Source organism: Patagioenas fasciata, chromosome 1 (genome assembly GCF_037038585.1).
Source record: "Patagioenas fasciata isolate bPatFas1 chromosome 1, bPatFas1.hap1, whole genome shotgun sequence".
Classification (NCBI taxonomy): Eukaryota; Metazoa; Chordata; class Aves; order Columbiformes; family Columbidae; genus Patagioenas; species Patagioenas fasciata.
In genome coordinates, this window is record NC_092520.1 from 59,037,804 (window position 1) to 59,109,892 (window position 72,089).

Consider the following 72,089-nt stretch of genomic DNA (forward strand, 5'->3'; position numbering starts at 1 on the left):
TATCTCCTCTCATCCTCTTCTGTTTTCTTCCTTGAAATTTAATAAAGTGTTTGTTGGCTGACAAGTAATAAGAGTATAGGACTGGAAGAGACCATCATCTGATTAACACCCCCCTTGTGTTCTAAAAAGAGGTCTTTTGTGAAGCTCTTACAAAGCATCAACCCAAAATGTCACAATGCTTTATTACACTTATAATACATCACAGGTAGTGAGCAGAAGACTAGTGACATAAGTTTCTGTAATAGAGGAAATTTATTTAATCAAACTACCAGAGGTACATAGCGGATTGGACTGTAAGGTAGCACCTCCTATCAATCTTACGCAGAGAAGGGGAAGAATTATTCCTCCTGTCACCAAATCTTTAGTCCTGATGACGTGAATATGAGGTACCAAACAGGTAAATGAGATCAATAGCCCCAGAAATTAAAAAGATACAGTTCTACATCATGCTTCTAGCTATTACAAACTTCCAGTGATAAGCAGGTGTGTGAAAAAAGAATTGCAGAGGAAATAATTTCTACAACTGTTACTGAATCAGTTGAAGATGAATTACCAAGAAGTTCAGAAAACATTGCATGTCTTGATCTAAGTGAAATCTACAAACCTAGTAAATGGTCAAATGAGGATGTCTACCCTGTAAACTTTTACATCTGAGCCTAGACTCCTGTCTCTGAGTCAGTGGGGAGAAATAACGATCTCATTATTGTCAGCTTAAAGATGCCTATAACAGATCTGATAAACTACTTTTCAAAATTTGTCATTTCTTTCCCTTAATTAAAAAGGGGAATCTAAGGAAAGTAGGCCAATTATAGACCATAGACCAGTTAGGAAAGGTAAATCTCAGTCTAGTTAAGCAGATGTACCTTTTTCAGAAGTATTACAATGAAGATTTATTTTTGTCTACTCCCTGTGCCAAAGTGCTAGAACATATTAATGAAATCGAAAACACAATTGCAGGGAAAATGTAATCAGCAATATTCTTGAAATCAACTGCTTCTACTTTTTAGTTTTCTCTGAGATGTAGTTACATTATAATAACTTCAGTTAACAACTTCTCTCTTCTGTATGAGTCCCACCCCAATGCAAATAAACAACAGTGTTTTCAGAGAACAACTATGTACAAATTAGTCTTAGAAAAAGTAATGTCTGAAACTGTAATAATCAGTTTAGTAGAACTACCTGTATTATAATACAAATAAGCTCTGGTTGGGTCTGGTTTTTTTTTTCTGTGAAAATGCAGATAATGATATAGGCTGGAGACACCTTTTATTAGAATGATTTACTGAAACTACAGCAGTGAGAAGCACAACACTGGAGTCCTTTTTGCCCTAAGAGACTGACAGCCCATATACTGGGCTGTGTGAAACAGGTTTTATTGTGAGATAGAATAAAAGAACATTTACAGCAGTGGCAAAATGGCACGAAATCCAACTGGCTGACGTAGTAGAGGGAGTAAGATAAATGCACTGTTTGGGGAAAATGTACTGCATTTTGTGCAAACACACTCTTTCTTTGCAAGATTGCACAAGAACAAATTTACTCTATAATACCAAATGTCGTGTTTTGCCTTTGAAGTGCTGTGGCTTGTGGAGGTGGCTTACACAGCTCTCTGAGAAGTGAGAAGAGAACGATGAGCAGGGTGGATGGCCACATGCTGCGAGGATGTTGAGTGAGTGCAGGGGATGGGGAAGGTATCCCTTGTCTGAACAGGACATCATTTTGACTCCGTGGTTGCAGCATATCATGGAGGGTGGCTCCCAATTGTGAACAGAGGAGGAGAGGACCCAGCAGCTGTGACAGTGTGGTGGGATGGAAGGCATGGGTCCCACTGGGCAATGCAGGCAGAGGGTCTTCCTTCCACCCTCCTATACATGTGCCAGGCACTGAGCTGCCATTTTAATGAGTGGGTGTAAGCAAGAAACCTGGGCTTCAAATCTGAAACAGAAGTGTTTAGGTGCACAGAGAGGCGATTTGGAGCTGCCCACTGTGTTTCAGAGGGGAAAAGTTTAGCAATGTGTGAGTTGTGATATGTTGTGTATAAGGGTCTGAAAACTGTCCCCAGACCAACTTCTTATAGCTGAGACTATGGTCCTGCTTCCAGTGAAGCCCAAAGAAGTCGTGCCCAATAGTGTTTCCCACAAGAAGAGTGAGCTTTCCTAGTGCCTGGGACATAGCTGTTCTGCAGGACTCTCGGCTGTGCAGGGTGATCACGCCTCTGCAAACAAACAGGGTGACGTCTCGCAGTGTGTGAAAGGCTGTCCTTGAGGGTGTTTTTGTCCAAATAAATCAATGGTCTAAGGCAAGCTGGCCAAGGGCATGTCCAAGAGGCTAGTGACACGCTGAATATTTGTTTCTTCTTGGTCTCTGGGTTGGTATTTTTATTGAGGCAGATAAATAAAGACCCTCTACTAGGAGAACATGCAGCTTTACATGTTGTTCAGAGCTAAAAATTAAACCAATTAAGAGCTGTTTTTATACTCCACCTTGGTATCTCATATTTCTGATGTCAGTTTTCAAGAACAAGATATGCAAAGAAGCAATAACTTTTTCACACATTTTGCGGTAGATAATATTTATGGTCTTCTGTTCTTTTTATGTGAACATGGTGGGTTGATGTGCTGCTGTGCAGTGAAACTGTCTGATCTCAGGGACTGATTATGCAAAACAAAACTCGAGCTCAGCTCTCCTGCACCCATCATATGCCATGTTAAATGCTGATATTTTCACATTTCTCTGTAAATATTTCACGTGCTTTCAGAAGTTTAGCTTCAGGACATAGAGTGAAAAATGAGAGACAAGAAAAAAATAACAGGCTAGTTGAGAGGAAGAACAAATGCAGTAAGATGGTAATTTTTTTCAGTTGAAATACTAAGTGACAGATCTGAGATGACCTGTGACTTTAAGTCCACAGTTTCCTGTTTTTTTTTAAGACTACTGAGTTAATTAAATTTGGTGGTATAGAACCTAAGAATACATAGATTGTATATGCAACAATTACAGTACACTACTACTTAATGATGTTATGATGGTGAAGGACCATACTATTCAGCTATTTTGACATGTTGACTCCTGTAGTACTTCAGTCTGTGGCATAAATTCAATGAAACAATGCATTACATAAAACTGTTTAATGTATATCTCATTTTTTTGACTCAAAGTAACTGATGACTAACACAGGCTGAAAAGATAGGGCCTGTACTGCAGCCACTAAAACTAAAGTCTGCTTGAAATTTACAGAGCAAACCTGACTGAAATGTTTGTTTAAAAAAACCAAAATTAGGTAAATCTTTGTATGCTTACCAGGGTACAGGTTGAAGTGGAAAATAAATTATTTTCTTTTGATCCTTTTCAGTTTAGCAGTTTTCCATTGCTCACTTGATAATCCAAAGTGCGTATCTTTCAGCTGAACTCCTGTCTCATATCTCCTGTAACTTATCTGATAAGAAAAAACATTTTTATCCTTGACGTTGCAAAGATGAGATTCCCTGGTAAAAGTGTATGGCACACCCTATTTGATTCAGCATCTAGTTAAAGACAGAAGGAACATCAAACTTCGTGTTCTGATGGGAAATCTTAGTGCTGTTACATAGCCAATTATTTTGATCTCTAAATTTTGGAGACACATTTTCAGAAAGAAAAGGAGAAATATTGGACAGTGTTGTTTTGCTAGTTCTTGTGTCAAGAAGAAAGGCACTACAAACACTTTTTCTCCAAAAACTGTTCCTACTACTTCTGATCCCTTTTCTCAGTTTGATGCCAGAGCTCTTCTTGGTTGGATTGCAACTCTGCAATTAACATTCCTGTTTTTCCTTGTGATAGACCCACTTCTGTTTCTATCTGCTTGGGTTTGTGCTACAGTCAATAGTTAATGTAGTTGCTCAGCTTTTACCCAGTCTTCTTTCGTTATCTGTCTTCCTTATTTTTTTTTCCTTATGGTGTCCTCTGTGCATATACCTAGCTGTGCATTCACATGCTAATTCCTGGAACAGATAAAATATTTTTTACTGGCTTTGTGGTAGTGACCTAGACAATCTGCATGCAATAGGACAGAAGAGCTCTCCCGTGAGAAGCCTGCACCTTTCTGGCTGTGCCTGGACTTATCATTTGCTGTTAAGTGTCATGCAGTACGTGGTGTTATCAACCAAATGCTAATAGATGCTGGTGTGTTTGACGATTCCTTCCCAGATGCAGGGTTCACCTCCTGCAGAGACCAGAGTCTGTGATGGCACCAACAGATGCTGAGGAACATCTCAGCCTGAGGAGAGGTGCCTTTACACAGCCAGAAGGAAGAGTGCCCTGCTATATATATATATATATATATATTACTAAAGGACCAGGGAGACTGATAGAGGACCAGGGTGCGATTGATATGCATACCACCAGGAGGATGACCTCTACCATTACTGGTGGGTACCACAGGAACAAATTGCAGCATGGATGAACTGCAATCTTGTGCTCAGACTTGTTTCCTGGCCACCTTGTCATTTAGCAGCATATCCTTGTGTGCAGGATAACTTCCACTGGCAAACTGGAGCATATAAGAGGTTGAAGCAGTAACCTACACACATCACTCTGGGATGCAACTGTGTTGATCACTCATCGCCTGTGTGACCTTTTCTGTCTATCTGTTAGTTGAGCTGTGCTCATGTTTACCTTCCCTCTGGTTGAACATCTCCTCTGGGCAGCCCCAGGAACCGGGGATGGTATCTGTTCTGTCTCTTAGGCAGCTTACAGTCCTGTGATATTGCACTGTTAATGTCAAAGTGCCCTTCTGAGGAGACGAAACACACACCTCTGTATTAAATTTTGTGTTTAAAGTCAAAATCTACGTATTCTGCCAGCTCAATTTGATTGTTTCAGTGGAGAGACTGGAACTCTACTGTACAGTGCTCTGTATACTCCCCTGGTGTCTACACACCATTCTCTCTGTACTCTTGGATCAATTTTATTTCAGCTTTCAACTGGATAACAAGAATGTAAGCAGTTGTGTTACCTACAGGGAAAGTCACCATGCTGTTTGGAGGACAGGACTTTTGCTTCTGAGAATGGACGTTCCCTCAAATATGTGGCATGGTGGAAGCCAGTTAAGAGCAGAACTACAAGGACAGCTTGATGCACAAGCTGTGTGCTAAGGATGTTGAGATATGCAGAGCCTAAGTGGCATAAAAAGAATTAAGTGGTTGGGCTTTCTTTAGGATATTGGGAAATGTGATTTAAATCTCCTTAGATAGAAGAGGAAATTGAACTCTGACCCCCACCCCCGCAGCAAAGGTGATATGGCTAATGTACAATGAGAGGGAGAGGACAAGGAAATATAAAACAGGTCATCAACAACTGAATATAAAACAAAACAGCAGAAACAACCTGTTGCTCTAGGACTCAAGTAGATTTGCTCAGAAAAAGACCATTAGACTGAATCCCTGAACCAAAGCTGAAAGGGGAACTCCTTGTTTCTAGGGCCTGGCTGGGCTGTGGGGTAAACTAGTTTCTGATCTGAATGGTGTTACAAGGCACTTTCAGAGTTTGTGTGTGTGTGTTACTTAAACTGTCTGAAGAACTCAAGATAAAACTGTAAGCTGTCTCTGGAATTCAGCTACCTTTGCTGAATAGTTTAGCATTAAGTACAAAAACCAGTTTTCTGCATTTGCAAAGGTGTTTATGGATCTGACTGAGAAGCCTCGCAGCACTAATCCTCCTGCTTCTACCCTGTCAAGATGTCCTTTCTTATCATGTAGAAAATGCAGAAGTGACTTGGTATCACCATATACATTTGAGTCACAGAGTTTTGAAAGCATGCCTGAAGGCAGCACATGACCTCTGAACCTGGCCGTGTGGTTCTCTGCAGCTGAACACAAATAACTCATGTAATACAATTAGCCCTCGTAACACAGTAAAAAGTAAAAATTCTGATCTGAAAACTTAATTCCAGGGATCACTTCAATTCCTTCTTGTAGCCATTAGCTTATTTAACCATAAAAATGATCATGTTCAAAGTGCAGTATAAATGGTACCAAGATGAAATTGTAAAAAAAAAGAACACTACATCAAATATATAATATTATTTTGTGATGAACATGCCTATTTTTTTTTGTATAAATGGAGGTTCTGTTCCATAGAAGTAGAAATTGCTCTAACTGAAGTATCTGAAGCTTAGTTTATCCTTAACAGTATGAGTCAGAGCTGCCATAGGTCTACGAGGAAACAACAGGCAAAAATACATGGTCTTTACCCTGAATTCTCTGGTGCCACTAAAACCAGACGGTTTTTGAGTGTTTAAAGAAAAAAAAAGGGTTTGGGCACATACTGTTACATCTATACCAGTAAATAAGCCAACAGGAGGGCAGGAGCTTGAGGACTGTCTCATGACTGCTTGCACCCTTTCTGGCACAGCTTCAGCCCTTGTGACCCGGTGCTCTCGAGTGGTGTCAGGCTAGGGCTGATGAGGGGACTGTTTCCAGAAGGAAGCCTGAAATGTGTCCCTCCTTCTCGTGGGGAAAGAGTTCTGAGCTTTGTGCAGGCGAGATGGACGATACCACTTGGCTTTGGAGTCAGAGACTGCTTTCCAGCTTATTTTATTTATTAGCAAAGGTGTAGCCTAAACTTGCATCTCTGCTGTCATGTTAGCTTGGATTTGTGTCTGAGCCGAGCCTATTCTCTGGTTCACACAAGTCTAAGTGATGGCTTGTGGTCTGACTCTGGTCTGGAGGGAACCAAGCAGGTAAAACTAAAGCACAAGAGAGTGGAACTGGCCCAGCCTCCTGCTCTGGTCTCATGGATGCTATGGACACAGCTGGTGCGGTCCAGATGGCTGAGGAATGAGGGGTGAAATGGTGCTGTCTGCTCACCACTGCTTGATCCCAGCTTCCTTGCCCAGCCATCCGTGACTCCTCACCACCCAACTTGTACAATTGAACATCCTACACATTTTGTAGCACTGCAGTGTTTCTTGGCTCGGTGCCTCCAAAGACCTTGAGGAAGATCTGCTGTCTTCTAGTGAATGAGTTGCAACAACCAGTCTGACTATATTCCAAACACCGTAAATAGCTTCAGTGCTGTAAACAGCTTAGCTGTATGTTTCCTGACTATGGAAGGTTTTTATTTTGTGTACCAAATAGTTGCTGTGGAACAGTTTTGAAAAACACAAGAGAATGGGTGAAGTGGTAGAGAATAGAAAGTAAGTCATCAATGTGGTGACTAGTCCCTCTATGGACAGAGAAATATGTCTTCACAAAAAATTTTTTTTGAATTTTCTCCTGTCCCTCCTATCACTAAATTGTCCATTTCAGTATATAATGTTCTATCCTTCCAGTCAGATGTTATTTCCCTTTCAATAGGCAAAATATTTGAAAGCAGGTTGTATTTTTACTTAATGATTACTGGAACTGACTGCACAAACAGACACAAGAACCTCAGAGCTCCAGTTAGCTTGGCAATGACAGAAGCAGGTCCTTAAGGAAAGAATGTAAAAGACATGGGCACATACTTCTGCAGCTTCCAGAAAACAAATATTAAAGGACTTTTGGAGCAAAGCCTTGTACCTTGAGCATCATATTAAATTTCCAGCAATGAATTTATTGTCCATGAATCAGCTTGTTTGGTTTTTTTTCCTCTTTCTTAAGCCCATTTTTCAGATATTGTGCACTATTTTTTTTCCCCAAACCATCTTAATCTTGAAATACTTGTTCATTTATGTAATCTGTATGTTTTGTTCTGTTTCCTCAGTAGGTGTACTTTTATGGAAAATTGGTCCACATCAGCTGTGGATTGGTTTATGAGTTCCATGTATATTTTTAAAGAAAGTTACTTACATGGAAAGAATTTGTGTTCTACCTACAACAGATTTACTACTGACATTAGAAACACATTACCAGCACAACCTGTAACCCTGACATTTTCATTAATCCCTTGCAGCTAATTCCACTTGTGTGGAATTAATTGTACCATCAAATTATTTAAACAGGGCCTTGCCATGTCAATATGACCTCCTTACATCTATTTTGAATTCAGATGGGGGAAAGTGGCTTTTAAAAATTGTGATGAAGTTTCCCAAATGAGTAATACATAAATTCATTACAGAAGAAAGAGACAGAAGGTCTGCAGTCATATTTAAAAGAATGCATCAGATTACCTTAATGATATCTGATCAGCACATCTAATCAGCATATCTGAAGCAATTAAGTTACATCTATAAAATACGAAGCAATGTTAAATTTGTGTGTGATGAAAACACTGGGTGTGTAGTTTCTAATATTTCTCATGGTCAGGTACAATTACAGTGAATGAACTTTGTGTTCTCTAAGGAAAAAGAACTAGATTCTGTTTACCTGAAACAGAAATGATTCCTTTTCATAACAATATCCAAGATATGTAGTAACCAGGGGATACATCACTTACAGCAACTGATCAACTCCCCTTTGCAGTTAATAAGAGTTTTATTCAGTGTTGAGTTTTCTTTTCCCTTTCTTTGGAGTTTCAAAGTATTTGCTGTGATTGTAAAAGATTTTGAGACTGATTGGTTATTAGAAAGACAAAAGTCCAATCCTTGTGGCTGAATCCACAAATAATTGAAGTTCAAAAGATGCAAATCTTTATTTCAACTTATTATTTCTGAAATATCATGTTTTCTTATATTGATATCAGAGAAAGGAGGCTGATTTATGATCTTTAAAGTGTTACTGGCAACATAGTTTTGTATTGATTAATTTTACATTAATCCACTATGCGCAAGTAGGGATATCACTAATACTTGTTTATACTTCCTTTGTTTACAAGGACATAGTTTGGACTGTCAGCACTGAGTTTTATCATAGCTTTTTCAAAGTCTCATGTAATTCTGTGGAAAGACACAGGGCTTGAAGATATTTATTGAGGACTGAGGATATTTACTGAGGTCAGTTCCAAGAGGTAGCGGAAGTGACATTTTTTTGGTTTGTTTTTCTAAATTCTGGAATATTTGGATTAGCAATTAAATGAACTTCCTTGCTTTGTGAGAGGTGCCTCATGGGAATAAAATTACAAGGGTCTTATGGGTTTGCAGTTGTCTCATGCAAAGTTTTGACCCATCATCTGAGTGTGGAGGGGTTCGTATAGATGAGGAGAAACCCTGCAAATAAGGACATTTGCACAGAAGTCACCAGGATTTAGCTGCCTAAACAAGTGTCTGTTTCCATGTTAAATGCTGTGGGGCCATGGTAGATGCAGGCAGGGCATAAGTCTTACAGAAGATCTGTGACCTTCTGGACCGGCAGATGAAAGCCAGGCAGGACACCCCATGGTATCTCACATCACATTAGGTGCCTGTGTTCAGGCAACTGAATTTCACACTGAATTCTGCATAATCTCTTTGTCTCCTTCCAGAATTCCTCCTGTCCTAAAACCAGGTGTCTGAGGAGTGTTGTGGTAGATATCTGTCTGTCCATGTGGTATATGTGGAGATATCTGTGTTTTCCTGCTAATAGTATGGAGAGCTTGTTTTCAGGGAAAGATGAAGGTTGACGCTGGAAACTTGTAGATGGCTGAATTTAATGGAAATTAAATGGAGATAGTAATATCATTCCACAGCACATATCTATTTATGAAAACGTATTAGGACTCCTTCAGGGCTTTCAATTACCCATCTTCTGCAATTCCAGTTTGAATGTTGACAAATATCCTTGCAAGTAACAGCTATTTTAACAGTTGATATTTTAAGTTAATTTAGCACTCAGCGTAACTGAGATATTAGTGTTTCTAGTACAGAATTATTATTCCTTAGGAAACAGAAGAAGAGATTTACTTTTACTACTCTTCAGTTCTGTCTCGCAAAGTCCAGTCAGAATTGCTTTGTTGCTGTTTGGTTGTGGTACTATTACATTGCATTCTAGACATGAGCAAATGATACAGTTAATCTGGAGAGAGCAGAAGCATTCTTATCGAATACCGAGCAGCGAAGGTCTGTGCCTCAGGAGGTATGGAATACTGTTCATTGTTTCAGATTTGCATCAAGTGTACAGTGTGTTAATTGGTTGGACCACAAAAAAATAAGTTCATTTCTTCTTTCTGAGGCTGACAAAAATAATACTGATTGGCAGAGATTATAATTATGTTTTTTGAGCACCATGACCTGATTAGTCTGAGAAAAGAAACTCATTTAACATAAACTGCAAATCAATTTGCTTGTTAATTTTATTCAAATTGCACCCACTAATGGCCAACATAGTGCACTGGATGACAGAATCAGTTCTTCTATGTGTCTTTTGGTCAACTGAGAAATTAGTTATATGTTTATAGGAGATGAAAATCACTATACATTTTTGTGGTGTGGTGTTTTTGTTTGTTTGTTTGTTTGTTTTTCAATTAGAAATACCTATCTTCCTTGTTACAGGAAACATACTGGGTGCTCAGAGACAATGTACAGAAAAAGAAATAAAGACAAAACCAGTATTTCATTATTTCATTTCAATTCCCTCTGCCCTTTCCCTCCCCTACCCCTGTCATCTTGGGGTCAAAAAATTAGGTATTTGGTCTAAGTCAGTCCATCTAAATCTACCTTATAGAGACAAATTATTCCAGAGGACAATTCATCCTGTAAGAGGAGCCTGAGGCAGTGAGCATGATTAACTCTGCAGTGGTGCTTCTCTCTTCACTGACTAGGGAACACATCTTGATACTCAGATTTATGGCTGCAGACTTTGGTTTGGCAAGTGTGATTGTCACATCCTTGCAACCCTTATATTACAGACCTTAGGATGAGCTAGATATTAATTCAGCTGTCATTTCAACTTTTAGGGTATGTTTATCCTTAGACATACTTCAGCTCAGTTTGCCTGCAACAGCTTGAGAACCAGCAGTGTGGCAGAGTTAAAACTCGGGGACTACTCACACTCCCTGGACGTGAATTACTATCTAAAAGTAGACTAGCTGTTTTAACCTAGCACCTGCTAAGGTATCTGTATGACTTCTTAGCCTGAACTGGTAAATCAATGATTACCAGTATACGTAAGAGTTAATTAGATCAAGTATCTGTTAGCCTGAACATCACTGCATTGTGTTTTTAAATTGCACATCCTGCAATGTCCCATCCACAGGTTGTTTCAATGGATAGAATACTGCTTAAAAAGCAGCTGTGACTAAGTGATACTGCTTCTCTTTGAGAAAGTCTTCATGCTGAAGAATGTGACAGGAGAAGATGCTGAGTAGGTTAAACAAGCTGACCTAGGCAAGCTGGGGTTTTTCTTTTGACAATACTAAGACAACTACAACTGCAAGGCTGGAGGCCACCAGCCTCCTTTGGCTGAGAAGCCCATATCTCAGCATTTATATGGCTAACAGGCAAAGACATGTAACATCTTCCTGGAGACCTTTGGGGAGAGGACACAGCTCCCCCGAAAGTCCCTTACGCTGCAGTAAAATGACCCACTCCATCTTCACGAGTGACGGACAGACATTGAAGTTGTTGAGACTCCTACAGCTAGAGATTTAGCAGTTGTCACATCAACATAACCCTGCTTCTGGCAACATTAACAAGCCCTGGGGTTTTGTTTTAGGTCTGATGTGCTCTAGAGATGTATGTTGGTTAAGACTTTGAGCTGGCTTTGCTTCACATAAAGCTTGGGACATAGGACCCTTACTAGGTGTAATTGTAATGGCTGCAGAAACTACCGCCTCCAACCTTCAGCTGGGGACCTAAGTGCACATATACATTAAAAAATGTATATAAAATATGTCATCAGACATCTCATGTTCATTTAATCTTCATCATTATTAAACATATTAATTTCACATATGATCTGAGGTGTTTTTGTTACATCTCAAAGCCATAAACTTCGTCTGCATGTTAAGTTTCAGTCTCAATTCTTTCCACCTTAAATTACTCCAGTGGGCAAAATTATAAATAGTTTCTGACTTTATTCAGTTCAGTGTTTATACAGTTGTTTTAAATACACACACACACATAGTATAAGCAAGACAAACTATTATTCTTCCATACGTTTTCAAAAACTTCTTAAAATATACATGGGAGCACTGAAATTTAGCATGGGGAAAGAGTAGCAGATTGGTGTGTAAGAAAGGCATGATCGTAACTAAATTCTGCTGCCCATTTTTTGATGGAAACAGGGTAAGACAACAGTCTTTTTACCATAGATATTACAAATAGCAGCTTATCCTTTTCTTTATGAGTGTGTTTTTTTACCTTTATGATTCCTCCACAACAGACTTCACTACCTTTTTCTTTTTAACCTTCCTTCTAAAAAACATAGCATGCCTTATTACGTGCTAACTCCTGCTAAGTGTTCCACTCCTTGGAAGTTATGGCCACTCTGAATTCCCCCTGAAAGTGAAACAGCTTCAAGTCTCCCAGAGCTCAGGCACATTTTGAGACCCTTTCCCCCACATATGGTAGATAGAAATAGTTTATTCTTTGCTTAATACACTTTCCTGTAGCAGTGGGAAGCTACGCGTCTGGAACTCAAATTCCACAATTTCAGTTGTGTTGGTAAAAACTCTGCCACATTAACTCGTAACGCCTCAGAAGGTCCACTTGAATATGACAAAGAGGTGTATAGTTTCCATTTGTTGATAGTTGGCTCATTCTTAATTTTTTTGGCCAGACAACCTCTCACTCTTTTCATCGAAACTTCTCTGGATGTTTTCTTTACATACGAGTTACGGGACTAATGATACTGAATGTATCCACAAAAAATTACAGCTGCAAAAAAATTACCACACTGTTTCTCTTAGAATTATACTAATTTTCTCCACACACTTAAGATAGCTCTCTGTATGCTCTCTTGAATTTTCAGAGACAAATAATGTTTACATCCAATTCTTTCTTTTGGTGGTTCATATAACCAAAATACTAAAGTTATCAGCTACATCAGTGTCTACATCTAATGTCAGGTCAAATTTATTGAGTTCATAAAATAACAAAAACATCTAAATCTCTACAAGCACTGCTGTCTCATGCTAACAGTCATGAAAGTAGTCTTGGATGAATTTGGGTCAATTTTGTTCTACTTTCAAATTCCTGCCTTTCATTACAGCAGTTGATAATTTCTTAGGTGTCCAAAATCTCTGCCTGCTCCTTCATATGCATCTGTCACACTAAAATTGCTCTAGGCTTATGCCTTTGGCTTTGTCTCTCTGTTGATATTTCCTGCACATAAAAGACCCAGAGTGAAGATGGTGTTACTTTCTATTATTTTTGGGAAAAAAAGAATTACAGTCATAAGGTACATTGCACTTGTTAAAATTATAGCTTTAGAATAAATTAATGCCTCAAGCAATTAACACAGCACAATGACTTTAGTCTGCCCAGACTGACTTAAATGAAACCTTATTTCATTATTAGCTTGTTCCAATTTCATGGTTGATTCATGCTCAGTGAAAGTCCTGTAGTCTTATCAGATCTTCCACATCAACTCCTGTTGCTGCTCAGGCACTTTTACAAGACTTCTCCTTGTTTGATGTTGGTGCTGAGACTAACAGATGCATTTGAAGGATCATGAGCTGGAATTGGCAGTGCATATATCTGCATTTTTTTTTTAGCAATAGTCCACCTTTATTATGTTTTTCTTTAAATAAGCCATAATAAAACATTAAATATTTTTAGAGAATTATCTTCAAAACCAGATTCTACAATTGTGGCAAAAACTGGGTTCAAAAATCAAAGTAGAAACCTTTCATAAGTTAGTAATTTCAAAGTCTTACTGTACAATATAAGCAGACCTCCTTTTGTTAAATATTTTCATGAAGCAATGGCACGCGAAAAAACAAGTTTTAAGTAAACCATATATCTTATATCTTTTCAGCTAGTGGGAACAGAGGTAATTGTCTATTTAGTCTCATTTGATACAAATCCTCCATTTATTTGAGCTTGTGATGATGCTGATTTTGAATCCTCTTTCTCCTCTGTTTTTTCAACATCCGTCTTCGTTTTCACACAGCGTCTTCTGTAAACACGGTAGCCTGAAAATTTGTGTATATTTAGTATTAAATAAAGATATTATAACAATTGTTTGAAAAAGACACTGTAGTAACATATAGCCATGCAACATTTTCCTTCCTTATATTGCCAAAACATTCCAACACCTTCAGACATTTTCTTTAAAGCTATATTTAACTATTTTATGTCAACAGCACTCATTACCGGAAAAGTTTGTTTAGAAAATAACAACAAAAATATTTTAAATTATGCATTTGGTGTTTGATTGCTTTGTGTTCCTGTTGTGTGTAGTGAATTTTAAAAGTACTGTCTGTCTCCCTTGGGAAGCCTTTTGGCTCTTGGCCGAGTCTGGAATATTGTGTCCAGTTCTGGGCTCCTCAGTTCAAGAAGGACAGGGAACTGCTGGAGAGAGTCCAGCATAGGGCAACCAAGATGACTAAGGGAGTGGAGCACCTCCCTTATGGGGAAAGGCTGAGGGAGCTGGGTCTCTTTAGTTTGGAGGAGACGAGGGGTGACCTCATTAATGTTTACAAATATCTAAAGGGTGAGTGTCACGAGGATGGAGCCAGGCTCTTCTCGGTGACAAACAATGGTAGGACAAGGGGTAATGGGTTTAAGCAGGAACATAAGAGGTTCCACTTAAACTTGAGAAGAAACTTCTCAGTGGGGGTACCAGAGTACTGGAACAGGCTGCCCAGGGGGGTTGTGGAGTCTCCTTCTCTGGAGACATTCAAAACCCCCCTGGACACGTTCCTGTGTAGCCTCATCTAGGTGTTCCTGCTCCGGCAGAGGGATTGGACTAGATGATCTTTCGAGGTCCCTTCCAATCCCTATGATTCTATGATTCTGTGGGACTGACTCTTCTACGTGAGTCCTGTTTGTCAGGAGCTGGGACAAGGTGTTTTGCCTGTCCCCAAGCTGTCCCCAAGCTGTTGCCTGCCAGAGAGGTTGGAGCTGGGGCTGGACCTCGCAGGCTGCATCCCTGGGGCAGTGCTCTGGTGTTGGGTAAGGCCTCTGGTTTGGGAGTGGGAGCTCAATAGTCACAGCTGGTTTTAGAGGTGAGTAACAGAGGCAAGGTCCCAGCCCACAACGGGTTAGTTGTAGTAGCAGCAGTGCTATGTGGGAAGAAAAAAGAGACCTTTACCTCTAATGAAAGGTATTTTCTCACATTATCTGTGAAGCTAATACCTGTTCTCTCAACAGCTGATAAGAGGTGGAGTTTGTGCATGCATGTGGGGATGGCCCTGCTGTGCAGCTGTACGGCCAGGCACCCTGGGGTGGTGGAAGAAAACACATTTGCCCTTCCTTGGCCAAGGGATATAAAGACAACTGTGTGCTCAAGGTATTCTCATGTGCCTGGTTGTAGGTGGTGGAGATCCCCTCCATTGTGCTGAAATAAAGACGATCTTCCAAATCTTGAACTGAGCCTTGTATATTCCTTAGTAAGTGCAGGTCACAGCACAGTGGTCGTGCTCAGTAATCATTTGGGTTCTTATTTACTTAACTGTTTTCTATTTGACTATTTTTATCCCTTATATTTTTCTCCATATCCATGAAAAATAAGACTGACAGTAATAATGATAATTATAATGCTATAACAGAAAATATCTATACTTTACCTACTAAAATTAGTCCTGCAAACAACAGCTGGAAAATGCTGTAGATGAGTGGGAAAGTAAACATCAGTTCAAGTTGTTCAGAGCTGAAGGAGAGCTGTACTATAGTTGAACATAGCTGAGAGTTTTGCATGCCTGTTTCCAGAGACACTGTACGACATCTGAAGGGAATCATACAAAGACAATTGTGAAATAGCAATCTGAGTGTCCTTATGCTTTTTAGTAATCTGGATAAGCAAGAAACATAGAGTAACTGAGAAAACAGTATCCTTAAGCTCAAGTAGTCAACAAAACACTCTACAAATCATGTGGGTGTTATCACCAGAACAATTTATGGCAGTTCAGCAGTTGTAAAGGATGGTACTCCAACTTCAAGCCATGTATGTTATATTCAGTAACAACCAATGTCTCCCTTTCTTGTAATTATATTCTAAATTGTTGTCTGTCTCATACTCATGAGAAATTTTACCACAGTCCCAACCAACTCATAAGTCAGATCTGTCTTGTCTATTTCCTTTGAAGTGCAGGACTTGGGTACACAAGGGGAAGACTGGAGGAAATAGTATAGTAAAAATCTGTAAATAAAAGTGGGCACAGAAAAGTTTTATCTACACATAGTATCCCAGAAACAGGGTTGGGGAATGAGTGACTCTGTGGCGTAGCTAATGTTTAGAGAGCATTCTCAGCATTGATTAATCGTTACAGAAAAACTTTAACAGCTGAAATAAGATCTTTATAACAGAAATCTATACCTGTGCCAAGTCAGACCAGCTATGCGGGCCAGAATGAATCCCAGACTATAGCCAGCTGCAGGAAATATCGTGCCAATGATCCATAGCTTCGGTGATATAGTCCAGGAGCCTCTGTACAGTATTCCCCCAACCACAGCAATGAGCACGATGAGGACTGCTCCCACAATGGAACCGACCTGTGAGGGGAAAGAGGAAGGACTGAGTAAATGAAAGACCCTAAAGAAATTTAGTGGCATCAAACATAGTGTCAAACAGACCCTTGAGTGTCTCTGAGTCAATGAAACATCTTATTAAACATAAAATCTAAAGTTTATGACAATGTAATTCACAGCAGGCAAACAGATTAGATAGCTTCCATTTTTCCCAAACAGAAAATGTACGATGTACTTCAATATGTGACTACAGATATAGATCAAGGCACAGCAATAATAGATATCTATAGCATATGCCTATAAAACTAGTTTCTTGAAGCCTTAGCTATAATAGTACTTAGAGTTGGAGATTAAAAATAATCCCACAGGTGTGATGTGAGTAAGGAATAGTGCACAAATTAGAAAAAATTTCCCATGTTGTTGGGAAACTGACAGCCTTATAGCCAGCAAAATGCTCCTACTTCTTGGGTAGTCACACTTTAGGGCTTAGTACAGTGTATGCTAACTAGATGCTAGATCGTTAGTGATAGAAAATTGTTTACCAAGTGTAGTAAATCTTTAATGTAATTGAAAATTTGTATTTGAAAACTGGCTGCGAGCTCGTATGACATTTCTTAGTCACTGAGCTGATCTTATTTCCTGCACCCGAATATAAAGAGATCCTCACCTCTGCTTGACAAAGGAAATGATATCTCACTTTTGTCAATATCCAAGTGAAACATCTGCCCTTATGACATATATTGCCAGGGATCTCACCGGCAGACTTCTGGGGCTAAGCTTAGGAGAATCCATTTCTCAACTAAAACATAAATTCCCATTGAACTGACTTCATCAGTCTTTGGCTGAAGCCTTCTTAAGAGCACTGAGTGAACAAGCACTTCTGTTTGACTGACCTATTAACCACATGCACCTAGGAAGAAGAAACATGGTCTGGCCATGACAAGCTCTTCTGTTTCACCTGGAACACTGTCTTTGTGTTCTTATTTCCATTTCTCACTGTATGGACATTAATCTGACACCTATAGCTCAATATTCACTTGATGCTTCATTGTCCTACATAAAGCAAACTGTCAATGGACCCTACTGTGGGTTGCTCATCCACTCAGAAAGAGAATTAAATGGTGTTTTGCTGAGAGAACAAGCAGAGTATCTTTTTATATGAGTTCAAGACCATGCTTTTCCCTTAACTGGTTAAACAGGAATAGCACAGTTTTGAAACAAGCACTCAATAGTACCCAAGTTCATAAGTAAGCTGTGAACACGTTTTAAAATAAAACACAGTAAGTTAATAATTGAAGAAAATGAACTGGACTTAAAAGGACTTTGTTTTCTGTAATACCTGAGCAGAGAAATGGTAATGAAGTATAGGTAGAATAACCAGTTCCCAGATTAGTTTTGTTTAAGAAAATTTAGAAAATATATGTTAACATATATATATAAACATAATATATGGCTAACAAAGGCCAAAAGTACTCAGTATATCTGACAATCACTTTAAACCTAAACCTCATGTTCAGAACTATTAGTTTGCTGTTAACATTAAATGCAGCTAAGTTATTATGATTATGATTATTTTGGAGATAATATTTTTTGCCAAAAACCCCCCGTATTTTTGATGCATCTGAAACTGTCTTGTAAAGACAGTTGAATTTTGTGAATAGATTTTTTAACAGTTGGAACATTTTCAAAATCTATTTACATAAAAATGGACTTTACACTCAAAATTGCCCCCAAAATCAAGAAACTGGTTTAAAAGTAGGTTTTTTCTTTGATTCAGAACGTTTTAATTTTTCATTATTTTGCAGAGAAAAACTGCTTCCAGTTGACCCAAATGACTTTGCTTCCCACTTCAGTTCACATTATAAACTAAATCCAGTTACTAACTTAGTTGTAGCCAAAGACAAAAGTAGACTCTTTGGATAATAACAGTTTCTAATAATATATGCAACTCATGCATGTTTATGCAGGGGGAAAGCAATACATTTCCACAGCGTCTCATTTGTTTTCTGCTGAAAACTGTCCAGCTCTTATGAAGTCAGATACTAATACTATGAATGTACTGCTTCAGTGGTGCCGCTAATTCCATAATTTGTCTGTAATTACTAATGCTTCAGCTTTAGATATCCTACCTTAAGTATGAGTTTTGCTTTACTAGGCCATTTGTAGTTAACGTACATTCCAAATGAAACAGGAACAACAAGAGCTACCAGTGAAATTCCTGTAAAAAAGAAGAAAGAAGACAAGTTAAGCCCATGTATCATGCAGAAGTTCATGACAGGAGGACAGACATAGTGTAGAGAGAAGCTGGGGGGTATGAAACAAGCATTCAGAGGATGTTTCTGGTATGTGCACCCCAGAGCATGCATGCACGGTCTACCCACACCTGTCTGTTTGCTTTTCTATAGAGTCTGTTATCTTTGGCAGCCTGTTGAAGCAATTGACATTCTGCTGAGCTACATGTTCATTCACCTGTGTCAGAAAGGCAAACAGAAATTTGAGCATGCTAATCATCACTATCCTGTGATGTGAGTAGCTATATTAAATGTTCATTTTGTCTGCAGGTGTTTTGCTACCATACCATATCAACACCCAGATTAGAGCTTCTTTTGTTTTGGGCTCCCCTCTCCAGTATTTATTTTGAAAGCACAAGCAATGTATGTGTTTGTTTTTTTTTTTTTTTTTTCCCCAGGACAATGGGAAATGAAGGATATGAAAGTGACTCTGCTGCCTTTAAGGATTAGCACAACATGGAATAACTCTTGATAAACACTAGGGCCACAGCTTCGCAAAGCACTGGAGCATGTATTTCTAGATACTTTGACTATTCTCTTTTTGTAGCTGGATAAGATTTTTGACAGGAAGTCAAATGAAGCTGCTACTGGTGGAGTAGATTGCAGCTTTTCAAAGAGACTCAGGAGTTTCAATCACTTGCTTAATTATCCACATGTGCTTAAGTACTTTGCCAGATTACAGCCTCAGCACTTAGCACTTCGCAGGATTGTGCTTTAAAGCTGTTAACAAACACTTTCATCCAGGGGACGCAGCTATTCCTGTACAAATTATTTTATATTCTTATTCAAGTATCATGCAGGTCTCCAAATCATTTGGAAAGAAAAACATGCACAATCTCATGGTAAGTATCTGTACCATACTCATGACTTCAAATCTTTGTTCTGTAGAGCTGTTGATGACTTAAAGTGATCTAGGCTCATAATTCCCACAGAAGATATTGGAAAATAGAAGGATGAAAATTTTTTAAAAATCTATGGTCATTTCTTCATGACTCTGCAGGACAATGGTATAAAGGCGGTTGTGACTAGAGGGAGGATAAAGAAGAGAGTCAGAAGGGAAAGTCTTGGTTCACTGGACTCACCAATGCTGTCATAAGGGAGTACAACTGCGTCAGAATCAGTCCACATCTTGGTGTAAATAAAGAGGCAAAGTGGCATCATTCCCATTGCAAGCACTGTGGAGCAAGTTGTCATGCTGATGCTGCAAAGAAATTGGTTAGAGTGACAGTTCATTTTGTGCTAGCCTATAGTCTTTCTAATTTTCTTCTTATGACTTAACATCTTATAAAAGGGTGGGCAAGAAATGCTGCTGGCTAAAGTCAATTTATTCTGTATATCAGGCTAGAAAAATGCTAAATGGAAGGAACGGCTTCTGTTGAAGAGAAAGGAACATAAAATATCAACGTGTTCTGTCACCACAGAACAATAACTTTCAGAGCAAAGGAGGCAGTCAAACAGAAGGCCATCAGGAAGGTCTGTTGGCAAGTCTGTCTGCATGTTGTCTGTCTGGCTTCTGAGAGGGTGGCAAGCTAGACAGGGTCAGATGGACATCAAATAGAGCTTTCCATTTTACCAGCAGTTCTAGAATTTCACTCCAAAGTCAACAGCATAAAACAAAATTATTTCAGCGTCTAGGATGTGTGATGTAATAAAATACCCATTTCGGGCTTGTCTTGCTCTAGGCCAAAGAGTAGGTGCTGAGAATTACTCAATGAAGCTGAGCATAAGTATAATTACTTCCTTGGTTTGTGCAAAGACATTTCTGGTTTAAAATATAAAGCCTTGAAACCATCAGGCCTGATATACCTTGCACTAAAAGATACATTCTGCTGTAGGTATGAATAAGCAGGAAAAGGCAAGACAGCTAAATAAGGAGGAAATTCTCAGAATTCGAGTAGAAAAGATAAAATTGTGCCTACAAATCACACTCCTCTGACATAAAAATAGTGAGTGTTCTAGGTAAGGGACCTGGCAAACTTCCTTATGAGCCTCACTTCTGATTTCTCTTTTGTGTTGTTTGCCCCCAACAAAGGAACTACTGACCCTGTCCCACCAACTGGAAAGATACAGAGAAATCTAGAACAATTAATACAGAAACCACAGGAATATCTGCATTAATTTTGGTTCCCATCACTCTGTCTCAGTGTCATTGAATGGAACTTTGTAGGACCCTCTAGTAAGAGAGCTCCTACACACAGAGAAGAAAGAGCCATGGGTTACATTTAGTGTCAGGTGAAGCCCCAAATGGATAAAAGAGCTTATTTTTCCTACCTCTGTATTTCCTACATCTTCTTACTGTCCCTGTATCTACTACGTCCTGCTCGAAACTCTGCCTGTTCTCTGACCTTAGTCCCTGTGCTCACAGAAGCTCCCTGAGGAGCCATGGAGCAGAGGAGATGGTGTTTCAGAAGCAGTTGTTCTTGTGAAATGTCAAGAGATGTCAAAAACAAGTGTCCCTATGGGAAGCTTTAAAGGATATCATCTGGGTGTGAGTTACTAAGAAAGGTGTAGAACCTCATACTTCACCTCCCTGTGATTGTATGAGCAGTAGAAAATTGATTCCTGCTCTAACTTGTGGTCTATTTGCACTTTGATGTTTCAAAGTGGGACTGTAGACATCGGTGATGCATTGTCATGTATAAACATAAAATATAATCAGTAAAGAGAAAAACCTTTCTCTGATATGATGGGAAGGCTTCCTATAATGTGCCCTGACTCTAGAAACCAGCCACACTACTTATACTGTTATTCTTCTATCAAGAACTGAAGATGCTTACGTTGGTGTACATCCCATATCTCCTGGTCCCTGAATTACTGACCAAAAGTCTTTGATTTCTTAAGGTAAAGGTCTTTACCTGAAGCATAACTTTTTATAGGTACTCTTAATTTGCTTTGTGCTTTGCCAGTGTCACAGGATATAAACCCTACTCCTATTTATAACATCATCAATTTGGATTTTTACTACTGATTTCAGTGACGTGACTCTGAACATACGGAGCTGAGAAAGCGTAGTTTAGATCAGTGTATGCTTTCTGAGAAAGATTAGGACAGACTTGAGCTGGGTATCTTTCCATTTGTGGTTTCTTAGATCTGTATTTATTTAAATAAAGTGCCTTACAGTTTCTAATATCATAGGTCTTTCCTCCACAGTGAGGAAGCTGGTGATTAGCAGAGCTGACTTCATACATAATTTGGAAACAGGCATTACATTAGCACCTGTATGTTACAGAAAAGTCCATTATTTTCAAGGGATGGAAAAAATGTCTTATTAAAGCTAGAAATATTAACTTTTTTAGCCTATTTGCCTTAGCTCCACATCTTTCTTACTTCTATTATTTTTTCCATTTCTATTTCAGACTGGCATGATAGATTGGATGAATGCTCCAATTTATGTTACTCTGTGGGAAACAGAGAAACGATCCTGTTTATTTTAGAGCAAAGTAATTGGGATGTAAAAATAAAAAGATGTCTCATTTTTAACGTTTGTTAATGAACTCCCCAGAAATTTGCATCAAGAGTAGGGTTCAATTCTCCTGCATGTTTGATGCCTTAGACCATGCCAAGTGCCTTACATATCTGTTTCTGAGTTCAGAGGGCCCCGACACTGAGAGTAACACACTTAGCCACAAAGGAGTTTTTTTCATTGCGCCCTGTATATGGAGCTGCCTTAGTCAGTGCCTTCTAGCCTGTAAAACTTTCCCTCAATTTGAAGACTTTGCAAAAGGTGCCAGGAGTAGATAAAATTACCACAAGGGATTTTCATTTGCATTAGTTCCTGAAGAGAAAACCTCTGCCTGCCTGTTGATTGTATAGAACACAAAAGGAAGGAAAATATTTTTCCAGCAGTGATCTTTTTCAAGAAACATTACTTCAACAACTATTGCACAGCCACTATTTTGTACACAGATTCAGGTCTTGAAATCCTTCTCTTTTTTTTTTTTTTTTTTTTCAACTACCCAAGATCTTACAAGAAACAAAACCATAGAAGTAGTTCTAGCTTGAAGAAAGATTTCATAATCTTCAGTATTTTAGAAGTCTTCTTCAATGCTGTTTTCTGCAGCATCTAAAGGTTTACAATAAAGGCATCTTCTAATATACAGAATTCTGTTGTGCTGTCTTCCTCACGAATGCTCAATGAACCAAAGATATTTGCTGCTCTGCTTTTATTTACTACTATTACACTAACTAAACATATTTATAAGAAGGAAGCTCCACCATGCATGGGGCAGGAAGGTAAGAAAAAGAATCAGACAGTCCTTTTAAACATAAAGTTTACACTGTAGAAAGCCACGTGAACTATTTAGAGAATGGCTGCACTTACCTTAGGTCCATGTCTCCATCCACCCAGTAGGCAATGACATTGGAGGCTGTGCCCCCTGGACAGCATCCCATGATTATCACTACGACAGCTTGAATAGGAAGCACGTTAAAGATCAGAGACAACAAGAAGGCTGTGAGAGGCATAATTCCAAACTGGCAAAGGAAACCCACAAAAATACCCCAGGGCCTTTTTATGTGGGCCCAAAATTTCTGAAGTTCCACATTGCAACCCATGGAGAACATCACCAAAGCCAGCATGGTTGTTAGAACAGCACTTAAAACTGTGTTCAAAATTACATTAAAATTATCTTCTGATAACACACAAGATGTGCCATTGCAAATAGTAGCATTTGCTGGACAGGCCGTGGAGTTTTCTGCCAAATACCCAGCATTAAATTGCTGGGAAAGAAGGTATGTCTGCATTTTGAGATGCAGAACTGCTCAGTACATCCAAGGCAAACTTTAAAGCCTGTGTAAATGGTTGTTTGTCAGCGACTCCTTTTAAATGATTCAGGAAGCAATAAAGTGCAATAAATACTCAAACACTGTTACTATTCTTGAAGCGTTTGGCACAGTGCTGATTCATATAGTTATAAAAGTTGCACTTGCTTGGTATGGTAACAATTAATCATTTATTCCTATGATGATGAGGAATCCCACATCAAGAGAATAGCTGTGTTAATATTTAAGGGTGTAAAGGAGTATTGTGTTATAGCTGAGCACATGAAATGAGAACCACAGGAGGAAGAGAAAGCTCAGACTTCATTACTTGAATTTCTTGCATGCCATCAGGACAGCAGCTCACGCATGCATTGTCACTGGCAATACAGTGGTCTGCGAAGCTGAAAGGAGTGACTGAGACACAAGAAACCATGAACAGAGGGTCCTGAGCTAGGATTTGAAGCTGCAACTCTTGCTAAGTGGTGCAACATTCACCAGGACGCAGGGTCCCACTTGAATGTCATGGGATCCTCATTTGGTTGTATTTCTAGTATAATAAAAGTTATGACTGGTATACAGTGTACTGCAGGACTGCCTGCACATTTTTTGTCACTTTTGGCTCCCAAATGCAACTTTTAGGTAATATTTAGGTAATTTTTCTGATTTCTTCTCAGCTTCCACATAATCCTGAAGATGGTGAAGATCCCTGGCTGCAGTTTCCCATGGTAAATGTTGCCTATATATCTGATTTTGGCACATGTGGTTTTGGCACCACTGCCCTGACATCTCTGCATTCCTCCACCCTGGGCACTGGGTGAACGCTCTTCCCTGCTTGTGTCCTACATCACTCCTGGCCACACCCACTTGCACACTGAGCTCATCACCTGGGGAAGGGAGGAGGGGGGAAGGCAGGGTGGGGGCAAGGAGGGGTGGGCAGTGTTTATTTGGGCGGTGGCATGGAGTTTTATAGTCCTCCTGGCACCTTCTGCCAGGTGCAGTTTTGCTTTTCTACAGCTTGGGCTGGAAATGGCAGGCGGACAGCGGAGGAATGTGGAGTGTTGAGAGTGGAGGAGGGAGACATATGCGTTCACTGAGCCAAGCGTGGGGAGTGGGATGCAAGACAGTGTGGCTGACATGTCACTTTAGGGCCATGGTACCCAGCTGAAGCTGACTGCATCCCCTTCAACACATCAACATGTTCAGCATCCACACTGGGAGTGAGGGTGCAGGTCACCTTTTTTGCATTTTGTGACAGGCATGAAGTTTAGGAGACAGATTTCTTGTGTCTGACTTTGATATAGCTTGTTGTTCTCTGTCAACCCCATGGCTCACAAGAATTGAGAAGCTGAGCCAGGGAAGCTTCCCTGGGACCCTTCTGGGGTGTAACAACTCTAGGATGAGCTCTAACCATGCTTATTGCACAGTTAATACCTTGTACATGGGATCATAGAAGCTTTATAGAATCCTCAATGTATTTGCTTCCTACTGCACATCTCTGTTCTCCTGCCCCTGACTCAGTTCATGTCCTTCTCTCATGTATGCTTTTTTATGGAAAAATATTGTATATCAGTCAGTGCTGCAATATCTTTAGTGTGCTACTAGGTGGATGCTGTGCAAATATTCATGCATCAAATATCACAATAACTTTGTGCCACTGACATTCTGTAAGAGCAAAGTAAGGCACAAGAGCAGCCAGAGGAGTTCTTCATGCCAAAACAAGAATATCAGCAGCAACAACAACAACAAACTAGAAAACTCAGATAATTTTGAGTCTACAGGATATGTGAATCTCAGTATCAAGTTTTCTAAAGCCTACCAAAGTCACCAGATTTTTTGGCTGATCAGAGGTTTACCCCACAGGTTTCCACAAATTGGGAATGTTTTGAAGGGAAGAATTTTGATTCTTCTTTACCTGTATCCAGGCGGAGGGGAGGATTAAGTCCAAGTTTACATCTTAGACTAAAATAAAATCCAAATTGTAGAGTGCAGTTGATGCCTACCAAACATCTTTCATTTTCAAAGAGAAATATTTTCTGCTAGGGTAACATGCTAAGCCATAATTCTCTTCAGCAAGTAAGACTCCCACTGAAAGCCTCAGCATTTTACGCCTAACTTCAGTCTGCAAAATGATAGGCATTGTTATTTTTTCTTTTTTTACTTTAAACCTTGAACCATTGAGAGGGAACTGACTGCATTAGAAAGGATTTCCCAGCATGCTCAGACAGCACCTGTTTCTTTACAAGGGGGTCAGCTAAATGGTTGTATCTCCTAAGTCACTGTTGGGTGCCTGGTGGGATAATGTCAGAGTAGCTTTATCCTCCCAGGCAGCTGGCAGCTCCTACCCTGTGATTACTGCCACATCTGTGTGAGTATGATATGTCTAACAGAACAACAAGCAAGGTAATGAGGAGTGGATAAAAGGAAGAAAAGTCTATAAGATATCTGTTTCACAGAAAACTTCTTCTGCTTATTATACTTACTTTCAAACAGAATGTTTCAGGAGCTTTCATTTTTCAATTGAAGTCTTCTAAAGGGCTGGTTAGGTTTTAAAAGCACATCTGTACTAACATGATCTATAAAACCTGCATCAGATTCTGGATTTGCACTCAAACTTGCTTCTTGTTGAAATTAAGATTTTGACTGTAGTATCTTGAAATCTCCAACAAGCCTCAGGTCCAGGGATGACTTTCCTAGGTCTGTAAATGTCTGTGATGTCGTGGGAACCCAGGGTGGGTGGTTTGGGAGAGGAGGTGGGGAAAGTCCCACTTAGAGCGGCTATATCTCAGACAGAGCCTCATGCAGAGGCTTCCTCCTCCCTCTCCCTATCAAGCTCATGTCTGAATTGTGAAGGGGTGCTTGATGCCATCCCCCAGATGCAGCGCAGAAGGGGTGACCCTGCTGTTGGTCTCCAGCCTCTGCTGAGAGATAGGAGATTCCAGCTCTCATTTAGAGTTTGACTTCTGGAAATGGAGTAGAGGAGGAAACCTACTACTCTGCATTCCCTTGTGGATCAACAGGTTCTGTAAATGCAATCTGTGTTTACTCCTAAGTTTGCCTTTATTTTTTCTCCTCTATTGTAAAAAGAATGGTTCTGAGTCATTAGTTCACCAGCTAACTGTGTAAAACTTAAGATCACAAAAAATCCTTTCTGGAAACATAACTGAGCCCTTCTGTGATCAGCTTATTATTAGGCTGACAATGTCACAATTTAGCAGATGCTAATATATATTTCACGATTTCCTCATGTGTTGTTATGGAGCTAAAACCATATCCAAGACATTGAAATATGTACAGGCACAGTTAAAAACTCGATATATTGCAGGAGGCACAGTATTATTGAGGAGGCAGGGGCCTATCTTAGGAGTGCTGGATTTCAAACATTCTTCAAGTCTGTTTTGCTTTTACAGCCTGCTTCTGGGATTCAATCAACATGCAGACTAGTGGGAGAAAGTAGATCAACAACCCCAAATTTGGCTGCTCTCTGTAGCTTTGCCTGATATCCTTAGGGAAAGCAGCATTTCAGAGATGGTTGTCAGGGAGGTACTAAGCTACACAGTTTCTGTTTTATCGCCTGTTTTCCAGCTGGGTTATAGTGCTTAACTGATGGGTTGGACTATGTACTGCTCTGTGAACCAAGCTGGCACCTTTTGCCTATTCCTGTTGCGTGTGTTATGCAGTGTGTTTTTAGGCACTCATCACTGATGTTCAGTGAAGAAAGCCGCAGTGAGCCTGGTGGCATTTTGATGATGATTAACATCCCTGGTCTGAGTTTGACAGACACTGTCATCCTACCTCAAAAATGAAAAAAAAAAAAAATTAATACTTAAATAGAGAAATACCAGCCTAACTGTATGTTTGCATTCCTAAACTACCAAATTTCTTTTTTTTTTTTTTTTTTCTGAATCATCTTCTTGAATTTTTGCAGTGATGAGGCTGCTGGCTTGTGCAAGTGAGATTAGCATCACTTCAGCAAAAAACTCCAGGCAGATGAAACCTGTAAGGATCTGTCCCTGTGCTGACAATTACATAATTGATTTATCCATTAACTTGAGCAGTTATAAAACATGAACAGCAGTAAGTGCATGCAGAGACCTACATTGGGAGAGACAATTTAACAGTTTGTCTTTTATGGCTGTCTGGTGCTTATTTCTTCGTGTTTCTCTGAAAGAGACTTGTGAATCTTCCCTGTCTGATTAATTCAGACTCTAAGATGCTTCTAAGTGTATTTATGTCTTGGTTAGAAGAATCTTTTCTTTCAGATAATTGATTTTCTCAAGGTAGTTACCTGCTTTTTACCACCATCTTTAAAAAGACTGACAGTGGTTGTATCTAATATTGGTGACCTTGTTTATAACTTTAAACTTTAGTATAACTACAGACAGAAGATTTTTGTTTTGTTTGCTTGGAAAAAGTTGTACTTCGTGGCTGGAAGTTTATAAAGTGCATTAAGAGAAAAAAAACCTCTATGGAATAGCAGGCGAGAAACTTATGACACTAAAATGAATCTAGCTCAGGAGAGCTTCCTGAAGAATACTGAAAAGTCAGCTGTAAAACTGACTTACTGAATCTTTACATTTTCACTTTCACTGTCAGGTGCATACATCTACATTCTGCTGCCTGTTAGGCTCTTGAGCTCAGTCTGAAATGAAACATGCAGGCCAAGAGCGCTCTTGCATTTGGCTGTTGATGAACTCAGCTGGGAAATAAAAAATAATATGTGTTATATACTTGGATTATAGGCCTATTTTCTTGCTGGTGTACTAGCCCTGAGGGGTGCACCTTACGCCCATGGCTAAATTCCTGCACACACTAAGCATGTAGTCTGATTAATATTGTTCTGTTGTGATCTGTCAGAACTCTAAATATTGTGTGTGCAAGGAGAAATACATAGTACATTCGTATTTTCTGATGCATTTCAGTTTTTCCTATGTAAATATTAACAAAAAGTGTCAGTATTACCATCCAGTAGTAACCATCCAGTATAAACTTCCAGTATAACCATCTTCAGTAGCCAAATGCAAACATTTTAAATGGAGTAGAACATCTCATCCCAAAAGTGCCTAGTTACTGTCTAACTGCAGGTAAGTGCATGCAAAAACCTTAGACTTGAAAGAACTTTTCTCTCTTTTGATATGTGTATGAAGGAAAAACTGCACTTCCATGCTGTTCAGCAAGGACTTTCTGCTATGAGACAAATAATGAAAGTCTGCCAAAAGCATAAGCCAGCCTCTTGGTTGCCAAAGTGTAAGGGTGACCTTTGACATCGATTGAAAAGCTGAAAGATAGATAATTTCATACTAAATCAAATAAACGAGTCATGCTACCACCTATAAAAGTATAATCTTTTGAATGATTCTGTTGAGTTGGAATCCCTTAATAAAAGCATGTTTTTCATGTTCCTCAGCAAGGATTTTCTGGACTTCGAGTGTTGATATGCTGTGCAAATATTTCAGTGCCTTTATCTGTCTTTCCAAAGTTGTAATTTTAATTAGTAGTAAAGATTAATTTGGGATAATTGGCCAAAAAATTAGGTGTTAAATTCTAGATCAAAAGACTGATTCATTTCAAAGGCTTCAAGAAAATGAGGTTGTTACAGGAATTTTATTCTCTTAGGACCAAAACTGACTCTACTAATTCCTATCGGAAGAGGAAATAACCTATGTTGTTTCTTGTTCGCAGCTTTATAGAAAGGTCTAGGTCAGGTGTAAGTAATTGTTTCTGCTGAGTATAGAAAAATGGTCCCTTAATTAAACCTGTCTTGGATCCATCTGAGGTAAAGGCACGTAAGATTTAACTGATACTGATTCTAGAGCTTTTTGATTGCATATGCTGATGTTTGAGGGATGGGGATCAGATAACGGCAGTTGTTACAAATTTAAGATCCCATTTGTGCTAGAGACTGTGCAGGGCCATAGTAAGCACTACTTCCCATCACTTCTGATTTTTCTTCTAATGTTTTTCATCTTCCTTCAGCAGATGGAAAACACCAACACTGCAGGCACAGAAATAAAGAAAAATCAAAATGCGAAAGGATATCCATTGCACGTATAAATGACACCTAACAAGACAATCGTTCTCCTGAGGAGCTAGTAAAAAAAATCATCCTGTTCTCCTCAAGGAAAACCTTTTTATCTGCATGTCCATCCTCTTAACTGAATTTTAATTTGCTTAGAGCACTCATCTTCATTACAGCGAGTAATACTGTCTGGTACTGCACGATGTTTCTAGGACTTTAAAACATTCGGCTTTTGATTAAAACTATTTCAGTGACTTGCTTGGCTGTTTGTTTTCAGGATACCTTTCACTACCAGGAAACACTGTTTAAGAATCCTTTAAGATTTGGTTTAATATTTACAAGGGCAAATATGATCGTAAAACCTTCAAGAATGCTACATAGACGTAAATTTATCTGGGAGCTGCCGGACTCCTAGCACTTGGGAAATTTGAGCCATCTACCTGTATACTGGAAATTTACTTTAGCAATGCACTTCTGAAAATTCGGACAGGCAGCTCTTTGGTTGTGAGAGTTGAAAGTACGGAGGACGTGGTGCCCTTGATTGGGTGTACCATGGTGCTGATGTAGCTGTTGATAGAACTGGTACGGTCTGTGGGAGCATGTGTCATGGGCTTGTGGAAACATGATGTAATTCTTGATTGATACTTGGAGTTATATATATAGAATAGATGATGAAGTTTCATTATTTAATAGAAACTGAGTAACTTTTTGGGACTTCAGTTAGCCATTTGGGTTCCTAATTGAGTGTGCAATGCTGACGATGCCAAATCTTAACACGTGGAATCTGTAGGCTTTGGGGCCCAGGAGAATCCATGCTTAAATGCTTGATGTCTTCACATAACATTCATTAAAATGTGTGACCCCACAAAAGCAGTACAGCAGGGTGAGAACTGAGCACAGCCATTAATCAAAAATGCCGTGGTATAGGTCTATGACGTGCACTTGCTCTCCTTCTGCACTACCTTTTGAAATATAAGAGCTGGAGCTCAGATGCCTTTTCTCAGGAGTCCCGCCTGCTCATGCCATGTCTCTGTACTGGTGAATGTTTGATTTTACTGCATATTTGCTGCAGACAGGCTTAGGTAGTGCTGGCCCAGAGCATCCCACTGGCTGTGCCCAGAGCACTTTGCAGATGGCTCGCCTGCGATTTGGCTGATGCAAGATCAGGTCCCCCTGGGCAGAGACAGCAGTTTTAATTCTGCTCCCCCTTCAGTTCATGTGAGATTTTTAAACAGTGGGCCTTGGGGTAGGAAAAAGAAAAAGAGAGAGATGCCAGACATGCATTCTGTATGTTGGTGCACCATGCCTATGCTTTGCTCCTGTTGGCAATGTCGGTGGAGCTGGGTCACAGTCAGGCTTAAATGACAGCTCAGTGACAGCCTGAGGATATCACCTGGAGTCAGACTCCTGCAGTGGCAGCCTGTTAGCATGGTACCTGCTGCTCTTCTTCAAGCACGCACACTTTTGAAGATGCTTATCAAAATTACTTACATCAGTTCTATTTTAAAATAAACTATGTCTTACTGGCTTTTGTTACTGACACAGCTGAATGTCTCCTATTTGGATTGTAATGGATTATAAAATTGGATTAATTCCATCTCTATAAGAAAAAGAATCTGTAAAAATTAGCATGTATAAAGTATTACGTAAATACATTTATATATAAATTATATGAAACATAAATAATGATTCAATATAGCTGGGTGGGTGTTTTTTCTTTGTTTTCTTTTTTTTTTTTTTTTTCAGAGAGAACACCTGTGCTTTCTGAGAATTCCCATGTGACTGAAGTGACTCTTCTAAAAACTTTACTAACCTCCTTCAGTAAATGACAACATGCTTAAGAAATGATTATTTTTTCTGTTTTTCAAATAAGTGTAGGCAGTATTAGCATTCTGTACATTGAGAAGCTTTGAGGTCTTCTGCAGATATTTCAGTAACATCTATTTTCTTTTCATCAGGATTTTATGATCAGTCAAAACCCGGGTACTTAGTGCCAAGTGGCATTAATTAGGAAAAAAACAATAAAATGAATGTATATTTATGAGAAATGGGGACATGTAATCTCTGAATCATGATTTTCGTGCTCCTAATGATTATTGTGTGATTCAATGCATTTTACCTATTCTGTTGCTCTCTGCGAATCAGTTTGCAAATCCAAATGTATGATTGCTTACATGCACAGTATTCCAGTTCAAAATGTTTGAAACTTGCTTTCTTTGTCTTCTGATTCCTGGACACTTAGACTATGCTTTAGTGGTGTTTTTGAACTTTCTCTCATGCAGTCTAGAAATGACCTTAAAATGGGAGTTTGATACTCGGGCATGGAAAAAAACATCACTGAGGGACTTCAATGAAATTGGTAAGTTTGTGACAAAACCCAGTTATCTGTTCACAGTATTATCTGTAAAAACCTCTCAAAAGAGTTTTAAATAAAAGTTCATGGGCAGAAAATACTAATGTAATTGTGGCTTTTGCAGCAGTCGGGAATACAATATTGATGAGTGGAACTCATTATAAAAACATGGGACAGCACCATATTAACCAATGTATTAAAATTTTAACAACCCGCCTTTAAAGCAGTTCATGAACTTTATGTCAAATAACAAAGTTATGGTCCAAATTTTTTCATCTATATCTCTAAATGTGCGGGTTGAACTTTTTTTTTTTTTTTTTTTTTTTTTTTTAAAAAAAAACCAAAAAAACCAAAAAAACCCAACAGTATGACCTGGAGGTATCTTGCAGTGGAAATAAAAATACTGAAAAAGGAAAGACTTAAGAGTACAAGGTAGATCCTTGGAGACAGAAGTAATACCATTAGTGAACAAGCTGAAGTAAAAAAAAAACCAAACAACTCCAATTTAGACATGCAACCTACTGAAGTCCATTTACATTATAAAATATTTGTCAGAAGTACATATTTTTTTAAATAGAAGGAAAGCCCAACCACTAGAAATTAAAGCAAAAAAGTCTGAATTTTTTAGGTCACCCAAGAATATGATTGGAAAGAAAAAAAAAAAGTAATGTCAAGTTTAGTGCCAGTATTCTTTTACTTTTCCTTCCTGCAGAAAAGCTGTTATTTCTGTAGCTTTTATGTGGAGGAACAGTCCTGCCAAGTGGCCAGTTTATTAATGTCATGTATGTGTTCCCTGGAGGAGATGTCCTGTCTTGGACCCTCTGCAGGGACAGATGCTCAAGGCCAGGCACGAGTGACACATTTTGAGGGCTGCAGTGGTGGTGGGAACCAGATAGTACCCTGAGCAGGACAATAATGAGAAGATCACCAAAACGACTCAAAGGTCTCACTACTCAAAGCTTTTATTTGTCGTAGGCTGACTTTCCACACGTACTTTTCGTTAACTATGCATTGACCTTGAGATTGGACGTACATTGAGTATGTGAGGGAGAGAGACCTTTACCTCTTTAACCTGCCCTATCTTATGTGTTTCCTTTGGTATCTAACATCTCCTTCTCTGATGCCTAACAAGAAGGAAGAAAACTCTTTTCTATCTTTGTAGAGTCCTAGAACCAAGCTTTTAAAAGCAGTCTCTGAAGTAGGAGATAGATAAATTCATGTTTATAAATACAGTACAAATAATGCCGTGGGGAAAAAAAGGAACCTTGTAAGCTGGAATTTTCATTTCTAAGATGTGAATGCAACTAAGCTTTAGGTACACCTGTACTTGCCAAACCTCATGTATCCTGATAATGTAAACAACAGAAGCTGAGAACTTCAGAGGAAGAATGTTTTTGAGGGAATGATATCACTTATATTCAGCTAAGTCTGTGTAAGAGAAGATCATGACATCCCAAATAACAGACTTACTAGCACAGACTTGCCAGTAATTACATTATGTGGAAATTTGGAAATATTTATTTAACTGAAAGATAAAATACTCTCTATTAAGGAAGCCCCCTTTCCTAACGTGCTATAGGTCATTAGTGGTTCTTAGGCAATATTACTTTTCTCCTGATTCTGAGTGAATGAATAGTCTGAAGGTCTCCTTTCATTTTCAGAGCTGCTTGTGTTATCAGCACTGTACACACCTGAGCAAATGGAGCTCGGCGAGATGTTTGATAGGCAGAACTTTCCAGGAATCCCATGGTCCTACTGTTGTCCTCTGTGTTCACCCTTGGTGGGATAACAGTGACAAAGACAGACAATGATTAATGCCTCATCCTCCAAACCCTTTCTCTCTCTGAAGTCCACTTGTTGTCTCTGTCCCAGGATAATTTTGCATGGTGGAGTGAGGAAGGATGAGATAAGAAGAGATGACTTCACATCTGAATGAGACATTCTCCCTTTCTGATCCCCAGAAACGAAGCCTGTCTGAGTGGCTGCAGCTTCACACATGGTTGACCAGACTCCCAAGAACCACTGCAGGAACTGGGAGCTCTCTGAGCTAGAGATTGTTTCTTCTCTATGGGTTTTTCAGGTCATTACTTGGAAGCTACATAAGGAGGAGAAAGAGGAGAAAGCTGGCAAATCATCTTGTCCTTTTTTTTTTTTTTTTAATTATTATTTTTAATTATTCCGTTTGCATAACAGGATGACCTCTGGCATTGGCAACAATGTGGTGTAACCACAGCAGGTAAGCTTCAGCTAGGGCTGAAGGCTAGGAGTGAAAACATGATGGTAAAATTAAACTGATCAGGGGAAAGTAATTGTGGGAGGGTTTTCTGGAGAGATGTGGAAGCTTTCCTACTTCGAATTGAGGATGAAAATAAATAGTAAGATAAATAAATTGATAACACCAAGGATTTTCTTTTTAAAATGTTTTTTACACTACGTAAGTAACAGCAGATTTTTTTGAATAAAAAATCTGATTCAGTTAGAGGTTTCTTTTCCATCCCAGACACTTAAGTATGAGCAGATGGTTCATACAGCATTCATTGATTCGTCAGCAGTTAAATTGAAATAGGTATGTCTCTTAGTGATGTCATTATTCAATATGTCATAATGGAGAGTAATTTTTACCTCAGGTGAAAGAATGGAGTATACTGAAAAACTGCCTATTAGCCTGTCATCATCCGTAACTTCTCATGCTTATGCTCACTCACATGCTTTTTTCAGATCTATGAAGCATATGTGTTTTTCTGATTTCTGCAGTAATCTTACTTCTTTTCATGAAGTTCAGACCTGCAGCTCTGCTGCTTTTTCAAAATTGTTGATACACTTTCAGAACCATGATAGCCTTCCACTTAGCCTGATTAGAATACTAGAAAACAAAGAAACAGAATTTAAATTCCTCTGAAAGCTACATCGAGTCTATGGAAGAGCAATAACTGTGGAGAGCTGTAAACAATTCACTACTTTGTTCAGCTCAAACCATGGGTATGTGCAGAGTTTCCCTGTGGGGGAAACTGTTTAGACCAAAGCTGTGTAAGGAAGTGATATGAAGAGTGGAATCATTCACACACTAGGGAAAGAAAATAAAAAGCGTTTCTTAATATACTGGCACAGTCAAGTTTAGGAGATTCAAGCTTAATCTCCTGAATAAATAATAGGATAAATAAATAGCACTCCCATGGGTAATTATGCATTACCTATTTCAAAACTGGGTAACATAGAACTCTAAGGCAGGACAAACCTCTTTGGTTTTGTTATACAGATTTATTGTTATTGGCCACTATAATTATTGTAAATGACACATCTCCTGACTAAAGGATGTTTGACTTAAGTTCTATGATTTGTCTGCAACAGCCCAAACCTAAAGGTGCAGGCAATTACAAGCAATAGCTTGACATTTTCCATGTTGAACCGTGCTGGTCAGTGAGAAATGGTGGAAACACAAACAGTGGCCAAATAGTATGGTGAGAGATAGTGTTCGATCCCAACTCAGTATCCATAGAGACAAACGCTTCTATCATATGAAGCATGAACAAATTCCGGATTTCAGTTTAGTAACATGAAGTGTGTTGGTAAGAAGTGTGGGGGAAACATCTGTAGCTATAACCTGTGGGTTGTGTTACAGTCTTCAAGATAGGGTGTTTGTATTTAAAAAAAAATTGTTACATCTGTATGGTGGTTCTCCATCTGCTGTGACTGAAATAATTAGACTGGAAGCCTGGACCACTTGAACATATCACATGCATAACTTGTGGTAAAAGAGGTGTGACTGACAGTAGAAGTAGCCCACCAGCTTTGTTGATGATAAAATTTAAAGTTATCAGCAGTAGGAAGGAAGACATCAAGCAGAATGACTACATCACAAGCTGGAAAAGATAAACAATTGAACAGTCTCCTTTCACACTCACTTGTCATAAAAAAGGTAATTGTGACATTATCTCTGAGTTTATCTGGTTTGATGGAGCTTCTGTGAATCTCTTTGAAGCAGATCATGGACTCTTTGGGGCCTGAGAATGGCAGGTTGAAAGCCACTGCTCTGTAGCAAAGATATCTGGGTCCCAAAGTACTTCACCTTCTGAGGTAAACACGAATTCGCATCTTTGCAACTGTGGTTGATGATGTTCCCCTCCCCACTCTTCAGGTGTGGGTGGAGGAGTGCAAAAGAGTTTTGCAAAGGCCCACTCCACTGAGACACAATACCTGTACAAATCCACTCCTGTTTGTGAGGACAGGTACAGGTGAATTCAGATGCTTTTCTAGAAGGCACTCAGTAGATAAACTTGTGAGATGCTACCTAGGCAGTTTAATAAATAGAACATGTTCAATTGTTTTGACGATTTCACTGAAAACTAACAGGAAATGTGAGGCAGTAGGAGCAAATGTGTATATAGGTGCCACTGCATGTATATTTTAGTGTATTCTACTATACATTGAGCGTACGTTATTTTTTTTAATACAAATTTTGAATTTTGAAATTATTCCTTCTGCAGTAACTCTTGTCCACCTGTGGGTCAGAGGCTCCCTAGCATCACAGAACTTGACTTCATACAAAAAATCTTGTGTGACAAAACTATGAAGACGTAGTTGTCAGAAATGTGGAAACAGACCATGGTAGTTCAGGATAAATACTTTATGAAAAAGTGGAATTTGTGAAAGTAGCAAATGTAACAGGAAACTTGGCTGGGGCTTTTTTCATCTTGGGAGCTGTGGCACCCCACACAGTGTGAAGGCTTTGGGCTACTGGTGTCACTGAGCTGTGGAGGAGTAGGAGAAAGAACAGACTAAGAAGACTTTATCTTGAGCCTGACATAGTATTTTGTTTGCCTACTGAGACAGTTGAGCCAGTAGCTGCGTTGGTTATTTGGGTCTGCCCCAGTGGGTGTTCACTTTTCTTTTAATTGCTTGACCTTTGTCACATTAATGTTAGTTATGAACCTAACAGCTGGTTAGTTAAGCACCTAACTGTTATTTCTTAGTCTATGCAGACTACTGTTTTCTGTCTAGCTTCTGGTCTGGATACTTTCCTCTCCCATCTGGCACAGCAAGAAGATTCTACCTATTCACCAGGGACTTCTAAGTTGTTGTGTCAAAATTTTAGCTCAGGAAAGGAAGAAATGAGTAAAAGTGAATGAAATTGAACAGCATTGGTCATGCTTTTTGGTTATAAAAGAATCTTCTCGGCAGAAATGAAGATTTTACAGAAAATTAGTGAGATCAACCTTTTGGAATTGCTAATCTCACTGAACCACCTCGGTACTCCTCCAGAGGGGTTAAGCAATGGAGGAAAATGATGCCTCCCTCGAGCAGGATGAAGAATCCCCTTGTTGCCTGGGTTATACACCTTCACAGAAACTGGTTTTTGTTTGTGTCACTTCTGATATCAATTCAGCATTTCATTAGGAAGGCAAAAACTGTAGAACTGTCCTAAATCCAAGTAAAAAATGGCATCACCTTTCCCACCTTTTTCTGCATTATGTGACTCTACAATTCTGTCCTTTTGTCTTAGCTTCAAACATTTAGTCCAAAGTGTTAGAGAAATATGCTTGTACTAGGGACATTGAGTTGAAGTAGGGATTGCTGGAGAATATGTTTCAATTTCATTTGTGGCAACAGTGGGATTTAACCATAGTAATTTTGATTCCTCACACTATGAAAACTTTTCAGGGAAATTATCCAGTCTGCTTTTTGATTTATTGACTCCATCATTCCTGCCGCAGTACATTAATTTTGTAAAAATTTGTGGCCAAACCTGTATAGTGACTAGGTACTTGATCTTGAATTTTGTTATAATGTGAATTATGTTACAGGTTTGTTTTTTTCTTTTTAATATGAAAGATCAGGAATGCCCAACTCTAAAAAAATATTCCATTGGTTTTTTCACAGTTCTTATTAAAGAAAAATTCACATGGCAGTCCTACACATTTGACTTGAGTCTTCTCCTCACATAAAATGGCTGTATTTAGTTTAAGAGCTGAAGGACACAAGTAAGACAACTTAGTTCTATGGAATGTGAAAGTTTTACTTTTTTGTTTTCTATTCTATTACCCAACAATATGTTTAAAGATTGTTAGTTTAAAAATATGTTTAAAAATTGCTAAATATTACAAATAAAGAAACCAGCATTGTTCTTAAAGGTGTCTATTATGGAACAGATAATGAGTAGGGAAAAAAAAAAAAGGATTTAATTTATTTGCAAGTGAAAAAAAAAGCATAAAAGCAACATGGCATATAAAAATTTAGGTCTATTAACAATTCTGTCAGGCTCCATGAAATATCATATTTTTGGTAATGATGACAAAAGGAAAACTAATGCAAGTTTATGTCAAGTGCTGTCTGGAATTGCTAAGTTGCTTTTTCTCTCTCAAAAACATACGCCTAAGACCTTCTATCTGTGTAAAATTTTGAAACAATCAATCATAGAAGCAGCATCTGATTGCAGAAAATATTATTTCAAAATAAATTTGTCATGTTACTATATGGATTTATTGCCTTCCTGGTTTTGACAATTCTCATTTGCTAAATGCAGAAACACTACTGTAATTTCTTTATGTTGTGCCACAAATTAGAAGGCTGGAAAGCAAAAAGTTTCTTCTTTGTTTTTGAATTTGTCCTGGACATGGAATTGTCATCTTTTTTTTTACCTCTGCTCTCTCATACCTTTCTTTTGTGATGCCTTAGACATTATGCTGTCTGATTTCCATCTGAAAATTTTTTGTGACGCCCATTTACCATCACAAAAATCTCTAGTAATGGCTTTGACAACATGATTGGCTTTTAAGACCTGCTTGCTGTGAAGAAATGCACTGATGCTCCTTCTAATGTTAAATTTCACAAAGGAGAGGATTAGATTTTGAGGCAGCTCTCTGTGCAGTTATTGCACTTAAAGGCATGCTGGTTTATGAGCCTTTTAAAAAGTGCTTATTTGCTTTATAACACAAATGCATACAGTGAACTGGATACCAGTTGCTTTGAAGGAGATATGTGACATTGACAGATATGTAAGTGATAGGCCAGTGGTCATCATGTTCCCAGCAAAACTCACCTTTTATTTACTAATTAGCATGGATATTTCCTTTAGATCAGTACAGTTAAAAATACTAATGTTGAATAGGGTGTCTGTTATGTACGGGTTAAGCCTTTTGAATTTTTCTAATATGGGTATCTCATGCTAGACACTGAGATGTTCAGATTTTTTTTCCTTCAAAGGGGAGTGGGCATTGTTTTTTGCAACAGCTTTTGGTACGAGTTAAAACACATATACTTCTGCCTAGAAAATTTTTAAAGCCTGTGAACTACATTGCAATGCCTGTGAATTACGTTGAACTAGTTACTAACTTTCCTTCCCCTCAATAATAAGATGTGTCTGGCACTATTTAAAGTAGTGTTACCAAAGACATCACTCTTCTACAATCTGGGGCCAAATTCTTGGGGAGGGCTTGCTAAAGATGGTTTAGATTTGGCATGGAAGTAACCTAAATTTTGATGAAAATTTACTCACAAACGTCTGCTTTTCTGATATGGGTTTGCAGGCTGAGAAATCCTTTGTTGTTGCTGTTATTTATTGTAATTTAGAAATACCTCAAATGAACACTCCTCTTTCTAGTTACTCTTTTTTACACAATCACTATGTGCTGCTAAAAGTTTTTAAGTCCTCTCTCTGTAGAGGAGTGATACAACTGGTGACCAAAAGGATCAAGAAACACCTTCACCTCCCAAGCTCTAGTTTTCCTTCTTCCCTCAGTCCAGTAATGCCCAGGCTTTCAGGATGCCTTCCAGCTAACACATATGCATATGCTTAGAAAATTAATAAAGATGGCTTTAGGTTTGATTTTAGGCAACTTTTGCTTAGCTGCCTGGTTGAATCAGCTAAATTTCTGAGTGAACTGAAACTCTGAGCAATCTGTTTTGAACTCTGTCCCAGGCAGACCTATTCAGCCATTCACTTAATTGCTAGTGCATCTTCATTTATGTACCACTATTGATTTTAATCTCAGATGATTTATACAGCACCATAAGCAGGTAACAAGCAAAATCAATGACATTTCACTGGACATGAAGATACTAATAAACTATCTTAATTTGTCCAAAATCTGCCCATATATACAAGACACCTCTTACTGTGGTTGTGTGTTTAAGTTTGTACTTCTACTTTCTCAGCTAAACTTTTATTCTCTTTCTTACTACAGGTTTACAGACTATTTTCCAATATTTTACAAGTAAAGTAAATTTCCATTTGACTCCAAGATACCTCATGGCCTGCTGCCAGAGTTCCCTGATATTTGTTTTTCATTCTGGCTGTTCATTATTGATACACTATTCCTGAATGTGTGTAGGCTTTGTTTGGCCTGAATTCAGATGACAGTGTGATAAGGACCTTTACATAGCTATGAGTGATGAGCCATCACTGGTTTAATTTATAAACACAGCGAGATTAAGTAGTTTCAGATTCATTTCACCTATTTGGGTCTTTACTTCAGGATAGGTTCTAGACCATGCTTTTGTCTGGGAAATAGACTATTTGTCCCTTAAATCTCCCTGTTGCTCTTAGAAGGCCGCAGCTGCTACTTCCTTGTCTCCATTATCTGAATATCCTGAAGCAGGATTAGATCTCAGCTCAAATGTTCCTCCATGTGCCTGTAGCACTCTTCAAACAGCTATTTAAGACAGCTTTAAACTAATGTCTGCAATGGTTCTTATGCTTGAATATTAACATAGCTAATACTGCAATTAAAACAAGGGAGATGAACATTGCACAGATGAGTTGTCTGTCCTATAGGTGTCTAAGCAGTCCATTAACAAAATGGTTTGTGTTTTGTGATTTTATTGCAAAATCTTATAAGATCTAAAAGAAAAGTGGAAATCAGAGAAATCACCCTTGTTTAATGAATCCCATCTTATTTTAATTTTCCACTTCAAATCACAATTAATATATATTATTCACACCTTTTCATTTGTCTGGCTACATTATATTGAAGTAGAACAGATGCTTTATGCAAACTGTCCAAGACATGGAAACAGACTATGATTATTAATGTTTTTCATTTGTCCTTCACTGTGGGTAATAACAGTTAAACAGAAGGGACTCACAGTTATTGAACGCAAAGTAAACTAACAATTTTAGGAGACCGTTCACAGAGAGGATCTAACCATTTCTTTCTGCAGTTGCCACATGTCAGATTGCTCACCATGGGCAGTGCGAGGAGGAAAGAGTGGATCCAGGTGGGAAGAACCTCAGCAAAGGAAAGTCTCCTTTTATATAATTTAGGGTAGAGATTTGTGGCTCAGGTTCAGGTATCTTATTTGCAATGGCATTGGCTGCAGTGCTCCAAAACGAGGTTTGGAATGAGTTTGGGGATACCTTGGACCCAATTAAGATTTCTGTGATAGAGCTCATTTGGGATGGAGTTCCTAACTTTGACTTTGCTTAATTGTGTAAAAGTTATTAGGACGTTAAGTATGAGGTAATTTTTTTAAATCAAGAAGTCTGTGAGCTGTAATTTTTTGGAGAAGAAAAGAACCAGCATCACTTTTGTCTGAAGCTGCACTCTAGTTTTGAAGGCTGGTAGATAACACAGCCCAGCACCTTGGGAATGGCAAAGCTTAAACAAAAGAACTGACATGACTCACTGAGATAACCTGAACCCCTGGTCATGGTTAGAGGGTTAGTTCTAGATGAAATTAATTCATGTGGAATGTATGTATCTCTGTGATGCATTCAGACTGTTTAAGGCCACAGAAGCTACCTGTGCTGCTGAGCAGGGTAACGTTTTTCACAGAAGCACAGCTATGCTATTTCTTCAATAGACTGTGGAAGAATACGAACAAACATTTCTCTAACAATGTTGAAGAAAGATGAGAAGCTGTCCAAGAAATATCATATGTCTACTGAAAATGCTGAAAACATTTAAAAAGCAGTCGGAAAATATCAGTATCTTTTAGATCTGCTATTTAATTATGACACTTCAAAACTGTGCATAAAATCAAGTGTCACATTAAATCTGTGGTGGAAGTAGAAATACATTACAGTAAAGGTAGGAAGCCAGAAGAACTAGAAAATTATAAAATGTGCAAACTCTCGGTTCTCAATCTGCATTGCATATTGAATTATACAAACTGAAATTACCCCCAACTCTCTATTAGCTCAATGAAGGTCATCTTATGGAATAGCTATATTAAATTGAAAATCATTATAATAATTTTTTGTTGTCAAATGTGCATACAGTCCACTGTGAAAAACAGATACGTTATATAAATATGTATTGTTTAAACAATATATTCTCTCCTTAGGTTTGAGAAAGTAATAAGATGCTTTTATTCTGATGTACAAGGATCGTCTGCAAGAGACATAAATGCAGCTGAAAAGTCACTGAAGAGAGTTTATTTTAGGATATCTTTTAAAGGGAACTTTCAGAAGAAGGAAGGAATCTTTCAGAAGATTTCAAGACAAACCGCAATAAAGGTACTTCAGAAAAAGAAATGCAGATAATGATACACTCCCATATGATGCTTTTCTTTTGTTCACTTGTTTGACACTGCAGTGGTGCTTTTGGCTTCTCCATAATTTCTTGTGTTATTCTATATACTATATATAGTTCTTGTCCTGAAATGATAAATGTCTTATTGAAAGTACTCAAAATATTTCAAGTGACAATTAATTGTAGAAATCACCCTCACATTCTAAAGCTCTGACTTTTAGTGCTAGAAGATGAATAAAACCAGTTATCACATCCCAGCTGAGGACATTGTAAATGTAGCTAAAAGAATAGCACCTTCCTAATCTAATTTAGCACCTTTTAATTTAAGCATTTGAGATTTTGTGATCCTTCCTCAACTGCTTTCCATATCTTTCCAGATCTGTGTTGAAGCAGTTTTTCAATTTTCTTAACTTACCTATTGGTCTAAGCTCCCTTTTATCCCCTGCAAAGAAAAAGGTGACCCAGTGCATGATATGAATCACCACATGCCTCTTTGGATTAACTGAAGAGAATGCAGATTGCGAGTCTTTGATGAGAATTCAAACTGTTTCTCTGAACAAGATAAAATTTGATCTAAAGATATACTTAAAACTTTGTTGAACTGAGTTAATTGATAGGTGTTAACACAAGCTACTGCTTCTTTGTTGATGTTTTTTGAAACTGTGGGAAAAAGAAGATAAAAGAAAATCTGTCTTTTGCTACCTACATGAAAATGAAATTCTGCATTGAATAAATTATTAATAGGAAAGCCATGTTACTGTTTTTCCAAGCACTCGGTGGCTCAATGAAATCCAGCTCAATGGCTTAATGAAACCAAGAAGGCTTTATGTGAGCTCTTGAAGACATATCACAGCTGAAATCCCTTTACCTGCCCTCATTATTTTGGAAAGCACCGAGATTTCACAGTAGTTCTTGATGCCTTATAATATTAACACTAACATTTTTCAATCAGAAACAGCTTGTGAAATACTTATTTTTGCCTGCTGGTGTGTTGCTGCTAAAAATTGCACTGTGTAACTAATTATAGTCTTAACAGTGGTGCTAACTACTTTTAAGAAGAATAGTATAAAAAGACAACTGCATGCCATCTTTTAACTTCACACCTAGCTTATTAATCAAAGAACAATAGAGCTGGAGTCTGAGTATTGTAACGTTGCTATTTTTAAATCATGCCCAGCACTGCTGCTCTTTGTGTGTGTTTGTACAGCATGTAATATAGCGAGGTCCTGGGTTGCCTTTAGGACTCAAATGCAATGCAAATAAACACACCCAGACTGTCTGTACAGTTAGTGTTAAGATTGCCTCTCTTCCACTAGTCAAAATAAATTATTCTGAGGCTTACAGAGAAAAACCTGCTCCAACAATCTCCATCTGGATATTTACACCACACTCATTACTCTGGTAGTGGAGTACTTCAATAAAAGTCATGTGTACAGTGAAAGGAGAATATACTCATTAGTGTCTAATATATTGTTCAAGGTTATACTCAGGGTATAGAAGTTTAATGAGAACTTAATGAGACTTCTACTACTACTGATTAAATGTATCTATCATTTTGAGGATGTGGGTAAAACTGCTTAACACTGTAAAGTTAAAGAAAAATGAATGCCCAGTATGTCACTCCCTTCTGCCATTAATCACGTTCATTAGCTGCATTCCAGAAACAAGATTCTGACCCATTAGTAGTACAGTACTGGGAGGGCCACTACCAGTGGCATGCTGATTAAAGTAGTAATTAATCACACTAACTATCATGATTGTTTTTGTTCTTTCTGTTATATACAGCTTGTAGATTAAGCTGTGAAAAAAGTGAGAGTCCAGTACATTACTGTAAATTTATCATCCCTGTTACCTTGCTGAAATACTAGTTCCAGAGTGGAAGAGGCAGAGCTGCTTAGATGGCAACTGGGAGAAGAAGTGATGCATTGTTGCTCTGTTTTAGAGGGGCTGGAGGAGGTGTTCACCCCAGGCTCTACACCTGTAGGAGTCTGTCAGCTATTACATCCCAAAATGGTTATTTATTAAATCTTGATTTACTCAGTCTTTTTCTTTTTTTAATACCAAACTGTTATATTGTGGCCCAGGGGGCACCCAGAAAAGCAAGACCAACTCTCTCTGCGTTTTTGATGGACTCTGTAAAGGTTGGGATTGCATTTTTGATCTGTGTTTGCCAAGCAGATTTCATCCAATGTCTTGTCAACAGTTTTCTTTGTCATCGGGCATCCTACATCTGGTAATGAAAAAAAAAAATACATTAATGTGTGAGAGATTGGGGAGGAAGAACTAAGTCCAGATCACCAGATATTCCAAATACAGAGAGAATTATTTCTTCTGTGTTCAATAGCAAACCAGACAATATCTGGCAGTTGCCTTTCCAAGTCAGCACATGGTAACTTCAAGTTATTTTACTATGTTGCTTTACTTTTAATAGGAAAGTATTTCTGGATGTTTTTGAAGGCACTGAAGAGGTCATGTTCCTCAAACTGAGGTTATTTTGGAGGCTGATGTCCTCAGCACAACGTTGAAAAAACCCCAAGCATAACTGAAACGGCAAGCCTCCCTGGGGTGACCTACATCCTGCAGTTTCCCCAGTAACATTGTTACTACACTGGGATTTGCAAAGTGCTTCCTCTGGTGGAAGATGGGCTGCTGACTTGTGCATGTCCTGCAGAAAATGTCTCCTGGAGGACATCTGACCTTGCTCTGATGTTTCATTCTGTGTTGAAGTTTTGACTGTAACCATCTAACGGTCTTTTTGCTCTTGCTTTTTTCCTAGCTTTCGATAACTTCTTATTTATGTATGTATGTATGTATGTATGTATGTATGTATGTATTTATTTATTTATTTATTTATTTAATTTGAGAAGGTAATAGGTAGAGGGAAAACCCTCTAAATGTACACACCTCACATGAGTGCAAATAAGCATCCTAGCTGCAGCTAATGAGGTTACTATATTTTGAACTAAATAATGGGTATAATGACAATGTAAATACTGTTCAAGAAAAAAAAAGAAAAAAAAAAATGAAAGAAAGGAAGATGTAACCCAGCCTGTTCTTGCTCCAAATGTACTTACAGGATTGCTGTTGCTCTAATCCGTGACTTCTTTGTAGATTTTACAGATATAAGTCTGGCAAGTTTTGTTTACGGAAGAAAAGAATACTTGAATATTGAACCTGAAAGATGTTTCAAGTTTGATTGTGTCTCACTCATTCATAGCTCATATACGACTCTTTAATTCACTTGCTGAAGGCAGTTACATAATTCTACCTAGTTTAGGGATTTTATTGAATTAAATCAGTAAATGGTGTAATTTTATGTAACTAATGTGCATTTATATGAAACATGATTTGTCTACTGAAAATTCTATAAATCCTTGTGACTATTAGATTAAGGTAGATTAATTAATCGTAATCTGCACCCTTACCAGTAAGTGTAGAACAATAAATGATGAACTGATTATATTGCAGTATTAATATATATTTTTTTGTTGTCTTGTTGATTTCACTTGAGTACAGTATTTGGTTTGGATAAGAGGCAAGCCTGCTATAATAAGCCCTTTGAGTGATATCTTGCAGATATTTTTCCTTTTACTGTCACAAGAACATCACTGAACAAACAGCCTTTAAGAGGCAACATTGAGACTATTTGTCCTGAGAGCTGGCCTACCTTGAAAGTTAGCTTAGCTCAAGCATTTTAGGGCAATTATTTCTGTGGAGTGTGGAACAAAGTACATAGTTATAGCTACCTAAGTGCTTTCTTTTTGAAGAGGTTTTCCAGCTACTACTAATTATCTCAAATGATAGCTATGTGAACTTCCTTTTTTCCTTTTTATTCTGTCTTACCTGAAAGCTGTTTTTTAAGTTTGATTAAATTCCTTCAGGCACTTTAAGGTGTGAACTTGATAAAGTAATTAAAGCCTTTCAAAATATGTGTGAATGTATGTGTAATAGTCTGGAAGGCTATAAAAACTTCTAAATTTCAGGGAGAGCTTATGCTCAAATAACCATATTTTTATGCTCCGATTTTGTGTCTTTAAGGAAGAGAAGACATTCATCATTAGTTTTGCTTCCCGTTATCTGTTGTTGTTTGTTTGTTTCCCTGCTCTTTTTCTGCATCCTCATAATTGGAACAAACATATTTATATTTCTTTAGTTTTCATATGCAGCCTGAAGGACATGCTCATTTCAAAGCTAATCAGGGGACTGCATTAACTTTCCCTTTCACCAGCTTGCCCCAGGCAGCTGTGGCAACTTGGGCATGGAGGATTTGGCCATTACGTGCTATAGAAATGGCACCTGTCATCTAAAAGCATTTGCCTTCAGGTTCAGTTCTGCCTTCTCAGAAACCCTGGCAGGCTAAGTGTCTGATTTTCTAGAGTCTCAGCCTCATGAGCACTTTGCAGTAGTGGTTCTTGTTGAGTGCTCTTCTCCCATGCTTTTAAGGTCTTAAAAAACCCCTTTATGCTTCTTTTTCATTTTTCTTTTTGAGTGGTTTCAATTTTCTCTCTTACATGTGACCTCTAAGTCTTGGAGTTTGTGTTGTTTGCTCCAGCCTCTACCTGCAGAAATGAAACACTGTCAGTAAAGCACACATATCCCTCCTTTTGTGCCTGAACTACCTGCCTTTGGCCTTCTTGACCCACCTCTCAAGCTTTTAAACAAGTATATGCACGTTATGAATTAATCCACAGCAAACCTCACCATTCTGGTTTTAAAGAGATGTGGACACCTCCAGCTGTAATTTAACCTTGCTGCACCAGTAGCCAACTGACTCCTGAACAAATGGCAACTACATTTGTCAAGGCTGAAAGTTCAGTTCCTCTTGATGCACAGCATGCTTGCTTGTGCTCCCAGAAGCACAAGGTGAGTTTTAGATGCAGCTGTCATAGTGTAACTTGCTTCAGGCTTTTTGCCTCAAACTTTGCTTCTTTGTTGATGTGTCCATAACCTCTGTTGTTTGAAAGACTCAGATGTAATGCCTGACTTTTCTCTCCTGCTCCTGGGGAAAAATGATGCTGCTCCAAGTGCCTGACCTATGCACAAAGCTATCTGGACTTATTCTTATTCTTATTCTTAGTCTTAGTCTTAGTCTTAGTCTTAGTCTTAGCCTTAGCCTTAGACTTAGCCTTAGCCTTAATCTTAGCCTTAGTCTTACTCTTTTATTAGTGGACTATATTAGGAGGTTTTCTTCTAACTGATAATCATCCAGGCTTAGTGATCTTATCTCCCCTCCAGGAGATAGTTGATCTTTAAAAGGTACTCAGTGAAGCAAAAATTTTCAGAATATCAACTCTTTGGAACATAGATGGGCTTCCTGTGCTGCTGCAAGCATAAAAGCTCTTTAAAATTGCTAATATTTTCTTGTCAGTAGGGAGATGGGCAAAATATCGAGGTCATGGAAGATCTGAATAGCCATTTGGAGGACCCTAGCTTTAACCATGGATGCTAGAGGGAACATAAAATAGCTGTGTTTTCAACTTTGGTACATCACTTGAGAGTCTGGAGTTGCATGGAAGGACTCCAAGACACAAGCTGCCAAAATTTCTAGAGGGCTGTTTAAAAGCCTTAGTCTGCTAGCTACTAAAATATGCTCTGAAGTGGGTTGTGAGAAACTAGATGGATGGACCTTGACATTATTTGATTAAAACATATTTATTTTAACATATTATTTTGTAGATGAATCTGTTAGAGTAACATATCTGTAATGTTTGGGGCTTAATGCCTCTTATGGCTTTAAAAAGGTTTAATAGCTTCCATTAGGCTTCCATTAGCAGTGATGGAGAAAACAGGAAGATGCACACACAGAAAGTCAAGGATTTTTTTTTGTTATTTGGTATGTACTGTAGTGAATTAAAGTGTTTGTGTACACTTCCCATGAAATTGAATGGCCATTACAGTACAAATTCCTCCTGATGTTCATTGTTTCTCATAGATGTGGGGTCAGAATTCAAGTTTAATAGTTTTCTAAGATGAATTTCATAAGATCATTTGCAAAGTAAAGCAACTGGTCTCCCCTTCAGCCCTTGTCTTAAATGAAGTTCAGTGATGCTCACATACACTCTTCATAAGTTTGACTGTTTGCTATGCTTATTTTTGCTCTCTGTATTTTACTACTTAGTCATGCATAGCAGGGGACCTATGAATGTACCTCGATGTACCTGCAGGGAATAATGGGATACATACTACACATTAAGTGGTTTCCACAAAAGTTTTTTTTTTTTTTTTAATTATTTCACATGACTCATACAATAGTATATTTGAGTGAAAATGAACACCAAATTTTAATTAAATAATTCTGACAACTATTTTATAGGAAATAAAGACAATGAAGACAAACGTGACTTCTAAATCATACCTGTAAAGATGAGTTCTTTTTATACTGCAGTTTTCTGTATCCGTAACCTGAGAAAACTGTATGTGCTAATCTGCTCTGTTGCCATAGGATCAGTTTTTGACCTTGGTGGAAGCCCAAGAGTTTGGACCCTTTGAAAGCAATTTATATTACAGTTTACTTTGTTATTGGAAAGTACAGTACTATTGGGACAGGTAGAGACTTGCATGGAAAACACATGAATTTCCACACACAGAAAACTAGGGATTTGGGAAAATTTCTTAATTATCTCTTCCGTAAACTTTATGTGGTCCATAAGGCTTTCGTCACAATTTCTGATATGTTTTCAATGGCTCTCTTTTCTACATAAATATAAAAAGAATGTTTGAACTAAACCTGCAGTTTGCCAGACCGTGCTGGTACATAACGTTATTAACTGCTTGCTTGGTGCTAAAGAAATTACAGACTTTTGATTTTTATTGTGTTTTGTTTTTTTTTTTTTTTTTTTCCCTAGAGATGATTTCAGCATTCATCTTAATATCCTATGGGTACAGAAGAGTGTTCCAATAGACAGCAGGACATCAATTACAGATGTGAAGCATGCTCGCAGGCATATGGGTCTTATGTTAACAGCCTGTTCAAAGAATTAAGTAGTGAGGATCCAAGACAGTCCAGATGTTACAAATTCTTCTCAGAGGTCACTGTAGCATGAAATCTCAAGTGAGTTTCCCTTCTTGGAATCATTCAAGGTGAGTTATATAACAAATCTCATAAATTATTAGTATCAGGACATGTTTAATGAGTGATTAGCAGGAAAACTGAAGGATTAATTAACTTGAAATGTTCTTGCAGAGTAGGTAACAGTCTAAGCTTTTATTACGTGAAAAGAAGGTCTTGGCTTTTATACAAGCGGTCATCCTACTCCTTCAATGACCTAATTGGGTGTTTCAGTTCTCACTGGAGGAACAGAATCATTAAAGCAGTGTATAACTCCTGGGCAAAAATGGGCCTTAAGCACTTTACTCTCAAATTTTTAGCTACATTTTGCCTAAAGGCAGTTGTTAAACCAGTGTTCAGAGTCCAAGTAAATCAACTGAGATTTCTTCTTTCTGAATTGAAAAAAATTAAGAGTACATTGAGTCCCTAATTTTCTCGATCTAATTCAGAATTGCTGGCACTTCTATGAAAAACACTTTTCAAGGTCTGTGAAAGCATTTGAATTTTATAGATTAAAATCTCTCTCCCTCAACAACAATGACAAATTATTTTTCTCATCTGGGAGCATAATTTTTTTTCTTGTCTCTTTATGATGGGTGCAAAACATCATGGAGCAGAATAGCTGTGGATACTTAGGAATTATTACCATAGATAGTGTTCATAAAAATTCCGAGGCCAGTCACTGAAATACAGAATATTATGTCAAACCAATTAAAATGAAAATCAAGAGATAAAACTGCAGATTTTGAGGATTTTTTTAAAAATATATCTGTTACAACATAAGGCTCAGAACAACAAAGCCTGAATGATCTATTAGAAGATGTGGTTCGTTCATGACTTATGAAAAGCAACAGAATAAACCACTAGAAAATCAAGAGAGATTGCTTTTACTATATTTTGCTGTTTGCACTGGTAGGAGTAACAGAACAAAGGAAAGACATGATAGTGTAGATGATTTCTCTTTTTACAAAACCCACATATCAGGTATGTAAGACTACCACATAACGCAAAAAATATAAACACTATATTCCACAGAACCCTTTAAACCTTTTAACATACATTTACAATAAACATATTATAACCAACCGTTGCAATGTTTCTTTGGACTAAGTACTAGCTGTGATGTTTTTCCCTCTTCTTGCTTTTACAGAAATGGGGAATGAAAAGAATATGAGGTACTTGGATGTTAAAGGGTTTTAGCTCATTTCTCACAACAGAGGTAAATCTGTGCTGGAATTCAATCCAGTGCTGTAACTCACTAACTGTACATACAATATCAATAGAAATAACTCTCCTGTACTCAAACTTAGATATTATTTGCAAAGCTAACAGAAGTTTCCCCCTCATAAAGAGAATATTTTGAGCTTGCTGGATGAACTAAACCCAAACGACTAATTCAAACAGCAAAGGAATGGAAAGACTGAAAAAGACCTCTGCTTTTCTGGACTTAAAAGAACTCCAAATTGTTTGCAGGGGGTTGAATAAAAATATTCCATTTTTCATTTCCAGGGTTTTATTACTCTATAAAAATATATAAATTTTTATTTTTTTTAAAACCTTTTTTCTTTACCTATTTTTCTGAGCTCAACATTGATATACAAATGCCTCAACCAGCATATAATCATATAATTTAAGGGGAAAAAAATCCAGAAAACAACACTAACAAAAAAACAAACCTAAACAAAAAAAACCCAGATCCCAAAATACAACCTTCCAAGCACAGCAATATTACAGTTTTACCTTTGCTTGCATGAAGTAGTACTGTCAGCATATTCCCAATTAAATAAACAATAGCTAAAACAAATCATGTTAAATATTATGAAAACATTTTCTAATAATTATTTTTGTTTTATTAGTTCATTAAAGAAGTCTATAATAACTTTTTGCTCAGAAACTTCATACTTTTACTAGTAGAATATTTTTCAGTACATATGTTTTTCTGAGATTTCTCACAATTGTGAACTCTGAATTGGAAAGTGTTAAAATTAAACAAAAAGTAAGTAAGCCTGTGCTTCTGAAGAGTTATGCCTAATAACAGACATCCAACAAGTCAGTTTTGATATTTGCAAAATTCATTCCTAATTGTTTCTTTCATCGATTTTTTTTCATTAAATGAGTCTTATACACAAATGTTTTTTGCATTTGTCACTTTTTGAAAATATGGTGAATAAAGTGTAGATGATGCAATCACTTCATGCAAAAAAAGAAACCAAGGAAATTTTTAGATTACTTAATTTTTAAGTTGTGGGGTGTCTGCATTTCTACAGAAATGTTGAGTCATAGAATCATAGAACAGCCTGGGCTGGAAGGGACCTCAAAAGAACATCTGGTCCAACACTTAGATAGTGTTAATTTCAGTGTAATACAAAATGAGAATTGTAATTGGAAGAGCACATTTTTTAAGTGTTTTCGAAGTAGGTTTAATATGAAGTTGTCTGCCTGCTTTCCTACAATCAAAGAAGTATAGGAAATCAGAAAACTACATGAAAATTAGTAAATATGTGCACCAAAGTTGAAGAGTTTCAGCTACAAAATACATAGTTAAACAAAATACACAAACCAAAAAGACTTTATACTAACTTGGCAAAGTGATTCTTCATCCAGAGCTGATGAAAATTAACTGTCTGTTTGATGGAGAACAGTCATCACTTGGTTCCACTGTCCTTCTTGGTGACAGTGGCAGCAACTCCTGTCCAGAAAAGAAGTCTCTTGCCTTTGCTTGGAAGGGGACTGAGGACACCACTTGTGCAATCCCTGCCCCAACATTTTCCATCCAGATTTGCACGAATTTAAGATATATGCAAGTTCTAGACTTGAGCATTTCTGGTCAGGCCCTGAGTACAAAGTACAACAAAAAGAAAACTCCAGTGCACAGAGCTGAACTAAGCAAAATATTTTAAACAAAAAAATATTTTCTTCTGTGTTTTTTTTTTTTTCTCCCACTTTCTGAAGTCTTACAATCCATATTCTGCTGCAATAAATATTGAAATTAAATGCTGATCCTACCATAAAACACATTGATATGAAAATGCATAAGGTTATGTGGTAATAATTCCAAAGGTTGCTATCAAAACAACAACACATGGATTTGTGGAAAACTTAATCAACCTTTGGTGTTTGAAAAGTTACTACTTAGTTCAGCCACACTGAGGAGATTATCTGGCAAAGAAGTTGGAAAGCTGATGATTTGAACACAGGCGTGCAATTATTCTAACAGTAGATTATGTGCTGATGGGGTCCAATTATATGCCAAGCTAGCCTCTCTAAATCATCGAAGAAGAAATGTTAAAAATTCCCTTGGCTCCCAAGCATGATCTCTACTGCCATATGTCAGAGTGGTTTTCTCACTAAAGCAGGTCCCTAGAAGACACTTCTTTTTCATCCTTGCATTACCACCTCTCAGAGCATCCTAAAGGATTAAAGGAAAGTGCAGGCGATTTCTGTGGAGGGCACGTATTAGTACGTTTGTTACCACGAAATTATTCCAGTAACCTGTTTTATTTAAAGATCACCATACTGTAGGGATGGAATAATCTGATGTTAGCTAGGGACATGGAAATTATGTTTTATACAAGTCAAGGCCAGTTGGAGGAGAACACATGAGAGAAAGGTGACTACTTACAAAGATGCAGGAGAAAATGATCAGCTTAATCTGGCTATTCCAAGACACAAGCTGAAAATTTTTCTCTTTGCCTCAGTGTCTAAAGCTTGTTGACTGTACAACTGTTGTGAGCAAGTGACTGAGAGCTCGGTCTTGTTTTGTGCCTTGAGCGCATCCACAGAAGAGGAGCTGAGTCTGGGAGACTCACATTGTTTGAGATTTTGACTGTTCTTTCAAGTCCAAATTGAGGGATATTTTAACATTCTCTTTCTGGAGTAGTCACTGCCTCTTGTTACTTCTGATTTGTTTTTGAGTCCAAAGGGTCAAGGCAGGAGAGCTGCAGGCAACTCTCATGTTTGCAAAATGAACCATTGTTTCTTCAGGGAATTTTCCATGTCTGGGAAGCTAATATACCATTTCTGTATGAAACATTTACATATATTGTTCCTTGTGTTTCACATACATTTATGACTACTGTTATTTGTCAATATGTTAATAACCATGCAACAGATATATAAGACTAATGCCTTCAGATGCTAAATGACACCAATGTCAAAGGCAGTCATCCCTTTGGAGGGACTGTGGGTCAGGGTGACAGGTCTCTCAACCCCATAACCTTGCCTTTGGCAAGTGCTACCACAAGTCATTATGCACCAAATAAGACATTCACAGCGATTTGAGGTGGTGGCATCTGACTCTCATTAGGTCTTGTTCTATTGTGTCTCTCAGTTTTTAAAAAAAAAAATAAATTCAAATACACAGACCAAGTCCCAGAGTGTTAACATTAATAAAAGGAATAAATTTATTTTTAAGGTAAAATCAGTTTTCTTGGTTGGACAGAAATAAATCTGCAGTACTTCCTTTCAGGAAATTGCTGTTAGGCCCAACCACCAGATAAAATTCACTGATTCTTGATATATAAGAGAGTGTGTTTCCTTGGTTATTATTCCACATTTAAGGTTACAATTTTATGTTTAAAATACTAATATCAAAGTTCAGTAGGTTTTTATTCTCATAAAGCCTCCTGGGGAGGCTACGCTTCGAGACCTACACTAAAAAAACAAGGCATCCACTGTATAGGTTACAGTTTTGGCTCAGGTATGTGTATGTATGCCTATACGACTATACTGTGTACTACACCTATTTTTTAGATAATGGTATTTTCCTAACTGGTTGAAACTAAGCATTCGGAAGAATAAAGCATAATGTATGTATCAACATGGCTGTGAGAAACTCCAGGTTTGAATTTGAAGGGGTTTGAGAGAAAGATTAGCAAGACAGATATAGAGATTTGAGTCAAAATTTCATAGAGATGCTTTTCTTCTGTCTGTTGCAGACTTTGGATCTCCTCCAGATCCGTCCTTTTTATTTCAGTATCCTTAGATAGAATCCTAAGCCTTGTTTGGTGGACTGAATGGAAATGTGGGTGGCTGGGCAAACAGCCTGTGGAAACCAGTCTTCCTTGCCTGTGACACTGAAGAGAGAGCAATATTTCCTCAAGGTTTCAGACTACACTGGCATAGCAGGTATTTTGTCATGCTCACTTCAATAAAAATAATTGTAAAAATATAAATATGAATAGTCTTGATTTTTTAGACCTGTGCTGTACACTGTAATGAAAAAAGCCACCTTTATTTCACATGTACAATGCAAATATGACCAGAACTCAGAGGGCGTAATTCATTCTCGTTCTAACTCTCTTGATTTAATTAGCATTAGACCATGCATTAATTTGTCTAAATATTGTTTACATCTATATTATAAACTAAACAGTTGTAGTATATCTGTATATAACCTGGAACATGTAAAGTAGTAGTGGGGCATTAGAAAATTTGTGGTTCAAATGCTTTGAATTTCCTGATTCATAATATAAAATGTCAAAATAAGAATTCAATTAATACTTTTTTTAAAAAAGGAAACAACATCTGTTATTTTGCAAGCTCATATTCACAGGCAGCATGTTTTTAATACCATTTTGATCTTATAAAAATAAAAATTTTTTATATGCTATATGTAAACTGAAGGTTTGTCTGTTAATAACAACTTCATTTTTGCTACAAGCATATAGTAAAACAATAATAGATTTTTAGTGGTCTGGACAGTCATGCTGGAAATTATTAATGGAAACACAGTAGTGTAATTTTTGTATGTGTTTATTCCTCCAGAGATTGAGTGACCTCACAGGATGCCATTAAGAAGTCAGATCCTATCAAGAGCTAACCACATGATGGTTGTTGAGGAATTACAGAGCAACACCAATGACTGGAGTACTGCAGTGCATTAGCTGTTAAACAAGTGATAAGTGTTCATCTGCTCCATTTGTTCCCCCAAATGTTCATGTGCAGGCACTGGGACGCTCAACTTGATTATAGTTCATGGGTGCTAAAATAATGAAAACAAATTATACAAAGGAAAAAAAAAAAAGCTGGTAAAATTTTGTACCTTAAAGCTCAATCCTTGTTCACTACATATGTTCTTGAAATACCCATAATCTTCAGACTGCTGTTGACAAATAGGGAAGCTATGTTGGCTCCAGCTCCCCCAAATACTTGTCCACTCCTCTCACTGAGGTTCCCACCCACCTCAAGATAGAATCCTAGAATAGTTTGGGTTGGAAGGGATTTTCAAAAGTCATCTAGTCCAACCCCCTTGCAATGAGCAGGGACATCTTTAACTAGATCAGGTTGCTCAGAGCCCCGTCCAGCCTGGCCTTGAATGTCTCCAGGAATGGGGCATCTACCACCTCTCTGGGCAACCTGTGCCAGTGTTTCATCACCCTCATTGTGAAAAATTTCCTCCTCATGTCTAGCCTGAATCTTCTCTCTTTTAGTTTAAAGCCAGTGCCCCTTGTCCTATCACAGCAGGCCCTGATAAAAAGTCTGTCCTCATCCTTCTTACAGGCCCCTCTTAAGTACTCAAAGGTTGCAATAAGGTCTGCCCAGAGCTGAACAATCCCAACTCTCTCAGTCTGTCTTCACAGCAGAAGTGTTCCAGCTCTCTGACTATTTTCATGGCCCTCCTCTGGACCCTCTCCATCAGGTCCATGTGTTTCCTGTACCGAGGGCTCCAGAGCTGGACTCAATACTCCAGGTGGGGTCTCACCAGAGTGAAGCAGAGGGGCAGAATCACCTCCCTCAACCTGCTGGCCACGCTCCTTTTCATGCAGCCCATGATTGGCTCTCTGGGCTGCAAGTGCACATGGCTGTTTCACATCCGATTTTCTATCCACCAATACCCCCAAGTCCTTCTCTGCAGGGCTGCTCTCAGTCGCTTAAGATGTTTAAAGTAATCACTCAGGAGTTCCACATTGAACAGCTGAGTGTTTTTAAACTGTTTGTGGGTAAGTTTCTATCCTTTAATATAAACTATCAATCAGCAATATTTGTTTAATTGTTTCTCTAGCAACTCACTTATCTCTGCAGTGATAGCATGAACCTTCTGGATGTGGGAACCTCCTCTAGATATGGCATGCAAAGGAGGTGGTAATGATCTTCTTCTGTCAGTCAGAGTCTGTAATTTGTACCATTTTAGCTACAGTACTATAGAAAGGTGAACTGCTCTCCTCACTACATGTGGATTAAAATAACGACCTGTTTGCCTCACCTGTTTGAATAAAGGAGTTTTCTAAATATGCAGTCCATTACCCCAGTTCAAATGATTTTCCCTTGTTTTGGTTTCTTTGTGAGATTTACAAAAACTTAAAACTTTTCTCATCAATTTTAAGCTTTTCTCCAGGCAATCCTTGTCTATCACTGATCACAATTAGTATTGCTTCTTTACTTAATGACAGGATAGCAGTTTAAAATTAGCTGTCTCATAATTCCTGCTCCACAATAAGAATAACAAAGCTAAAACTATCAGTCTGTTTCATCCCTGATCCAGGCAGAGAGAAATTACTTGCTTTTGAAACTTCTAGTGGTAGGTGGGAGGTCAAGTAGAGTTCTTTTCAGGTGGTTTTTGCAGTAGAGTGTCTTACAGACTCTAAGATCTCTTTGTGAACATTTCTCATACAGCAAGAGTTAGTAAAGAATTTTGCAGGTGAATGTAGAACTTAGAGTTGAAGTGTATAAAGCAAAAAAAAACCTTATTCAAAGCCTTTGTTGCAGTCTCTTAGGTACCTGCGTACCTAAACTTCTCTAGTCTGAGGATCTCATCACCTCTGTTTAGTCTAAGCCTGGAGAAACTCTTAAAAATTGGCTTCCTTTGCCTAAGTCACCATGACCATATCTAGATGGGATGAGAGTACTTCTAAGACTCTGGTGCCACAGGCAAGACAGAATGAATGACATTCCACAATGGATGGTTTAAGAACTAGTGAGATGAGAGTTTTATACTACTTAATTATCTGAGGCACCCACTCCCTTGCTGTTCCTTGTACTATGGTCACTAGATTTTGCCATCCCTTTCTGTCAGGGAGGTCACTACTGGGCTGGGATAGTTGGTCAGGAAGCTGGGCTGGTTCCTACTGTGCTGCTGATCATCATAAACCAGCTTGAGTGTTAGGAACTAAGGTCATTTGGCATCACCCTGAATTCGTCTCCACACAGCTCTGGTCTCCAGGAACCTACCCCACTGCTAGGACACATTTCCTTCAGCCAAGTTCCTTTTCAGTCTCTAAAACCCTCCCTTTTCCCAATCTAAATAATCTATGTGGGGAAGCACAAACCTTGGTCAGTCTCCTAATTGCTGGTTTTGTCTCATATGTTTCTATTCACTGGAGGATTCAGTTTATTCCAGGTATAAACAAAGTTTACAAGCAACCCATACTGGTTGCACCTAGAAAGTAGCAGGTTTCTGCATAAGACATCTGAAGTTCAGCTTGGAACATCGACCCCCACACATGGCCCAGTTATCTGCCACTGTTTGCACTCACAATTTGAGCCACTTTTTGCTTTAACTCTGGACTTGTGTGAGACATACCATAACAGTAGCATTGCCAACACTTAAGTTCCAAGAGAAATGAGCTTTTGGGAGCAATCTAGGACTTCAGTCACCTATACTAGGTGACACCCTTTGTGGGTTACTTTGGACATCTGCTGAAATCTCTTAACTTTCCCATGATACCCAGGCTCCTAATTATCTTGTAGCACATACCAAGGATAACCAGCTAAACACCCACCAGATCTTGCTTACTGCTTGTTTCCTGGTTTTCTCCACATTCAAATACTCACCTTTTATTGGTCTCTGCTACAGGCAGCATCATGGTTAATGTGTTATAGCTTGAGCTTGGAGACTTCTGATGAATTTTTAGCAGTACTACAGACTTCCAGTGGGGCTGCTTCTGTCCCTCTGCAACTCAGTTGCATGTTTGCCAAACCCATGTAATACTCTTTCCTGTTAAGGGAATACAGTATGCATAAAGGAGCAAATTATAAAGGACAGAAAACACAAAAATACTTCAGGATTTCTTTTGGGGCTTTATCACAGCATTCTGAACGAATATTTAGTGTGTTTTATTGTTATCCTTTCTTAGACAGTAACTGAAAATGTTAGCAAGTAAACAGGTTTAGAAGTGTATCCTTTCTTCTGGGAGGGCTTAGAAAGCAGCTTGTTATGCTCAGACTCTCTCTTCCAGCTCCCCTGATGTCTTTGTATCTTCACTGTGCTCCAAATACCATCTGCTGTTACTATGTGCCTCATCACCGAAATGTAAACTGAACTTCCTCCATGCTGGCACAACAAGTGTACACTGAAGAAATATCTTCCTCTGTTGGTGAAAAACAAACCCAGAACAACGTTACCATAATAGCTAGGGATGTAAAATATTCGTGGTTACTTGTGAGGTCCTATAAGTTCTTTTCTAAGCTTAGTAATGCAGTAAATACAGCTTTTTTTTTTTTTTTTTTTTTCCTTAGGCTAATTCACTGTTATGACTTCCTCAAACTGGGTGGAATAATTCTTACCGGGGGAAAATCATTGTAATGAACACATTAGCTCTCTTTTTCCTTAAACTTAAATACAGTTTCTCTCATGACCAGCCAGCATGTTTTATTTGTGGAAAGTTTCTGCACTGTCTCACACCGCTGAGAGCTTCCTCCATGCAGCAGACCAGAGGGCCAAGCAGGTTCTGTCCTCAGGGCACCAGGCACTCTACACTGAACCTGCTGGATTCATGAAGCGCCAAGTGCACAAAGTGCAGTTTGATATTGAGCTGATTCTAAGTGGAAGATTTCATTTAGTTCAGTAAACATTTTCATTACTGTTAAGCATTTTAGCTTTGATTAAAAATGCCTAGAAGAAATCTTCTCATCCTTGGGAAATGGCAACTTCGAAAGTGACTGCACTGTAAATCAACACTGTTTAACTGCAACTGAGTCCTGAAGGGTTTTGTGTTGGCGAAAGACCACAATTTCTGCGACCAGTTGAGCTAGCTATGATGGGGAAGGTGGTCCAGGACTGTTCTGGATTACATCTGTTGTCCCTCAGGTGCTGGAAGTTGCTAGTGTCTCACGGGTCCACCATGTGTCAAAGGAGATTGCTTACTTATCAGTGGCATAGAGCACTTCAGATGAGCCTTACAAATTTAAAATAAGAAAACACTGAGTACTGAAAATTAAATACATGTGGAAAAGTGGGGTTTTCTTTTTTGCTGTCCTCTTTTGGGTTCTTGTTCATCATCTTTAAGCTTTTCTCTGTATTTTTATAAGACTCTAATTTTTGAATCGTAGCTGAAGCATTCTAGTATTTTAAACTCTGGATATAAAAGCTCAAATAAAACAGCAAGCTGAGAGATTATCAACAATCATGAAGTACTTAATAAAACTCTGGGATCCTCTAATTTATGGATCTCCTGGCTTTTGTTGGATGAAGAGTATGGGACATGTGTAAGTTGATCTGCACAGAAAAGCGATACCCACAGTTGCCTTTTTGCTTATTCTTCTGTAGAAACACCTTAAACCAGTTTCATGGAAAGATTCCTAAAACATTTGTTATTGGCTAAGTTGCATTCAGTGGACTGGGATAGTACCCTCACATATGTAAGGAATGTTAGCCTGAAAAAATAATGTCAAATCTTCCTATTTTCTTTCCTATATCTTAACGTGAAATTGGCACTATAATTATCTAATTAGATAATTTAGATAATTTGAAAATTTAATGGAACTTTCATTGAATCATATAATTATTTTGGTTGGAAAAAACCCTGAAGATCATCGAGTCCAACCATAACATAAGTCTGGCACTAAACCATATCCCTAAGATCCTCATCTATATGTCTTTTAAATACCTCCACGGATGGTGACTCCACCACTTCCCTGGGCAGCCTGTTCCAATGCCTGACAACCCTTTCTGTGAAGAATTGTTTCCTAATATTCAATCTAAACCTCTCCTGGCACAACCTGGGGCCATTTCCTGTTGTCCTATCACTTGCAACTTGGGAAAAGAGACCAACCCCCTCCATGCTACAACCTCCTTTCAGGTAGTTGCAGACAGTGATAAGGTCTCTCCTCAGCCTCCTTTTCTCCAGGCTAAACAGCCCCAGTTCCCTCAGCTGCTCCTCATCAGACTTGTGCTCCAGACCCCTCACCAGTTTTATTGCCCTTCTCTGAACTCTCTCCAGCACCTCAATGCCTTTCTTGTAGTGAGGGGCCCAAAACTGAACACAGGATTCAAGGCGGGCCTCACCAGTGCCCAATACAGTGGCATGATCACTTCTCTAGTCCTGCTGGCCATACTATTCCTGATACAAGCCAGGATTCTGTTGGCCTTCTTGGCCACTTGGGCACACTGCTGGCTCATGCTGAGCTTGCTGTCAATCAACACCCCCAGATCCTTTTCCACTAAGGAGCTTTCCAGCCAGTCTTCCCTAAGCTTGTAGCGCTGCCTGGGGTTGTTGTGACACAGGTGCAGGATCTGGCCTTTGGCCTTGTTAAACCTCATACAATTGGCCTCAGCCCAATGATCTAGCTGGTCCAGATCCAGCTGATCCAGCTCTTCCCTAAGCCTGTAGTGCTGCCTGGGGTTGTTGTGACACAAGTGCAGGATCTGGCATTTGGCCTTGTTAAACCTCATACAACTGGCCTCAGCCCAATGATCTAGCTGATTCAGACCCTTCTGTGTGGCCTTCTTACCCTCCAGCAGATCAACACTCTCACCTAGCTTGGTGTAATCGGCAAATTTATTGAGGGTGCACTCAATCCCCTTGTCCAGATCACTGATAAAGAGATTAAACAGAACTGGGCCCAATACTAAGCCCTGGGGAACACCACTCATGAATGGCTGTCAACTAGATTTGACTCCATTCACCACAACTCTTTGGACCCAGTCATCCAGCCACTTCTTTACCTAGATGACTCTAAGCCAGGAGATGAAATACAGAACGCATGGTGTAAACTGCATGGAGTCATCATATAATAGCAATTTTCAGTGTTCTTGTAATAGGTACTGTCTAATAATTACACATTTCCTAGGGAGAATACATCAGTTTGGTGTAATAAATAAGAAAACACATAATCATAATAAGTGCATGAATTAAGTTGGAATCTCAAAAAGTACAGAAGTTCAGTAATTCTTCCAGGAAACTCAATCAGCATTAGTAATTTCACTAAAATGAGGGCATGTGTTAGGTTTCTTATTGCAGAATAATGTAATTCTCTTTAATAAAAAATAGGGGTTTGGTTGTAGAGCAATATGGTAGACTTTCATTGTTTTGGTTGTAATAAAGATAGATGCATGACATTATGTATTTAAAATGAACATTTTTACTCACTAAAGCAATAGACATTATATATGATGTACATAACAGTAGATTGATTGCTGAGAAGACAGAAAGAATGTCAGTTTGCATTAACATGATAACATTACTTCAAATGGCACCTACCAGTGTAAATGAGATAATCACCCTGGCTCTCATTCTACGAGATTTAAGCTAAAAGGATCCATTTCTTCTTTTACATGCACTAGCACAATTTCCACTAAAGTCAATGAGTCAAACTGCTCTTAAACACAGTTGCCCAACCCCATCCATTTCAGTGTAGCTTTGGCAGAATTTAGCCTGCTGGCTTGTTTGATGCAGTGTCTTTCTTGTCATTTGCAGGCCAGATGGGCTGAAATGTCCATTAGACCTATGGCCCTTACAGTTGTACAATGCACCATAATTCTTTTGATGAATTAAGAAAAAAAAAGTGCTCCTGAAATTTAATTTGCTGTATCATTGTAGTCTTTTTTTTTTCAGCATAATGAATCATGAGTAGTGTAATTACCTTTAGAAGAGGCACTGAATAAAGCTATCAGTTTAAAATATTGAACAAAGTAGAGATTTGTGGGCAAAATGTAGCTTGTGTAAAGAATTATTCTATCTCTGTCGGTATCTTATGAAAGTGCTACTTGTCCCTTAGGAGTATATATTATAGTGTTCTTCAAATTTCTTATCTATTAAAAAAAGACACTACCGTTATAAATGTTGAATGGAAGAGTCTTACAAAGTTACAAAACCTGCCATATAAATAGAAATAAGTGTGCATATACCTCCAGTCAATAATTACTACCAACAGCTGGCTAGAATATAAACCACAATAGACCTTGGTAAAATATAATTAATGTTATAAAGATTACAAAAATATGAGGTTGGTGTTTCCCTTCTGATCAGACTTTACAGATGGTTTTACAGCTTCTTTGAGAAAATTTTATTTTTGAAGTATGGTAGTTCCTGGTCAGCATGCGTTGATTTGAAGAGTGAAGCAAGTAGTTAAAGTGAAGAAAGGATGTTTTGTAGTTAATGTACAGACTTCTGAATTACTCTTCCTGGATTCCAGTTCTGGTTATGCCACCGATTTCCCATAGCATCTAGAGAGCCATACCCATAAGTAACTCAAGTAGGTCTTGGAAAGAAATCTGATGTCTCGGGGTATATGTGGGCAATACTGAATTTTTCAAAAGTACCCTAGATTAATCTTTCAGTGCCTAGATATCTAAATAAGTAGTTCTCAGAAATCAAGTCCCATTAAATTTAAATGATATGGAGGCTATATGTGCACTGCTAGTGCTTTCCTGTTATGGAAATATCAATATTCTAATGCAGATAAGTGCTCCAAGAGGAAATTCAGTAGGAATTGTAAAATGATGCATATTAAGTCAGCATCACTACATTAAATGAGCTTTTGAGTGGAACAAGCTAAATTGGTCAAATTCCAGATATACTGGTCAAGTAGCATTAATGCTAGGAGCTCTGCTGACGTAGCATGTCAATCAGACATCGTAACTCTTGGTGCCATGCATTAGTTTAACTATATCAATAGAAACTGATTCAGAGGACCTGCCTTTAGTTCCTAAATGACTTGGGAAGTCAGACTTAAGCTCTGAAGCCATGTAGGTACCTTTAGAAGTGTGCATTTTTGTTCCTAAACGCTCCCTTGTGAATACTCTCTGTTCAAAGTTATGAAAGAGTTTTCAGAAAATGTCCTTTCTGGACATAAGGCCTTCTAGATGCAACACAAAGAGTGGGGACGTTGTGATCCAGATGCCTTTATAGACAAGACATCTTCTTGGGATAGGGATTCAAGACCTCTCAGCTGAGAATTAGGTTGGAACACAAGTCTCCCCTTTTAGCTCGTTCATGGAACTTTGGGTAGAAGGTGGGCAGCATCCTACCAAGGCATGAGGGTGTGATTTCCTTAGTTTCTTTTGCTCCTGCTCTTGGAGGTCTCTGTTAGTTAAAAGTCCTTGAGGTTTTGAAATTTGCAGTTCACACAGTGTACAGATAGTAAATTTTTCTTGGAAATATTGCCACAATTTGATAGTGAGGGATCCACAGAGACCAAGAAGAGATAATTAACTTTGGGGCTTGACTGTCTGTTTCAACTAGATATTATTTCACTAGTTTACATGACAGTCTTAAAGGATAGAAAGCTTTTTTTTTTAAAGAAAATGAATCTGTGGAATGAGCAGGAAGGTCTTGGTGTCCTGCCAAGATGTGACCGCATGCAGCCTTGCTTGTAGAGTGCTTTGAAGTCTCTAGAGAAAAGTGCAATAATGCTGCAAGTTGTTATGAAATATACAGTCTTCCCCCCTCAGATTTTCCTCTTGCGTTGTTAGTGACTACCATCTAATTTTGTGTTTGACTTCCATCCTCAGTTATTCCTAATACAATTGCCTGTTGGCAAAACTACTTTGCACATTGGACCAACAATGTTTGCCCAGTTACCAAGCGCTAAACCTCCTCATACATCACAGAATCTTTTTTCATATTTTTAGATATACAGTAATATTTAAAGATTTAGGTCTATATTGGAATATTATTCAGGCTCTTTGTAATTGACTTTGACCTTCTGTCACATTTTTGTGCATATTTGACAACCTTATGTGTATGTCAGGTTTTATTTGGATTACTGGTTTCTGAGGTAGAAAAGAAAGATCTTGAATACTCTGCTTCTAGTAGCTGAGAGGATTTAATACCTCGCTGTGGCTGAGATACTGGTATGGTGGTAATGTTGTATTCTGATTACCTAGACACAACTCACAGTATTTACACAACTTAATTTTTAAAGCAACAATTGTCTTTATGTGCTCCTAAGTGAACTAATTGCAGTCCCTTTTTCTTTCTGTTCTTTACACTAGACATAATTCTGTCCTGAAGCAGTGATGGGAAAAGAGCTTAATTTTCATTAGAAATATTTAAAGCACTTTAGGAGCTTGCTTCTCTGTGCTGCACCGCTGCACACAGATACTTATTCTAAGCCCTACTGAGTGCTTAGAAGTCATCTTTATGTAAAGATATTCCTGTACCCAGCTGCTGCTCTGTCTCCTGACATTACTATACCGCCCTTAACCTTCCTTTTGCAAGCTTTACCATCAAGGCCCATGTGTGCAGCCTGGTCAGGATCCTGAGCTCAGCTTTGTACCACAAGTGCAGGCCCCTGAGAGCTGCCTGGGAGTTCTGCCAGCACCGACGCTGCCAAATCCCCCAGCAGCCTTCAACATCGAGCATGACCCGTTCACTTTAGCTGGGCATTTCAGCTGGGGAAAACGTAACGGAGCATTTCCTATAAATGATGGAGAACAGCACGTGCTTTATCCAATGTCTTACACAATTTCACCTTCCTCTTGTTCTCTTGTCACTGAGTCTCAGGTAGGTAAGATGATCACAATTACTGAAATCCCTGTGGTTTGTGCAGTGTTAGATTTTTCTGTAATGAGCCCTCATTATGAGTTGGGAGAAGCTTGTTTTGCTTGGATGGTTTATCAGAGGTTTGGTGTCTGTTAATTGTTTCTTTTTTTTTCCTTTTTTTTTTTTTTCTCTTCTCCTTTCTTAATTTTTATTCTCTGACTGTTCTGTTTGTATTCCAAGAGAGAGGCATTTTTTTTTTGTTTATCTAACACTTTAATTAAACTACTCTACAGTCTTATTCAAGCATATCACTGTTGGTATTAAATAATAGAAACAAATTGCCAGCTGCAGGACAAAAGTCAGGGACATGTTTTGAAGGAAGCTATGCAGCATTACTGATGCAAATTTGTACTGATTTGCCTCAAATGCACAGCAGTGTTTTGACACTGGGAGCAAGAAGTTTCTCTAATGTACACAGTGCAGTTGTGGGATGAAAATACCCAGTAGAAAAAAGTGCTTTGTGTGTGTTTGTCTTTCTTCAGTGGGGTGTCAGAATACAGCCCTGCAGATGTCAATGTGCCTGTTGCACTCCTGGAGGGGAATGTTCTTCTTCATTCCTGGCCTGAACTTCATAAATCAGTTATGTATGCCCCGTATCACCAAGGGATTTACTAGGCATATCATGAGGGAATGCAAGTTTCCACCAGTCCTGTAAATGCAGCTGTGGGACAGTGCTTCTGTGTCCCTGGACATGTGTATTCACTGCCTCAAAGCTGGATCTCCATCAGATGCTGCTGAGTTCAGCAGCTGTGATTTCTATATCTGGTCGTCTATGGTCAGAATGGTTTAATAAATCACTATGCACTTGTTAGTAAGCACAGTTTTATTTTAACAGCTGGAATAAAGCAAAAATCAATAGAATGGTCTGTGGCCTTGTGCTGCAAATGAGATTGCTGAAGAGACACAGGCTGTAAACAGATGTTTTGAAGTGGTTATTTGACACTCCAATCAGTTGCCAACTTCTTCCCCAGCTGAGTGCAACCCACAAATCTTTGAGCAACCAGTTCCCAGGTTTCTCGGTTCTGCTAATCACCCGTTTGGGGACCTCTGTGCAACATGCATTTCCAGACTGAAAACTCTCTGCCCTTCCCTTCGATGTTTGCTAGGAGATATATATCTGCAGTATTTGTTTTGCTTTCCACTTCTGTTTCCCAAGACCTGTGTAGCATCCTAGAGTCATGCAGTAAGAGACTGATTTAATAGGGCAAAACAAGGTTGCTATAACTGACCACTGGAACATGCTGCCTTCATAAATGTAGGCCTGGATTCCTAATTCTGTCCTTATTCACTGATTTGTGTGGCCTCAAATAAATCACTTGAGCAGAATGCTGAAAGCATTTACTTGCATCCAGGTGCATGTTACTGCTTTGTGGGTTAAGAACCTTGATAGTTTCTGTACATGTTATTAATTTGAATTAGCTGATTAGCTTTCATTCGTATGTTAGTGATCTACATATATTTGAATTACCTGTTTATTTACCATGATTTCCTCTTTCCTCTTAAATTGGCCATCTAATGCCCTGTGACTCACTATTGTGAAGACAAAATAGCTGGTGTTTTGCAGATGTTTGGAGATACATAGGTAGAATCATAGAATCATAGAATCATTTAGGTTGAAAAAGACCTTTAAGATCATGAAGTCAAACCATTAACCTAACACTACCAATCCCATAACTAAATCACGTTCCTAAGCGCCACATCAACAAGTCTTCTAAACACCTCCAGGGGTGATGACTCCACCACTTCCCTGGACAGCCTGTTCCAGTGCCCAACAATCCTTTCTATGGAGAAATATTTCCTAATATCCAATCTGAACCTCCCCTGGCACAACCTGCAGCCATTTTCTCTTGTCTTATCACTTGCTATTTTGGAGAAGAGACCAACCCCCTCCATGCTACAACCTCCTTTCAGGTAGTTGCAGACAGCAATAAGATCTCCCCTCAGCCTCCTTTTCTCCAGGCTAAACAGCCCCAGTTCCCTCAGCTGCTCCTCATCAGACTTGTGCTCCAGACCCTTCTCATACTTAAAAATAATTTGATACTTCTCTATGAAATATTTTGCTTGCTGTCTCACACATTGCACAGCATGCCAACAGCAAAAATGTTTTCTAGAATGAAGGCAGTGCACAGTTTAATGTATTTAGAGGCACTGTAGCCATCTGTGGTGAGAGGCCTGAGGTATGTGATATAGCTCATCTAAGCAGTATATAGGAGTTTCTGTTACTTCACCTTGTTGAGTACTTTGGTTTTCTTCGCAGACCAAAATATTTCTAAAATAGACAGGATTTCTTAAAATAACAGGCAGGGCTCACTGGATTTTACCCATTTTATTATGGTACTTTTTCATTTAATAATTCACAGTGACATGTAGTTTGAATTCAAAAATTAGTTCATGTGTGCATGATAATTCTCAGTAAGTCACTGAAGGTTTTGCATTTTTAAAACATAAGCTCCTAGTAGTGAAGGGAAGAAATAAAACCAAAACACAACCAGCATTCTTGATGCACACAGAAAAGGAAACAGGAGATTCAAGTTCTGGATAAGGTCTGAACATTTATATTTATAGATTAGAATTGACTCTATATTTATATTTGCTATGTTTTCTTTCAGGTTAAGCCTGTTAACCTGGATAAGAGAAGTGTTAAAGATGCACAGTGCACAGTGATTGCACTTTGGTCTGCCTTCACCACAGAAACCTGCTGCAGTGAAAACCTGAGGCACAAAATTATTATCATTTGCTATTTCTTTCTAGCATACATAAATTAATAAAACTTTAAAATGTGTTATCAGGAATGCATAGGGCATGTGGGAGCAGAGGCCCTGAGGAAGTAAACTCGGGTTTAGGAGTTCTCTGCAGTTTGCAGGGGCTGTGAACACAGCCTTCTTCTTTGCCACCTTGTCACCCCAGCCCTTGGCAGACAGACCAACACTGCTTAGCAGACTGGGAGGGAGTCCTAGTAGAAGAAGAAGGTGTCCTAAGGAGGCAGACACCGTTCTCTCTGCAGTAAGATGTGTCTCGTTCTCAGTGCATGCAGTGCTACTGATGTGCCTGGATTTCTCTGAAGTGGCTTCATTTGGAGTCTTTAGACTTTGCCCAAGTGCAATTTGAGGATAAAAGGGTTGTTGCTCACGATTTCCAAGTGCCTGGCAATGTGGTAGGAGCTACTGTTGGTTGTTTGTAGTGTGTGCCTGCATGAGTCTTACAGCTGGAGTGTGCTGTGTCTCACATGCACCAGCTGTACCACGCTTGCTGAGCATGTCCCGTGTAGTGAGTGGGAGCCTGGGCATGGTGTGTTACCCCAAGGAGTGTGACTGTAGTGTCAGAGGTCTTCACCGTGAGTTTTGTTTCAGGAAATCCAAACAAGTGGGATTTCTGAGTCCTGCATGCATGTGTAACTGCCTGATGTCATCTGAACAAGCTTTGGATGGGAAAAAGAGTTTCTTCTGAACCACAGGTTAATTCAGATCATGAGTTTCTCAAATAGGGCTTTTGAAGCAAAACTTACATTATATTATAAAAAAGCAATCTCTGTCTTAAAATGGAAATGGCTTAACAGTTGAGCTCTGTAGGTGAATTGCATTTCCTGCAATATCAAGCTGTTGCTACAAGAAATAAAGCAGAAAGAAAATAATAGCAAATCACACTGACACTGTAAGCAGCAGAGTACAAGAATGAAAAAGCACAACATTATTGTTTCTTACCACTTCTCTTAATCTCCCATGAAGTTCATTTGTATGACCTTTAGCCACTTTTACTTGATGATAGATAGTGTGGTAATCCTGGGCAGAGAGTCAGTTAATCTTTCTGTCAGAGGGATACTCTTGCAATTCACACGGTAGCTGAAATTAGAAACTGATCAAGCTACAGATGAGACGTCATGTTCTGCAGTGAAGAGGCTTATTAATTTTACCCATGCTGATGTTCTAGAATTGACCATCTGGTTCTGTAAATAACAAAATTAATTTACATGTTGACCAACTAGCAGCAGTTTCCATTATGCTAAACACCTGTTATCACTTAAAGCCATTTTACTGAATATGACGCATTAGCTGTACATTACTGGTGGTAAGGATGCATACAAAAATATGTCATCCACTCTACATGGTTCAGATGTTACCTAAACAGTATATTGAATTTTATAAAGAGTCTATTAAAGAAACAATTGTATTTAGGAGCATCACTAGGGAGTATTCTTAATTATCTGCAAGATTTCTCATTACTACATTCAAAATACACTTTCCAGTCTGTCGTGGTATAGGATGTGTGCGAGAATGATTATATGTTGTATTCCAGTGTCTTTTCCTGTTTATTTCAGGCTTTTGTTCAATAATTAAGGAGAAATATGTGTAGATATTATACTCTTATCACTGGCAGGTGAAAAAAGATCCAGGGAAAAATGGTAGAGTTTGCCAACAAATGGCACCAGACAAATCTTGCAATAATCTCTCATTTGAAGAAGGAGCAAACTTTTAGTCTTTCAATAAATATTTTGTTGTTGCAATGGTGTTTTAATTTCTAAAGATCTATGGTTTTAAAAGATTGTTGCATAGCATTCAACTGCCTAGATATCTTCTGGAAAAACAACACAACCAGACACATAGTCCAGGAGGTTCCTGCTGACCACTGATGATATGTTTTTGACACAGGTGGTGGAGGACCCAAAGAGGAAAAGTGTGTTGCTGGACTTCATGCTAACAAAGAGTGGCTGGGGATATGAAGGTTGGGGGCAACCTTGGCTGCAGTGACCATGAGATGGTAGAGTTCAGGATCCTGCCTGGAGGAAACAGGGCAATAATTAGGATTACAAACCTAAACTTCAAGAGAGCAAACTGTGGCCACTTCAAGGTACTACTTGAAGAAATCCCATGGGATATGGCTCTAGAAGGTAGGGGGTCCATGAGACCTGGTCAATATGCAAACATCACTTTCTCCAAGATCAAGATTGTTGCATCCCTATGAACAAGAAATCAAGCAAAAGGAGCAGGAGATCTGCATGAATGAACAAGGAGCTTCTGACAAAACTCAAATGGAAGAAGGAATTTTACGGAACAATGAAAAAAGGGACAGGCCACTTGGGAGGAATATAGGAACATTGTTAGAATTTACAGGGATGCAGTGAGGAAGGCTAAGGTCTGCTTGGAATTAAATCTGGCAAGGGATGTCAAGGACAGCAAGAAGGGCTTCTTCAAGTACGTTGATAGCAAAAGGAAGACTAGCAAAAAAGTGGGTCTGCTGCTGAATGTGGCGAGTGGCCTGGTGATGGAGGATATAGAGAAGGCAGAATTACTGAATGCCGCCTTTACTTCTGTCTTTACTGCTAAGGCTGGCCCTCAGGAATCCCAGACTCTAGAGGTAAGAGGTGAAGTCTGGAGAAAGAAGGCTTTGCCTTAATCGAGGAGGATTTGGTTAGTGATAATTCAGGTAAATGGGACACTCACAAATCCATGGTCCCTGATGGGATGCACCCACGAGTGCTGATTGAAATGGCAGAAGTTATTGCTAAGCCACTTTCCATCATCTTTGAAAGGTCAAGGAGAACAGGAGAGGACTGGAGGAAAGCCAACATCACTCCAGTCTTCAAAAAGGTCAAGAAGGATGATGCAGGAAACTACAGGCCAGGCAGCCTCACCTCCATCCCTGGAAAGGTGATAGAACAACTCATTCTGAATGCCATCTCCAATCATGTAGAGGAGAAGAAGGCTATCAGAAGTAGTCAACATGGTTTCACCAAAGGGAGATCATGTTTGACCAACCTGATAGCCTTCTTTGATGGCATGACTGGATGGGTAGATGAAGGGAGAATAATGGATGTTGTCTAGCTTGACTTCAGCAAGGCTTTTGACACTGTGTCCCATAACATACTCCTAGGTAAGCTCAGGAAGTGTAGGTTAGATGAGTTGACAGCAAGATGGATTGAGAACTGGCTGAATGGCAAAGATCAGAGGTTTGTGACCAGTGGTGAAGAGTCTAGTTGGAGATCTGTAGTTAGCGGTGTTCCCTGAGGGTCAATACTGGATCCAGTCTTGTCTAACCAATTCATCTATGACCTGGATGAAGGGACAGAGTGTACCTCAAGAAGTCTGCTGACGGTACAAAACTAGGAGGAGTGGCTGATACAACAGAAGGCTGTGTTGCCATTCAACGAGATCTCGGCAGGCTGGACAGTTGCGTGGAGGGGACTGTACTGAAGTTCAATAAAGGCAAGTACAAGGTCCTACACCTAGGGAAGAATAACCCTATGTACTGGTACAGGTTAGAGGTTGACCTGATGGAAAACAGCTCTGCAGAGAAGGACCTGGGTCTCCTGCTGCAGAAGAAGTTAACCATGAGCCAACCATGTGTCCCTGAGGCCAAGAAGGTCAAGAGTATCCAGGGGTGCATTAGGAAAAGTGTGACCAGCAGGTTGAGGGAGGTTATCCTTCCCCTCTGCTCAGCCCTGATGAAGCCATATCTGGAGTCCTGTGTCCAGTTCTGGGCTCCCCAGTTCAAGAAAGACAAGGAACTACTACAGAGAGACCAACAGAGGGCTACAAAGACGATGAAGGGTCTGGCGCATCTTAGGAGGAAAGACTGAGAAAGCTGGTTCTGTTCAGCCTGGAGAAGGCTGAGAGGGGATCTTATCAATGCTTATAAAGATCTCAAGAGTGGGTGTCAAGAGGATGGGGTCACATTCTTTCAAGTGATGCTCAATGACAGGATAAACGACAATAGACATAAATTGAAACACAGGAAATTCCATCTGAATGTGAGCAGAAAATTCTTTACTTTGAAGGCGTCAGAGCACTGGAACAGGCTGTCTTCTGGGAATTGCCCTCTGAGGTTGTGGATTCTCCTTCCCTGGAGACATTAAAAAACTACTTGGATGCATTCCTGTACAACCTGCTCTAGGTGAACCTGTTTTAGCAGGTGGGTTGGACTAGATGATCTCCAGAGGTTGCTTCCAACCCCAAGCATTCTGTGATTTTGTGATTCTGCGATTCGGTGATTCTGTGTTCCATGAAGA

At 38.7% G+C, this 72,089-nt stretch overlaps 1 protein-coding gene across 1 annotated transcript; it reads right to left on the bottom strand.

Moving 5' to 3' along the window:
• Window positions 1-11,889: 11,889 nt before the first annotated feature.
• SLC10A2 (solute carrier family 10 member 2) lies at window positions 11,890-23,588 on the bottom strand. Its single transcript, XM_065857337.2, has 6 exons — window positions 23,057-23,588; window positions 19,818-19,936; window positions 18,574-18,662; window positions 16,293-16,468; window positions 15,544-15,701; window positions 11,890-13,947 (listed from the first exon to the last, which is right to left on the bottom strand). Exons 1-6 carry the CDS (start codon window positions 23,476-23,478, stop codon window positions 13,814-13,816), a joined length of 1,098 nt encoding a protein of 365 aa, XP_065713409.1. The 5' UTR covers window positions 23,479-23,588; the 3' UTR covers window positions 11,890-13,813.
• Window positions 23,589-72,089: the final 48,501 nt, after the last annotated feature.

Bases quoted from the DNA above. Each gene is read 5' to 3' on its own strand.
- SLC10A2 (XM_065857337.2), bottom strand. From the start codon at position 23,478: ATGCAGACATACCTTCTTTCCCAGCAATTTAATGCTGGGTATTTGGCA. The intron at 19,937-23,056 runs GTAAGTGCAGCC...ATTTCTTTGCAG, and splicing joins GATGGAGACATGGACCTAAG to CATCAGCATGACAACTTGCT. The intron at 13,948-15,543 runs GTAAAGTATAGA...ACAAATTTTCAG, and splicing joins TGCAGGACTAATTTTAGTAG to GCTACCGTGTTTACAGAAGA.